We start from the raw sequence: 72,089 nt of genomic DNA on the forward strand, positions 1-72,089 counted from the left end.
AATATTAGAAATATTTTTCCAAGAAATCATATTGGAAAATTCAGAGATGTTAATAAATTTTAGAAATATTTTCCGAAGAAATTATATAAGATTATTTAGAGATGCTTTTTTTAATCAATTTAGGTGGTTTATTATTGAGGTTGAATATTAGAAATATTTTTCCAAAAAATCATATTGGAAAATTTAGAGATGTTTTTAAAATTAAGATGATGGTTTTTATTAAAAAGCAAAATTTATTATAATTTAATTATAATAATTTAATTTTCATATTGATGACAACCATTTCAAACTGGAACCATAGAATAAAAGTTGGCTCGTTACTTTTATTTAAGCAAAACCTTATCAAATAAAATTAAAAAAAATATTTTGTAAAAATAAAAATTCCAGATACACACTTACTTAATTTTTTAAAGTAATTAAAATAAAATTTAAATACTTTTGATTTTGATTATGTTCTATCATGTTATCCAACCAAACTCGGAGGAATAAAAATTCAATTTGGATTTGAGATTCATAATTAAAAGAATCTTCAACCTTTCGTTTAGTAGTTGTAGAGCGCTTTAAGATCTTCAAATTCCGAGAGTATTAAATAAGTTCGTTTCAATAAATTTAGATATGAGAAGTATTAAATGAATTTCATTTATTTTAATGTTTTTATATTAATGGAAATCGCTATTGACTAGTGTTTTTACTAACATTAATTTTTTTTAACTATGTTTTTAAAAGTTGCAAAATTATATTTTTATATATTTATGTTAAATATTTTCGATTAAATTTATTTATGTAGAAAATTTTAATTATTAAAATTTAAATATAAATTTATTTATTTTCAATTTTATGGAATGTAATATATTAGTGTGAAGAAAAGGGGTTAATCATTATTTTTATATGTTTTTTAAAAGTACTTTTAATATATATGTAAAATATTCTAAAGTTTACTAGTAATAAAAATTCAGATATAAATTTATTCATTTTCAATTTCATGAAATGTAATATATTATTTCAAAACAAAAAGTAGTTAACCATTATTTTATTCATTTTCAATTTCATAGAATGCAATATATTACTCTTAAAAAAATAGTTAACCATTATTTTTTTATGTTTTCTTTAAAAGTATTTTCTATGTATATATATAAAACATTCTAAAGTTCAACAATAAAAAATTTCACATAAATTTATTCATTTTCAACTTCATGGAATGTAATATATTATTCAAAACAAAAAATATATTTATCCATTTAAAGGATGTATTTATTTTCTTTGCTAAAGATATATCTTTAAATTTTTTAAAGTAGAATAATTAGAATGATAAAAATTACTAAAAAAAATTAAGTTTTGATCAGAAATAGAAATACTTCAGAGATGAATCACAATTAATTCATTAAAAGCAACGCGATAATATTCCAAAAAGTCCCTATTATTATCTGATGTTATCATCCAAATACTAAGTTGCATTAGAATTCCACCTTTGGATAAACTAGTTCATTTTTCACCTATTTAGTGATAACTTGGGAATCACCAAACACTTGTAAATTGTTAATTCTTTTTTCATTTGCTAGCATCAATACTAGTTTTAGAGCCATCAATTTTGCATAATTATTTGAGCCTTCTCTCAATCCAGGCTTAAACTTAATGGAATGATTATTTGCAAAGAATAGGATCTCCCATCCTCCACATATAGAAAAACTTCCTTGTAACACTATAAAAAAAATCCTAAACCCATGCCTCTAAATTGCCTAAGGACAAATTTAAATCTCCTCCCAAAATATGAGCCAGATCTATTTGTACAAGGCCTGTAGATGTTTATGAATAGAATGTCTTTTCCAATATCCTAGGAAAAAAGTGTCACCTTTCTTCTTGACTCAATAGACCAACTACTAGCATGTTTCATAGTCCTACTATTCCACCTTGTCGCAAGACCCCTTGATCTCTCAATACATCTAAATATAGAAAATTCCAACCTTCCAACATATCTTCTAACAATCTATTTATAAACCCCCCTTCCTCTAATGTTTTATATAGAAACACCACATCTAGTTTATTCTTTAAGGTCAATTATTTATTGCAGTCAACCCACTCCACTTACAATTAAATGAAAGGTAGATCTTTTAGCCATCCCAAATGAGGTGTTCATCGCTTTAAGAACTCTATCAATTGTCATCTATTTCTAGTGGTAATATCTAAAGTAACTCTATCTTGTGATTTTTGAATAAAATATTTGTTTTCCATTCCTTTACCCCTAGGTCAATAGGTTACTCTCAAACCATATCCAACATAATACCTTTCAACATTCAAACCATGGACAATGTAACACCCCTACTTGACCTTTGGATTGTAAATGACACGTACATGTAAAACTTAGGTTGGTGAACTAGAACATATTAATGAGGCTAGTGAGATGATAATTACTTTTTAGTATTGGTGTGCCCATATACATTTGTGTGTATAGGATTTGAGGAAAGTGTGTCCGTGTGTATCTTTCTATATGTTTGAGGCTAGAAAGCCCGATGTTATAAATATGTTTTCTTTTGCATGATAATAAACACATTGCAATTGTACACCGAGTTGGATGAAAAGAGTATGGGGGCTAAGACTCCATGGGTATAAAAAGGGGCTCACATGACTTAATAATCATAAAAGTGCACATGCTTATTATAAAAGTCCATTAAGTGACTTTATGAAGTGCCAAGTGTAAAAATAAAATATAGGTACATAAAAGAAAAGAGTTGGTACTATGAGGCAATTAGTTAGTGTTGTATATCCAAGAACATAGGAAGAACTCTTGGATCCACAATGCTCTAGACATCCTTGTCAGGTCGAGTTATGTGCCTTGGAGGTAGTGGCATAGCCTGAGGGATTACAAGTGCATAAAAGGTGTGCACTACTTGGGTATGGATTTATGAGGGATGTGAGCTTAGAGGTTGGAGGTTATTAGGATTTGATGTGAGGGCTTGAAGGGTACTTGGAGACCCCATAGGTTAGTAAAAATTTTCAAAGCCATATGACTTAGATAACATCCCCATTTTGCTGAGTAAGACACCCTAGAGGTGGTGGCACAACTTGAGGGACTGAAGTGCAAAGAGGGGTGTGCAATACTTGAGTGCAGGTTGATGGGGGATATGAGCTTGTAGGTTGGAGGTTGTTGGGGTTTGGTACATTGGCTAGTTGATGGTACTGGACATGTACCTAGATTTGGGTGAGTTGTTTCCCCATGGAGTTGAAGCCTTAGCTCGAGGGTGGCTTGTTGGTGAGAGAAAATAAACATCATGGTTTATTGCTGGGAGGAATGTATGAGGCTTGAAGTCAGTTGGTCATATTACCAAATAATTTATAAGTTTAATTAATTATGTATTAGTTAATTATGTATCTTCACATGTTAGTATGTGAATTTATAGTTGCTATGTGTATGAAGAATAAATCAAGAAATTTAATGCCTGTACATTTATAATGCATATAGGCATGCATAACACACATACAACAAATAAAATGAAAATGATTTCTTGTACAAAAATAGGTTCTTAGGTGAATGGCACAAAGATAAGCGTCAGTTGAAGGATGGAGGCATTATTGGAATGAAAATAGTGGAAAATGGTCAAAATGTTTTAGGAAGTATCACTGAGCATGGGTATGCTTTCTTAGGTGGCTAGAAAATAACTCATTGGTGACTAACAAAGGTATGGGGACATTACGATTGGTATAATTACAATGCTTAGGCCATATAGGTTGAAAACCATTTCAGGCAACTATTTGACATAATTTGTAAGGATTAGAAATGGGTGAAACTATCAACTCAAGAGTAGATCCACCAGTAGGATAAATGAAAGCGGTAAATTTATGGTTTCTAGCTTGGAATTAGTGAAGCAAAGGGTGAAATTTATCATTGGAAATGATAAATCCCATAGAGGCAAAAATTATAGAAAGTAACCATTACTAACGAAAAAAGGAAAAATAAAATTTAAAATCTGGAAAGATTTATGATGATGTTAGTGATGAGGCAGCAGGGTCTAGTAGCAGATGAGGAGGCCATGTGGCATTTGAGTTAATAGATGAGGAGGTAGGTGGAAGACCATGGCATGACCGAAAACCATTTGGTGGATGTAGTGTGTTAAATCATTTTTCTTTTCAATGCATGATGCACACCACAACCATTGATCACAATAAATACAAGTTATTTGATCTGATGACGGTGCTCTTTGCCCCATTAACAAATCCACAAATTTTTACTCGATGTGAATTGTGGATTGTTGATGGATCGGGATCTCAATCTTTAGATTCAACAGAGGTGTAACTTTTCGTAAACCTCTACATATGTTGTAGCATGATATAGATCTTGGTTGTAAGACCATACATATCCCAACCATTAGATTCATCAACGATGTAAATTGTTGTAAACTTTCATGTATGTTTCAACATGATGCAGATCTAGGTCGTTGGATCAAGGAAATCTTAACCATTAAATTGATTAGGTATTCAACTCATCATAAATATATGCCAATGTTTTAGCCGAATGGGAATCTAGGTTGTTGATCTACCTCAAGATCAACCATCAGTTCTATGACATAGCAAGTCACTTGCTATGTGGAAAAATGGGGAATGTATCTTGCATGTAGATATATCAAATCAATCACTACCACATGGAAGGACTGAATTGGATGATGGGTTCGAAGTGGGGACCACGACCCAAATAGGGGAAGCTGCATGCATGCTAAGTGTTTGAGAGAAACCATGTAGGAAATTTTGTGTCCAATGGGAAATAAAAACCCAAATATGTACAAATAGTTACTTTCCAAAGAAACAAGGGTAAAAAAAGAAGGTTGATATGTATGAAGACAACTACAGGCGAATATCACTAGTCTAGGAAAGTAACAGAAGTGAAACTATGGAAACATTTAATGATTTTTTTTCTTATTTCTCAAGTCATCCACTTGTAGAGCATTTTTTAGGGCAAAACAATGTTTTTAAGTAGTGAAAAACCATGAAAATTACTTGTACCAGTGGTACAAATTAGTACAATCAATGTTTAAATCTAAAAAAAAAAGATTGATGTGAGCTTTCCAATGATATTTTACAATTGCAAAAATAAGGCAGTATGAGGAAATTATGATTAAAACCATATGAAGGAAAAATAGGGTATGTAGTTAGTCCAAAAGTGTGTAACTCAACAACCAAACTTTAGATTGGGGCACCAAAGTAGATAGTGAAAAGCTATGGGGCTGTAGAATCAAACCATGAAGTTGGATTTGAAAATTGTTGAAAATAATACTGAGAGGGGGGGTGAATCAGTATTATCTTCTTCTTTTAATAAATCTTCCTTACTTGTTCTTTGAATTATTTTTGCATGTCAGTACGATAAAATAATGAGCATGAACAAAGAAAACAGATAGTCACACCAAAGAACACAAGATGTAAGGTGGAAACCCAATGTGGGTGAAAACCACCATCTGCAATATGTCTATATCTTCTTTCAAATTAGAAACTTCTTTTACAATGGTTTTGTACTAGTGCAGTCCTTTACCAGTATGCAGGCTGCAACCTGCAGAGAGCTACAACTCTCTCTCTCTCGTTTTCCAGTCTCTCCTGGAAGGGAGCTACAACCCCCTACTTCTTTTCATAAAGCATCAAATGATCATCAAGTATAAAAGTTACAGTCCACTACAATTATCAGATCAGTAATAACAGAACTAACCCAGAACACCTTATCAACAGAAAAATTCAATCAACAGAACATTTTAAGACAGAGACGCAATTTTCCCTTCTGTGGCCTGGGTCGCTACGCAGTTCACCTTCTGCTTTCCTGCGTATACCCGCAGAGATCCTTCTGCCATACTGTGTGCCCACGCACTATTCCTTGAACCGCGATGCGTACTATTACTGCAGGTACGCACCCAAAAATACTATCGCGCCGCGTACTTTTACTATGCGTACGCACCTGAACCTTAGTTGCTCTACGTACCCACGCAGCTCTCCTTCTTCTGCTCTGCGTACCCATGCAGGTCTCCTGTTTCTGCTCTGCGTACCCACGCAGATCTCCTGTTTCTGCACTGCGTACCCACGCAGCTCTCATGTTTCTGCACTGCGTACCCACGCAGCTCTTCTGTTAAACACCTGCGGCCTTCTGATTAGGGCCGAATAGGCTGTCCACCAGAGTGGCACAGTTGCTCAGATCTGATCATGCGCTCGAGAGATCACCCTTCACAGATTCGCCTTCAACTTCCCTTTCATATAGATCAAGCTTCTAAGACCATAACCCAATATTTCAGATCTAAAGATATTCAATTGCAAAAGATGCTTAGCCAAGTGATCTCCTTTGCTTTATATAGGCAAGCTCCTCCTAAAATCATGGAACAATACCACGAGCCAAAACCGTAATAACACAAATACCGTCGGCTAAATACCAAGAGAAAAACATAAGAAACCCCACGTGTGCTTTTCTCTGCCTTGAAATGTGTGCACTGGGGGTACGCACCTCCTGAACTGCTGGCCTGCGTATCTGGACGCGGTCCCTGCATGGTGTACCTGCAGGTACGCACCTTCTGAACTGATTTCCTGCGTACTTCTTAATTTTCAACATATTGAGAGCCTTGCCACGGGAGTTGCCATCAAGTACAACATCTGTAACATATAGCCATACCAGAAACATAATGCCAACAATCTCCCCCTTTGGACTTGATGGCAACCTCACAATCTTCAGCTTCATTCTCCCCCTTTGACATCAAGGGCAAAGGGGTATGCTCCCCCTGAATATGAACGAGATCTGTAACAAAGAACCATAATCCACCATGAAAGAGATAGAGACATATTGCAGCTATTTCCAAGATCTCCTTCTGACCATCCTCCAGAATGCCAACAATGCATTATATGCTCCCCCTGAACCTGTACCATCAATCAGAAAAGGTTCAACAATAAGATGATGCATCAACAACCCCCAACTTTTGCCTGAGGTATTCAAAAGTGTCCCTGGGCAATGGTTTGGTGAGAATATCAGCAACTTGTTCCTTAGAAGGAACATACTCCAACTTGACCTTCTGTTCAAGTACTTGTTCCCGGAGAAAATGGTACTTGATTGGTATGTGCTTGGTTTATGAATGCATAACGGGATTCTTTGAGATGCTGATTGCACTTGTGTTATCACATAAGATGGGGATTGGTGGTGTACAAGTGATTTGAAAATCCTGCAAAGTCTGCATCATCCAAAGGAGTTGGGTGCAACAAGATGCAGCAGCAACATATTCCGCTTCAGCTGTAGACAAGGCAATTGAACTCTGTTTCTTGCTGAACCAAGATACCAGTCTGGAACCCATAAAGAATGCACCACCACTTGTGCTTTTCCTGTCATCCATGCTTCCGGCCCAATCTGCATCTGTATAAGCATGAAGTGTAAGATCTGTATCTCTAGGATACCATAAGCCATAATTTTGAGTCCCTTGAAGATATTTGAAAATTCTCTTCACTGCCTGAAGATGAGTCTCCTTCGGATTTGCCTGAAATCTTCCAACTATTCCAACTGCATGCATGATGTCCGGTCGGGTACCTGTCAAATAAAGTAAACTTCCAATCATAGATCTGTAGGTTGGTTGATGTACTGCTGCAGATTCATCATTTGCACTGAGGCTACATCCTGTGACCATGGGTGTACATACTGGTTTTGCATCTTCCATACCATATTTCTTCAAAATCTGTTTGAGATACTTGGTTTGAGATAAAAAGATTCCTCCTTCTTTTTGTTGGATTTGCAAACCAAGGAAATATGTCAGTTCTCCTAGCAAGGACATTTCAAATTCTTTCTGCATGACCAAGGCAAAGCTTTGACTCATAGCTTCTTCATTGCTCCCAAAAATAATGTCATCTACATACACAACAAGTATTAGCAATTTGTCATTTTCAACTTTTACATGAAGATTGATATCTGCTGATCCTTTTGAAAAACCTTGTTGATGAAGATATTTGTCCAAACGGTAGTACCAAGCCCTTGGAGCTTGTTTGAGACCATAGAGAGCCTTTTTCAATCTTCATACAAGATTTGGATCATTTCCAAGAATGAACCCATCTGGCTGTTCAATGTATACTTCTTCTTCCAAGTCTCCATTTAGAAAAGCTGATTTCACGTCCATTTGAAATACTTTGAAGTTTTGAAAACTTGAGAGAGCAAGGAACATTTGGATGGCCTCAAGTCTTGCAACAGGAGCAAAGGTTTCTTCAAAGTCTATTCCTTCTTGCTGCGCATACCCTTTACAAACAAGTCTGGCCTTGTTTCTAATTACTTCTCCATTTTCATTCAATTTGTTTTTGAAGACCCATTTTGTTCCGATAACATTCTTATCCTTTGGTCTAGGAACCAGCTCCCAAGTGTTGTTCTTTTCGATTTGCTCAAGTTCTTCATCCATTGCTTTCACCCAACATTCATCTTTGCATGCCTCTTTCACATTTTGTGGTTCAGTGGAGGAGAGTAATGCCAAATAGCTTGAGGCTTCTGCAACTGTTCTTCTTGTTTGTACACCTGCTTCTTTCTGCCCCACAATCTGAGATTCTGGATGATTCTTCTGAACATATCTGGATGGGGTTTTCTCTTCTATTCTTGTCTGCTCCTCTGGTTCTTCTTGAGGTTCTTCTTTTTCATCATTCTGTCTTTGAGGGTAGCCTTCATCTTCTCCGATGTCTTCATGATGAACTTGCCTAGGAATGTATCCCTTCTCATCAACCACTACATCAATGCTGTCAACAATTCTGCCAAGTCTTTTATTGTAGCATTTGTATGCTTTGCTATGTGGAGAGTAACCAAGAAGAATGCCTTCATCTGCTCTAGGTTCAAGTTTGCCAAGCTGCTCATCAGTATTCTTGATATAGAATTTGCTCCCAAAGATTTTGAAGTGCTTTACCGAAGGAGTCTTACCACTCCAGAGCTCATGAGGAGTTTGAGTGTTGTTCACCCTGACATTTGTTTTGTTGAGAATAACAACTACAACATGTGCAGCTTCACCCCAGAAAGTTGCAGGAGTTCCTGATTCATCAAGCATAGCACGAGCCATTTGTTGGACTGTTCTGTTCATTCTTTCCACAACTCCATTTTGCTGAGGAGTTCTAGCTGTAGAGAATTCTCTTCTTATCCCATGTTCTTCACAGAAATCGAAAAATTCATTTGAGGTAAACTCCCCACCTCTGTCGGATCTGAGGCACTTAATTTTGTGACCTGATTCATTTTCAACCAAAGCTTTGAAGGATTTGAATTTTTCGAATGCTTCATCTTTGTGCTTCATAAGTCCTAGCCACGCAAACCTGGAGAAATCGTCAATGAATAATATCAAGTATTCTTCTCCTCTAAGTGTTCTTTTCCTGAATGGACCGCATGTATCTGTATGTACTAGCTCAAGAGGCATGCTAGCTGATCCTTCCTTCTCTGGAAAGTTAGTTCTGGTTTGTTTTCCAAACTGACATGATTTGAATATGGTGTTGTCAGGAATTTTGATATCTGGAAGATCGCGAACTGCCTGATATTTGCATGCTTTCCTTATTTGTGAAAAGCTTAGATGCCCCAACCTCCGATGCCATAGCCAGTGCTCATCATCCTTGCTCAGATAGCATTGTTGTTGTCCTTCTTCAAATATGTACAGATTATTTGGAGTTCTTTTGCCTTTGATCACTGTTTTACCTGTATCAAGATCACGAACAAGACATCCATTTGATCTAAATATAACCTCGGTTCTTTGATCACACATCTGGCTGACGCTTAGAAGATTATGCTTCAATCCATCAACATACAAAACATTTCCAGCCTTGACCTTTTCTTTTAACTGAGCAATGCCCTTTCCTTTTATAGTTGCAGGAGTATCATTTCCAAAAGAGACTTTCTTTCCCTTTTCTAGAACAGAATAAGACTCAAGTTTTTCTTTATCACCTGTCATATGCTTCGAACATCCACTGTCAATGTACCATAGATTTTCCTGTCCTTCTGCATAAAATGCTATCCCACATCTTTTTGTTTGAGGTTCCTTTATTCTCCATGTTTTGGTGCTTGAGGCTTGTTCCTTTTTCTGCTGAAACCTGCTCCTGCATTCAGAGTCTTCATGACCAAAGTTATTGCAAATAGAACATTCAGCTTCATTTTCAAGGACCGAAAAGTTGTTATAGGTCCTTTTTGTAATCCCTGTCATACTTCTTTGTTTTTGAGCTTCCCTATTCATGATCATTTTATATGCAACACATTGAGCTGCTTTGTGACCAAAGTTATGGCAAGAAAAGCATTGTCCATTGAAGAAACTTCTACTGTTATCGAATCTACCAGCCAACTGATTGTAATTTATATTTTCATCTATTCTTGAACCAAATTGAGAAGATTTTACCTGTGGTTGGTTGTAGCTTCTTTTCACCCTTAAGATGGATTGCCCCTGATAGTTTCTGTTTGTAATTCGTCCCTGCTTTACCTGATGATCTTCATTGTTCTTTTGCTCATTTCTTCTTGCTGCATCAAGATAAATTTTTGAGGTGGATGCTTGAGAAGTTTCTCCATTATAGCCCAGACCTGTCTTGTTTAGTGGAGACCGCTGCACATTGATAATCTCATCCAAAGTTTCAGATCCTTTGACAAACTTGAGATTAATAGTTTTTGTTTTCTCAATTTCTTTTCTAAGACCAACAATTTCACCTTCTAATTTTTCAAGATGTTTTTCCTTTTCATCAATTTGAAATTGTAGAGTATCAATGATCATGTTCTTTTCTTCTATACATCTCTTGAGTCTAGTAATTTCATCATAAAATTTATCCACATCTATAGCATCCATATAATCATCATCTTCAAATGCCATTAACAACTTATATTCATTACCTTGTTCATCTTCATCACTGTTTGATAGACCATCACTATCTTCATGAGTGTAGTAGCTTTTCTTATTTGCGTTCTGTTTCTTGTTCCATCTAGCAGGTTCCTTTCCTTTATCCTTATAAGGACATTTTGCAGCATAATGACCCACTCTTCCACAAGCAAAGCATTTAAAAGGCAACTTACCTCTAAACCTTCCAGAACCCCTTTGAAGATTTCTGACAAAATTTGATTCTTCTTCCTCTTCTTCCGGGACGTGGCTTGCTTTATAATAATCTCCTTTGCCTGATGCTTTGAAAGCAGCTTCTCTTCTGTCTGATGGACCTCCCTTTCTCATTTCATAAGCAGTTAGAATTCCATGTAGCTGAGACATAGTAAGAATTCGAAGATTTTCCTTTTCTTCTATTGCAGATACTTTAGATTCAAACTTGGGGGACAATGATCTTAGGACCTTTTCAACCACAATAGCCTCTTTTATTTCTTCACCCAAATTCTTCATACAATTAACAACCTCATCTACCCGAAGAAAATAGTTAGCCACACTTTCATCATTATACATTTTGAGAGTCTCATACTGAATTCTGAGAGTTTGAAGTTTAGCACGTTTTACCTGTTCGTCTCCTTCATAGCTCGTGACAATTTTGTCCCATATCTCTTTTGCGGATTTATAGTGCATTACCTTCATGAATTCTGATTGAGATATACATCCTAATAGAGTACTGACTGTTTTCGCATTTGTTTCATACTTCTTTTTCTCGGCTGCATCTGTAGGAGTAGCTGAAGGAAAATCATAGCCTGTCTCTACGATGTCCCAAACTTCTGTACAAAGAGATTGAAGATAGGCAGTAACTCTTACCTTCCAATAATTGAAGTTTGTCCCATCAAAAACCGGTGGCCTGATTGATGCTTCTCTCTCGTAGTTGCTCATGATGAACGATCTACCTTCAAGCGATCAAGCTTCTCTGAAGGACCTGCTCTGATTCCAATTGTTGAAAATAATACTGAGAGGGGGGGTGAATCAGTATTATCTTCTTCTTTTAATAAATCTTCCTTACTTGTTTTTTGAATTATTTTTGCATGTCAGTACCATAAAATAATGAGCATGAACAAAGAAAACAGATAGTCACACCAAAGAACACAAGATGTAAGGTGGAAACCCAATGTGGGTGAAAACCACCTGCTGCAATATGTCTCTATCTTCTTTCAAATTAGAAACTTCTTTTACAATGGTTTTGTACTGGTGCAGTCCTTTACCAGTACGCAGGCTGCAACCTGCAGAGAGCTACAACTCTCTCTCTCTCTTTTTCCAGTCTCTCCTGGAAGGGAGCTACAACCCCCTACTTCTTTTCATAAAGCATCAAATGATCATCAAGTATAAAAGTTACAGTCCACTACAGTTATCAGATCAGCAATAACAGAACTAACCCAGAACACCTTATCAACAGAAAAATTCAATCAACAGAACATTTTAAGACAGAGACGAGTTTTCCCTTCTGTGGCCTGCGTCGCTACGCAGTTCACCTTCTGCTTTCCTGCGTATACCCGCAGAGATCCTTCTGCCGTATTGCGTGCCCACGCACTGTTCCTTGAACCGCGCTGCGTACTATTACTGCAGGTACGCACCCAAAAATACTATCGCGCCGCGTACTTTTACTATGCGTACGCACCTGAACCTTAGTTGCTCTGCGTACCCACGCAGCTCTCCTTCTTCTGCTCTGCGTACCCACGCAGGTCTCCTATTTCTGCTCTGCGTACCCACGCAGATCTCCTGTTTCTGCACTGCGTACCCACGCAGCTTTCCTGTTTCTGCACTGTGTACCCACGCAGCCCTTCTGTTAAACACCTACGGCTTCTGATTAGGGCTGAATAGGCAGTCCACCAGAGTGGCACAGTTGCTCAGATCTGATCATGCGCTCGAGAGATCACCCTTCACGGATTCGCCTTCAACTTCCCTTTCATATAGATCAAGATTTTAAGACCATAACCCAATATTTCAGATCTAAAGATATTCAATTGCAAAAGATGCTTAGCCAAGTGATCTCCTTTGCTTTATATAGGCAAGCTCCTCCTAAAATCATGGAACAATACCACGAGCCAAAACCGTAATAACACAAATATCGTCGGCTAAATACCAAGAGAAAAACATAAGAAACCCCACGTGTGCTTTTCTCTGCCTTGAAATGTGTGCACTAGGGATACGCACCTCCTGAACGGCTGGCCTGCGTATCTGGACGCGGTCCCTGCATGGTGTACCTGCGGGTACGCACCTTCTGAACTGATTTCCTGCGTACTTCTTAATTTTCAACATATTGAGAGCCTTGCCACGGGAGTTGCCATCAAGTACAACATCTGTAACATATAGCCATACCAGAAACATAATGCCAACAAAAATTTGATTACATTAATGTTGAGAAAATTGGAAATAGTGTGTTGTGATAGAACATGGAAAATTGAGTCGAATGGGCCAAAACTTTCAAAGACCAAAAATATCAGTTTGAGACTTGGATTTAGAGAGGTAGATAGCATTGGAAAATACTGAGAGGGGGGATGAATCAATATTCCTTAGAAATTAGCATTTTAAAATATTTTCAAAGCATTAGTTGATCCTCAATATTATTAATCTTTATGCAGTAATAACAGTAAATAAAAGAACATAGGAGGCACAAAAAATTTAGGTGGAAAACCCCCTCTGGGTCAAAAACCACTGAACGCTTTTCTAATAAATTCTTTAATCTTCATCCCCAACTGAAATGAAAGTAACAACTTCCTAGAATTCTAAAAAATAATTATTCTCTAGCTCCCACTAGAAGGACGCCCCAATGCCTTGGTTTTTTCAGTAATCAACTGAATGGATGCCCCAACACCCTAGACTAACCTACCACCTTGAAGTGTTGATAGGGTCCAACCTGTAGGTAATTTCATGCACCTGCCTACCACCTCCCTACCGCCCTATAATGATTGAAATGAGACAAGAGTGTGTATTCCTGTACCAGGGACAATGATCCATGACACAATATGATTTACAATGATTTTTACCGAACACCCAATCACACTATGACCTACAACCCAACCATGAAATCATCCCAATAGAGACTCCTATACCTCCCAACAATGCCTTTTCAATTCTAGGTAGATTGGTTGTTTTACAATAATGACTCTTCCAATGATGACACTTTTACGAATGACTCTTTTACAACTTTACAATGATGACCCTTGGTGTTGACACTTCTTTGCAATATGTAGATGGTTGTCATGTCTTCAAAGGATGTCTGGTTGACTCTTGGCCTTGATACTTCTTCACAATATGCAGATGGTTGTCATGTCTTCAAAGGATGTCTCACTGCAATGCCTCCTTTGATTTGATACTTCATCTCTTGAATTCTTACTTTAATTTTTACTTGAATCTTCTTCTACCTGCATGCAAAATTTTCCCAGTGAAACCAATCCCAAAAAAAATAAAAATACCCTTCAACTTATCTCTACCTACAAAACACATGTAAGTGCATAATAATGAATAAATACAAATTAAAATTACAATGCGTACCTGAAGTGTGCTTGTCACTTTTGTTGTTGACTTGTTGCAATAGTAGAAAAAGACTCCCACTCTTGATATAGGCCTGGAATCTATGCAAGAATGTATCCAAAACTGGCCTAAAGATATATACAATAAAAACTGATGACAAACCATAGACTTGTGATGGACCAAGTTCTAAGTACAACAACATAGACCATTCCATCAACTATGACAAGACAAGTAACATGAACTTACAAAATCATATAGATTTACAAAACTTGGTGTAGCATCAAGAATATGTAGCATAAAATGTGTACTATCAAGAATAGGACATCCGAAAAACTAATTGTGACATATAGAGACATAGAGATATAATTGAGACACTGTATATACTTATGTTGCCTTGCAAAAACATATGTTAGAGATGATACTCAAAATTCAAATGTAAACACTAATCATACATACATTGATGTAGGAGACTTACCCTTGATTGTTGATGTGTGGTCCTTACTTTAGTGATCCTTGAATGAATTTATTTTCTTATCTTCTAGTTGCTCGATATTGAATCTGTTGTATCTATGTAATTTTGGCTTTCCAGGGTCTGAAATTTCATATTGTGGTAGCCCTATAAGTCCTCTTTCCAACCCCACATGTTTGATCAAGATTGGATTCTTCAAGAAATATTTATGTCTAATCTCCCATGATGACCTGATTATGGACTGGTTCAGTAGAGCGAACTTGTACGAAGTGCCACGAGTCACTGTTGCGACCTTAGGTCCTGAAAATACTACTAAAAAAACTATAGTGCATCATATTTCTATTAATATTTACTACATTTGAATCCAATTCTCAGAGAGAAAGTTATGATGATTCTCCCAATGTCACCTGTTTGACATGGAATTCAGGAGCCTGCAAAATCGAAACCTCCTCAGATCATATCTCTGAAAATATATCGAACCATGATCAGAAATTCGGTCACACAGTTGATCAAGATTTTAGCTCAATTGGGTTTTAATTTTAGCTTTTGAAGCTTCTCAACAAACAAGTTATAGCGAAAATTCCATGATGACCTATTTTAAGCCACAAAATCCTTACAAGAGGAGGATATGAGCATCATTATTTATATGAATGTCTTGAATTGAGAGGGTCCTCAAAAATGAATGTTGGAGGGATTTTAGGAGCAAATTTTATTATTATTAATTATTGACTATTCAATGACCACAACCAATTATGAGTGCCCACTAACTGGGGTTACTAACTTCAAACACAAATAAATCTCAAACCGTGAAGAACTGGGAGGCATACCATATATTAACGGAAACATATCAATGAGTAGAATCCATCGAGAAGATATTTGACGCAAAATGATATGAATTGTCAAGTCAAAATTACCTTGAAATACGGAGGTAGCCCTTGGTGCTGCTTGGGTTGACATCAATGACAACCATTGATCAACAGATAGTCAATAAAAATCTATTGGAAAAGAGAACATGTTTATCAACCTAGAATTTTGATTTGAGATAGGAAAAATTCCAAAACTTTTAAAACAATGCTACAAGTGGCATATAAGGTAGGACCATCATGAGGACTAGGAGTATGGGGAATGCTTAGGGGTCTTGCAACGATGTAAAATATGTCAAATTCATGAAAATTAGCATGGTTGATGTTAGTATAGAGTCGAATAAGAATGTAAGGGATAAGCTCAAGGATCGATACTTGGAGGAAACCATGGGAGCCTCAAAATGGAAGTTCTCAACTACAAAGTGGATAATGAGGGGTTGATAAGGGAACAACGAAAAATTAATACTCAAATTTTATAGAGCCTAAATAAATTATAGATGAATATGGACTAGAGATATGATTCTAGGGAGGAAGAGGAACATGAATCATGAGTTAGAGGAAAGGATGTTAGAGATTCAAGGCACTCTAAGAGTGCTATTGGGAAGCATCATCATGCTTAAGGAAGTTAACCAACAGAGATTATCTTTCTTTAGAATTAGAAAGTAGTTTGAACATATTAGTTTGACTTGAATAGTTTGCAAGGAGAAATTAGGAAAATTAACCTCCCACATTTAATGGTGAGCACAATAAGGGAGAGGAGGCTAAAGAGTGGTTATTAGAAATGAAAAGGTACCTTAAGCTACAAGATTACTCATCCAAATTAGAGGCACAATTTTTCATCTAGAACTTGAAGGGGAGAGAAAATTTATGGTGGAAGCAACTCAAAGAAGTAAATCATTTGGATGAAAACAAGATCTCGGGGAGGAAATTTAAAATGTGCTTCCAAAGGAAATACCTATCTGAGTAATATCATGAGAGGAAAATTTATGAGTTTTTCGAACTCAAGTTGGGGAACATGGCAATGGAAGAATACTGCTAGAAATTCATTGAATTGTTGAGGTATGTAGATTTTATTAGGGATGAAAAGTTAAATATATATAGATATGTGAGTGGATTACCACTATTATATTTGTGAAAATATTAAATTTGATGAATTAAGGACTTTGGGTGAAGCTATGAGGAAGGTAGAGTACCTATATAAGTAGAGAAAAAATAAAGAAACTTTCCAAAGGACTTGGGATGACAAGAAAAGAAGCGAGATTGAGAAAAGGAAGAAGGGGCTAAAAACTCATTTTTGATGAACAATTGCTAGGAAAATCAACAAACTCATTGAATCTATAGTGAAACATAAGGGGATGATTACTTTTGTAAGAGGCCAAGGTTTCATCCCATTAGATGTTGGGGCTATGGAGGAGAGCACTTGTATAAGGGTCTCCTTAACAAACAAGGAAGAATGGGGAATATAAATCACATCCAGGGAATTGATATAACGGAAGGCATGGGTAGAAGCATGCCCAAAATATATGCAACATTGGAAAATTGGTAGGTCAAGCATCATACACACATGATAAAAGTGGGAGGTAAGTTAAATAATTAGCTCATTTCCATTATGTTGTCGCTGCCTCAACACCCTCCAAAAGTTTGACATATGCTCAATTTTAAAGCCTTCCTTGGTATTTTATATTATCATCGCAAACATTGAAACTCATTCCATGCATTTTCTTGAGGTGTTTTGGTCCCTTTTGCAAGATAGGAGAGAAAATGTCTTTTCACATGTTAGATATCACACAATGTGTATAAGAATATTATGGTGGTTTCATGAGGTCATATTTGTGTAAATGAGTTGTTCTAACCATGCAAACATCGATCACACTCATTTCCGAAGTTTGAAGCACTGCCACACAAGTGTCATCACGGTCATGGCAAAGTGTATCTTTAGTGTTTCACTCATCGCAATTTGTCGTAAAGTTTTCACATTGAGGGAAATGCATTGTTCATGTGTTCTGGTTTATCTATGTTGTTGTGTCATCAAATTTTCTAAATGCTTGATCACAATCAAAGTCTTATCACTATTCACATTAGTCTCACTGATCCCACACTTAGCCATTTTCTAAAAAGATTCCCAACCAAGAAACCTAGATTCACTCGATCTCCCTAAACTACACATTGTGCAGTATTAGTCCTCTAGATGTGACCTTGCCTCTTGACACTACGAATGTGCATTTACTGCCTTGCAGGACTACTGCACTGTGCAATTCCAGTGCTCAAGCCCCAACCTTGGCTCCTAGAATTGTGCAATCCATATTCCTAGCTTGGCCTCAATTGTGCATTTCAAAATATATAGCCTCAAGTTCATCCCTTGAGACCCTAGGCTATGAAATTTCATAATGCCCCAAAATCCTCTATTTCCCGGAACTACGCAATGTCTTGATCTAGTGCCCATCCTCACATTGACCTCTAGAATTATGTAATTTTCTTCCTCAACCCAACCTGGGTTGTGCATTGTGCAGTCTCAAGGCTTAAGGTTCACCCCTGACTACTTCAACTGCGCAGTCACTGAGCCACTCTCCTAGCTTATTACTAGGTTTTAGCTTAGTTAATGGATCAATATGCACTATCTTAGACTAGGGGTTTTTCAGACTAATGTCGTCTCATCATGAGTGAATTGTAGATGGAAGTACCTTATCACGACATGGTGAGATGATGAAGAAGGTGATGAGAAAGGTAAACAAGCTGAAAGAAATCTTTGTAGCTGAGTACAGAATCTGATCAACCAAGAGAAAGAAAAGGGACACTAGTTTGTGATCACAACTCAAGACTTGATATCGTTGAATATTCCTTATAGCAAGCCATGCAGAGGTGGAAGGAAAATCATTCTAAAGAGGACACTAATGAAACGCAAGTGAAACTACAGAAAAATTTAATTATTTTTTTCTTATTTCTCAAGTCATCCACTTGTAGAGAATTTTTTAGGGAAAAATGATGTTTTTAAGTAGTGAATAACCATGATAATTACTTGTACCAGTGATGCAAATTTGTACAAGAAATGTTTAAATATCAAATAAAAAAATATTGATGTGAGATTTCCAATGATATTTTACAATTCCAAAATGGAGGCAGTATGAGGAATTTATGATTAAAACCCTATGAAAGAAAAATAGGGTATGTAATTAGTCCAAAAGGGTGTAACTCAACAACCAAACTTTATATTGGGGCACCAAAGTAGCTAGTGAAAATCTATGGGATTGTAGAATCAAGCCATGAAGTTAGATTTGAAAATTTGAATACATTATTGTTGAGAAAATTGGAAATAGTATGTTGTGATAGAACATGGAAAATTGAGTTGAATGGGCCAAAAATTTCAAAGACCATAAATTTCAGTTTGAGACTTGAATTTGGAAAAGTAGATAGTCAATAAAAATCTACTGGAAAAGAGAATATGTTTATCAACCTAGAATTTTGATTTGAGATAGGAAAATTTCCAAAACTTTTAAAACAAGGCTACAAGTGGCCTATAAGGTAGGAAAAACATGAGGACTAGGAGTATCGGGAATTCTTAGGGATCCTACAACCATGCAAAATATGTCAAAGTCATGAATATTAGCATGGTTGATGCTAGTATAGAGTTGAATAAGAATGTAAGGGATAAGCTAAAGCATTGAGACATGGAGGAAACCATGGGGGCCTAAAAATGAAAGTGATCAATTACAAAGCTGATAATCAGGGGTTGATAAGGGAACAATGGAAAATTAATACTCAAATTTTATAGAACCTAAATAAATTATAGATGAATATGGATGAGAGATATGATTCTAGGTAGGAAGAGGAACATGACTCATGAGTTAGCGGAAATGATGTTGGAGATTCAAGGCACTCTATGAGTGCTATTGGGAAGCATCATCATGCATAAAGGAATTCAACTAAGAGAGATTATGTTTCTTTAGAATTAGAAAGTAGTTTGACCATATTAGTTTGACTTGAATAGTTTGCAAGGAGAGCTTAGGAAAATTAACCTCCCACATTTAGTCGTGAGCATAACAGGGGAGCAGAGGCTAAAGAGTGGTTATTAGAAATTAAAAATTACTTTAAGCTACATGATTAGTCATCCAAATTAGAGGCACAAATTTTCATCTAGCACTTGAAGGGGAAAGAAAATTTATGGTGGAAACAACTCAAAGAAGTAAATCATTTGGATGAAAACAAGATCCTGGGGAGGAAATTTAAAAAGTGCTTCCAAAGTAAATACGTATATGAGAAATATTATAAGAGGAAAATTTATGAGTTTTTTGAAATCAAGTTGGGGAACATGGAAATGGAATAATATGGCCAGAAATTCATTGAATCGTTGAGGTATATAATTTTATCAGGGATGAAAAGCTAAAGATATAGATATATGTGAGTGGGTTACCACCATTATATTTGTGACAATATTAAATTTGATGAATTAAGGACTTTGGGTGAAGCTATGAGGAAGGTAGAGTATCTATATAAGTAGAGAAAAAATAAAGAAACTTTCCAAACGACTTGGGATGACAAGAAAAGAAGCAAGATGGAGAAAAGGAAGAAGGGGTTAAAAACTCTCATTTTTTATGAACAATTGCTAGGAAAATCAACAAACTCAGTGAACCTATAGTGAAACAAAGGGGGTTGATTCCTTTTGTAAGAGGCAAAGGTTTCATCCCATTAGGTGTTGGGGCTATGGAGGAAAGAACTTGTATAAGGGTTTCCTTAACAAACAAGGAAGAATGGGGACTATACATCACATCCAGGGAACTGATATAATAGAGAGCATGGGTAGAATCATGCCCAAAATATTTGCAACATTGGAAAATGGGTAGGTTGAAAATCATACACACATGATAAAAGTGGGGGGTAAGTTAAATAATTAGCCCATTTCCATTATGTTGTCGCTACTACAACACCCTCAAAAATTTTGGCCTACGCTCAATTTCGGAGCCTTCCTTGGTATTTTATATTGTCATTGCAAAAATTGAAACTCACTCCATGCATTTTCTTGAGGTGGTTTGGTCCCCTTTGCAGGATTGAAAAAAAGTTATCTTTTTGCATGTTAGCTATTGCACAATGTGTGTAAGCCTATTATGGTGGTTTGATGGGGTAATATTTGTGTAAATTAGTTGTTATAACCATGCAAACATTGGTCACACTCATTTCTGAAGTTTGAAGCACTGTCGCACAAGTGCCATCACGGTCGTCACAAAGTGTATCTTTAGTGTCGTACTTGTCGTAAGTTGTCGTAAAGTTTTCACACTAAGGGAAATGAATTGTTCATGTGTTCTGGATTATCTATGTACTTCTTTCATCAATTTTTCTTAGTGTGTCATCACAATTGAAGTCTTATCACTATTCACATCAGCCTCACCGATCCCGTACTTAGCCAATTTCTGAAAAGCTTCCCGAGCAAGCAACCTAGCTTCACCCGACCTCCCTAAACAACACATTGCACAATATTAGTCCTCTAGGTGTGACCTTACCTCTAGACACCTTGCAATGTGCATTTCATGCCTTCTAGGATCGATGCACTGTGTAGTTCCAGTGCTCAAGCCTTAACCTTAGCTCCTAGAATTGTGTTATCCATCTTCCTAGCCTAGATTCAACTGCGCATTGCATAATATATAGCCTCAAGCTCATACCTTGAGGCCCTAAGCTATGAAATTGTACAATGGACCAACATCCTCTATTTCCTAGAATTGCACAATGTCATGATCCAGTGCCCGTCCCCTCAACTTGCCACATTGACCTCTAGAATTGTATAGTTTTCTTCCTTAGCCCAATCTGGACTGTATATTGCACAGTATCAAGGCTTAAGGTTCACCCTTGACAAATTGAAATGCACAATTATGCAGTCATTGAGCTTCTCTCTCAGCTTATTACCTAATTTCGGCTTAGTATAATTATGCACTATCTTATACTAGGGGTTTTTCAGATTGATGTCGTCTTGTCATGAGCCAATTCCAGATGTAGGTACCTTATCACGGCATGGCGAGATGATGAAGAAGGAGATGAGAAGAGGAAACGAGCTGAAAGACATCTTTGTAGTTGAGTATGCAAGCTGATCAACTGAGGGAAAGAAAAGGGACACTAGTTTGTGATCACAACTCAAGACTTGATATCATTGAATATTCCTTATCACCAAGCCATGCAGAGGTGGAAAGAAAATAATTCTCAAGTAGAAACTCAACCATAGCAGAAGTAGCAGCATGACATTGCCACATCATCAAGTTGTCCATGTAAGTAGTGTCATGTCATGATTTGTCACAAGCCACACTATTATGGTGGATTATGTAATTCATGTTTCGAAAATTCATTGTAAAGTGAAATTCCAAAGGACATGTATTGAATATGAAGAGTCATGTAAAATTGAAAAGTCATACGAAGTCAAACAGTCATGAGGGTAGATGAAGAGTCACAAGGAAGGTGAAGCATCACCTCCTCATTGTTATATATGCACCCTCATTATAAGAGAAAATGACTTTTCACCTTGGATCCGCTCGCATAGCATTAGAGAGACAAAGCAGTTCTTTTGAGGAGCAAGGAGTGGCTCCAATGCTCCATTATTGGAGCTAGTGGTGTTCATTGTATACATGTGTCCCGGAAATTTTACTTAATATCAGAAGCCCTATGGATAAGACATTCTTCAAGCATGGATTATGGATATTTGTAAGACTATTATGTGAATGTTTCTAATTTGCTTTTGCTTTTAACTATGATAAAGTAGTTGAACTATTTCGGTTATTTTGGTACTTATCACATTGAGAATGCGTTGTAATTGTTATCACTGCTATCACATCCTCATGGAATATTCTGCTGGATATCAGAAAATTTGATCCAAGTGGATTTTGGTGGCCACTCGCCTATTCAACTTAGATCCCCACCACTGTCTCTTTTAGTTTTTCAATTTCCTTAATTGTAGCACAATTTACTATTTTTGGCCGTTTTTCAGGTCTTGAACTTCCAGAGTCATTTTGAGGCCCTAAATGACATTTTTTTTGGGAAAATAGGGACCAACATAGGTTTCTGATCATTCCTAATCACTCGAAAGTTGTAGTCTTCAGATAGATCTTTATAATGAGATATTGTGTGCGTCAAACAAAGATCATGTGCCAAATTTATGACCATGGGAAGTTGATCTACCAATTTACTCAAACGAGGTCCATAGTTTTGGCGCTTCATCTCCTAGGGTTAGGTTTTTGGATTTTTATGGTTTTCCATTGTTTCTTAACAATAAATAGACCTTAGAGCCTCAGTGTAACATAATTTAGAGGCATGTAGCCGCCACATCTCTTCTCAGATATTTCCATTTTGTTTGTGAGCATATTTCAATATTTGATATTAATGAAATGAAGTGTTATTTCTACTGAATCTTTGTATTTATGGTTATATTTGTAATTTGTTGCATTCCTATTTAAGTTCGAATCAGTGATATCAAAGTGATCTGCCCTTTCTCTGTTTTTATTTGCGTGTCACCAACAATGTCGGGATATAAGGAGTTAGGGTACGAACTGGTCGAACCTTTGCAAGACCAACCTTGCAAATCCGAACAGCCTCCCATAGAAGAAGAGAAGAAATATGAGAGGGCAAGAGATCCTTTCAAAATCTTTCTTGAAGAAACCCTCGAGTGACAGAGGAAAGCGATGATGGACAACTTTGCCCAGATCCTTTAACAACTACCCAAGGGTGACACATCTCCTTCCAGTAGCAACTCTGGAAGTCCCACACCCTTTAAGGTACAAGTTAACTTTTCCATCCTCATATTTGAGGGTCAGATAGATGTAGACTCCATAGATAAATGTTTAACTCTAATACAAGGATATTTTTCTATTCATGATTTTTCCATTTGGGAAAACATTACATTTTCACTTCTCAAAGCCCCCCCCCACATCTAGGGTTGGTGGGAAACCTATTGTGAGAAGAAGGATGAAAGTACACCCTTACTTTTTTCGAGCACACTAACTTGGAATTCGTTCCGGGATGTCATCAAGGAGTAGTACTACCCTATTGAGACCTATGAGGATAACTAGATAAAGTGGACCATGATGCGAGAGGGAAGGGACTAAGACATGCCCGAGTTTACAAATGTTTTGTCATACCCTTCAGACGAAGTTTGGTATTAATTATTTTAAGAAACATTTGGTACTCAAGTATCACAACTGCCTACACAGGTACATCCAGGATGAGATGGATTTCCAGGACATCTCCTCTCTCGGCACAACATACTGATACATTGTCAATATTGAGTAGAAGTTTAAACAAAAAAGTGATACTTTGGGTCTGCAAATTCGAAGCAAGGGAAAGGCACCCCCAAACCGTAGAGCAAAGGGAAAAGCCAAGGCGGGGCAACCCAAGATAACCTGCCAAAGCTGCAAAGAAAGAAAAACACCACAAAGACAAAGAAGGACATGGGAAAGTGGTGTGAGGTCCATAAGAGCTCCACTCACAACACAAGTGAGTGTCAGGCCAAACAGTCACTCGTGGTCGAGATGAAGGCTTTCGAGTCAGATGCATGTTCTGACTTTGAGTCAGAACTCGATAAGGGGAATGAAAAAGGGAAGCAGATCATTGACATGGAGTCCAGTGCCATTGTGGCCACCACCAAGACACACACAGTTGGAGCTCCTTCCTAGTCCAACTAGTGAAAATGACATATGTATAGTTAGTAGTAGTAGTAATAGTAGTACTAGTGTAGAACATAGTCCTTGTACATATGACTTTTGGACATCATATTTTGATGATTCCAAAACACAGGAGAGATCTAGAGCTAGCTTTGTTTTAGTAGACCCACGATATAGGAAACATATGATCCCCAGTGGCTTGGAATTCGAGTGCACGAACAATACCACGGAATATGAAGCGCTCATATTAGGTTTGCAAAGAGCCATCAACCTTAATGTTGTAGTTCTCAAAGCAGTTTGTGACTTAGAAATTGTCATACAATAGGTACACGATACCATACACTATGTGTCACCTCTTTTGAAAAGTTATCAACAAGAGGTATGGCGTTTGATTTCGCATTTCCAAGCTTTTAACAATATTTTTGTTCCTAAAATACAAAATGCAACTGCAGATGCATTGGAAAATGTTGTTGCTAGGTTATCACCGCTTAGGGATGGTATTTTGTAGAAATTATTTATAAACCACCCGTCCCTGAAATATGACTAATTTGCACATTTTCAATTATGACTAACAAATTCTGCATTTTATGGCGAACACTGATGTATTTAAGGATGCAACTATTGACTAAGACAAGCACAAGAAAGTGTTGTAGGATGTAGCTTGTACAAACAAAGATAACCCCATCATGAAAGACATGGTATCATTGTAAAAGTTGTACGACTTGCAAAATCGATTTCAAGGGCCAGTCAATGTGGAAACCCATAGCTCAACACTGTCGCATGAGAAAATAAATTTGGAAACATTAAAGGATCCAAATTTTTTCAATCTTGGTACTTGCTTCACACCACAAGAGTGGAAAACTTTAATCTGATTATTCAAGTAGTACCAAGATGTATTTGCATGGACATATGATGAGCTTAAAACTTATGACATGCGAATAATCCAACATGTGATTCCAATCAAAGAAGGGACCAAGCCTTTTCAACAAAAGCTATGGAAGGTATATTCGACGCTTGAACCTTTGATTCAAAAGGAGCTGAGGAAATCATTGGATGCTTGGATCATATATAAAGTGTGACATTCTACTTGGGTATCAAACTTGGTCTTCATTATAAATAAGTATGGGGAAATCCGCTTGTGTGTTGATTTCCGCAACTTGAATGATGCTTTGGAAAGACAATTACCCTGTGTCGTCTGTGGAACAGATACTATAAATAGTATTGGGGTCAGAGATATTTTCTTTGTTTGATGGCTATTCTAATTATAATCATGTTCTAGTCTCATAGGTTGATAGGTGAAAGGCAACATTCCACATGAAGTGGGGTACATTTTCATTTAAAAGAATGTCATTTGGGTTGATCAACATCGGTGCAACATTTCAACATGCCATGGACATTAAATTCCGTGGACCATAAGTTGAAGTGAAATTTGGCAAGTGAAATTTGCACCATGAAATTCACACCATTAGGCCATGGACTCTTGCCAAAATTTGAATTTACATAACTTTTGATTTGTAGAGAGTTTTTAAGACTTCCATGTACCATTGGAAAGGTCTTTCTAAGGCCTATCCATTTCAGTACTTTGTAGGATCACATGATTCAATTCATAACACTTAAAATTCCTTAAAGCAATAGGACTCCTTGTATGATTAGAATATTAATTGACATTACTGAGAACACATTACACAATTAGTATCACATTCAATTCCAACAATCTCCTTTGGCATGATCATCTCGTCCATGCAACATGATTGGCATCACTGCAATAAGGTTGGAATCAATGCCAACACAACAATTCCAACTTCCATCATAACAATATCAATAATATCTCCCTTTGGCATTGATGACAATCTCCCACAAGCACAAGTTTTGATTGACATCTCTCTCTTGTTTTGACATCAATGGTAGAGGGATACATCCATCTCTCCCTTGATGTTCATTTTCATTATAAACAACAAAATTTTGCTCACTCTCCCCCTTGCAAGCTTATCTCACTACTCAATGGTTTTTAGCCAACCACATATCTTTGGTGAGTTACTTGAATGCCATCATCCAATATTAGCTGCAACCACATTGATTTGCAATCATGGCCAAAGACACCTGTAAAACGAGTATTAGTAAACAAACCTCTTGATATTAGATTTTCCTTTTACTTCTCCAAGGAGGAAACTTCCCTCTTTGACATTAATGTCAAGGGATCATAATGCTTACAATAAATAACAAATGTCCTTGTGGCTTCTTCTAGCTATTTATATTCCCTAGAGTATTGGATATCTTTGATATGCTCTCCCTGAACATATACTATCTCTCTTAACTTTTCAACCAATTGTTGATCTACCTCAAGATCAACCATCAGTTCTATGACATAGCAAGTCACTTGCTATGTGGAAAAATGGGGAATGTATCTTGCATGTAGATATATCAAATCAATCACTACCACATGGAAGGACTGAATTGGATGATGGGTCCGAAGTGGGGACCACGACCCAAATAGGGGAAGCTGCATGCATGCTAAGTGTTTGAGAGAAACCATGTAGGAAATTTTGTGTCCAATGGGAAATAAAAACCCAAATATGTACAAATAGTTACTTTCCAAAGAAACAAGGGTAAAAAAAGAAGGTTGATATGTATGAAGACAACTACAGGTGAATATCACTAGTCTAGGAAAGTAACACAAGTGAAACTATGGAAACATTTAATGATTTTTTTTCTTATTTCTCAAGTCATCCACTTGTAGAGCATTTTTGAGGGCAAAACAATGTTTTTAAGTAGTGAAAAACCATGAAAATTACTTGTACCAGTGGTACAAATTAGTACAATCAATGTTTAAATCTAAAAAAAAAAGATTGATGTGAGCTTTCCAATGATATTTTACAATTGCAAAAATAAGGCAGTATGAGGAAATTATGATTAAAACCCTATGAAGGAAAAATAGGGTATGTAGTTAGTCCAAAAGTGTGTAACTCAACAACCAAACTTTAGATTGGGGCACCAAAGTAGATAGTGAAAAGCTATGGGGCTGTAGAATCAAACCATGAAGTTGGATTTGAAAATTGTTGAAAATAATACTGAGAGGGGGGGTGAATCAGTATTATCTTCTTCTTTTAATAAATCTTCCTTACTTGTTCTTTGAATTATTTTTGCATGTCAGTACCATAAAATAATGAGCATGAACAAAGAAAACAGATAGTCACACCAAAGAACACAAGATGTAAGGTGGAAACCCAATGTGGGTGAAAACCACCTGCTGCAATATGTCTCTATCTTCTTTCAAATTAGAAACTTCTTTTACAATGGTTTTGTACTAGTGCAGTCCTTTACCAGTATGTAGGCTGCAACCTGCAGAGAGCTACAACTCTCTCTCTCTCGTTTTCCAGTCTCTCCTGGAAGGGAGCTACAACCCCCTACTTCTTTTCATAAAGCATCAAATGATCATCAAGTATAAAAGTTACAGTCCACTACAGTTATCAGATCAGCAATAACAGAACTAACCCAGAACACCTTATCAACAGAAAAATTCAATCAACAGAACATTTTAAGACAGAGACGCAGTTTTCCCTTCTCTGGCCTGCGTCGCTACGCAGTTCACCTTCTGCTTTCCTGCGTATACCCGCAGAGATCCTTCTGCCGTACTGTGTGCCCACGCACTGTTCCTTGAACCGCGCTGCGTACTATTACTGTAGGTACGCACCCAAAAATACTATCGCGCCGCGTACTTTTACTATGCGTACGCACCTGAACCTTATTTGCTCTGCGTACCCACACAGCTCTCCTTCTTCTGCTCTGCGTACCCACGCAGGTCTCCTGTTTCTGCTCTGCGTACCCACGCAGATCTCCTGTTTCTGCACTGCGTACCCACGCAGCTCTCCTGTTTCTGCACTGCGTACCCACGCAGCTCTTCTGTTAAACACCTGCGGCCTTCTGATTAGGGCCGAATAAGCAGTCCACGAGAGTGGCACAGTTGCTCAGATCTGATCATGCGCTCGAGAGATCACCCTTCACAGATTCGCCTTCAACTTCCCTTTCATATAGATCAAGCTTTTAAGACCATAACCCAATATTTCAGATCTAAAGATATTCAATTGCAAAAGATGCTTAGCCAAGTGATCTCCTTTGCTTTATATAGGAAAGCTCCTCCTAAAATCATGGAACAATACCACGAGCCAAAACCGTAATAACACAAATACCGTCGGCTAAATACCAAGAGAAAAACATAAGAAACCCCACGTGTGCTTTTCTCTGCCTTGAAATGTGTGGACTGGGGGTACGCACCTCCTGAACGGCTGGCCTACGTATCTGGACGCGGTCCCTGCATGGTGTACCTGCGGGTACGCACCTTCTGAACTGATTTCCTGCGTACTTCTTAATTTTCAACATATTGAGAGCCTTGCCAAATAAAGTAAACTTCCAATCATAGATCTGTAGGTTGGTTGATGTACTGCTGCAGATTCATCATTTGCACTGAGGCTACATCCTGTGACCATGGGTGTACATACTGGTTTTGCATCTTCCATACCATATTTCTTCAAAATCTGTTTGAGATACTTGGTTTGAGATAAAAAGATTCCTCCTTCTTTTTGTTGGATTTGAAAACCAAGGAAATATGTCAGTTCTCCTAGCAAGGACATTTCAAATTCTTTCTGCATGACCAAGGCAAAGCTTTGACTCATAGCTTCTTCATTGCTCCCAAAAATAATGTCATCTACATACATAACAAGTATTAGCAATTTGTCATTTTCAACTTTTACATAAAGATTGCTATCTGCTGATCCTTTTGAAAAACCTTGTTGATGAAGATATTTGTCCAAACGGTAGTACCAAGCCCTTGGAGCTTGTTTGAGACTATAGAGAGCCTTTTTCAATCTGCATACAAGATTTGGATCATTTCCAAGAATGAACCCATCTGGCTGTTCAATGTATACTTCTTCTTCGAAGTCTCCATTTAGAAAAGCTGATTTCACGTCCATTTGAAATACTTTGAAGTTTTGAAAACTTGAGAGAGAAAGGAACATTCGGATGGCCTCAAGTCTTGCAACAGGAGAAAAGGTTTCTTCAAAGTCTATTCCTTCTTGCTGCGCATACCCTTTACAAACAAGTCTGGCCTTGTTTCTAATTACTTCTCCATTTTCATTCAATTTGTTTTTGAAGACCCATTTTGTTCCGATAACATTCTTATCCTTTGTTCTAGGAACCAGCTCCCAAGTGTTGTTCTTTTCGATTTGCTCAAGTTCTTCATCCATTGCTTTCACCCAACATTCATCTTTGCATGCCTCTTTCACATTTTGTGGTTCAGTGGAGGAGAGTAATGCCAAATAGCTTGAGGCTTCTGCAACTGTTCTTCTTGTTTGTACACCTGCTTCTTTCTGCCCCACAATCTGAGATTCTGGATGATTCTTCTGAACATATCTGGATGGGGTTTTCTCTTCTATTCTTGTCTCCTCCTCTGGTTCTTCTTGAGGTTCTTCTTGAGGTTCTTCTTTTTCATCATTCTGTCTTTGAGGGTAGCCTTCATCTTCTCCGATGTCTTCATGATGAACTTGCCTAGGAATGTATCCCTTCTCATCAACCACTACATCAATGCTGTCAACAATTCTGCCAAGTCTTTTATTGTAGCATTTGTATGCTTTTCTATGTGGAGAGTAACCAAGAAGAATGCCTTCATCTGCTCTAGGTTCAAGTTTGCCAAGCTGCTCATCAGTATTCTTGATATAGCATTTGCTCCCAAAGATTTTGAAGTGCTTTACCGAAGGAGTCTTACCACTCCAGAGCTCATGAGGAGTTTGAGTGTTGTTCACCCTGACATTTGTTTTGTTGAGAATAACAACCGCAGCATGTGCAGCTTCACCCCAGAAAGTTGCGGGAGTTCCTGATTCATCAAGCATAGCACGAGCCATTTGTTGGACTGTTCTGTTCATTCTTTCCACAACTCCATTTTGCTGAGGAGTTCTAGCTGTAGAGAATTCTCTTCTTATCCCATGCTCTTCACAGAAATCGAAATATTCATTTGAGGTAAACTCCCCACCTCTGTCGGATCTGAGGCACTCAATTTTGTGACCTGATTCATTTTCAACCAAGCTTTGAAGGATTTGAATTTTTCGAATGCTTCATCTTTGTGCTTCATAAGTCCTAGCCAGTCAAACCTGGAGAAATCGTCAATGAATAATATCAAGTATTCTTCTCCTCTAGGTGTTCTTTTCCTGAATGGACCGCATGTATCTGTATGTACTAGCTCAAGAGGCATGCTAGCTGATCCTTCCTTCTCTGGAAAGTTAGTTCTGGTTTGTTTTCCAAACTTACATGATTTGCATATGGTGTTGTCAGGAATTTTGATATCTGGAAGATCGCGAACTGCCTGATATTTGCATGCTTTCCTTATTTGTGAAAAGCTTAGATGCCCCAACCTCCGATGCCATAGCCAGTGCTCATCATCCTTGCTCAGATAGCATTGTTGTTGTCCTTCTTCAAATATGTACAGATTATTTGGAGTTCTTTTGCCTTTGATCACTGTTTTACCTGTATCAAGATCACGAACAAGACATCCATTTGATCTGAATATAACCTCGGTTCTTTGATCACACATCTGGCTGACACTTAGAAGATTATGCTTCAATCCATCAACATACAAAACATTTCTAGCCTTGACCTTTTCTTTTAACTGAGCAATGCCCTTTCCTTTTATAGTTGCAGGAGTATCATTTCCAAAAGAGACTTTCTTTCCCTTTTCTAGAGCAGAATAAGACTCAAGTTTTTCTTTATCACCTGTCATATGCTTCAAACATCCACTGTCAATGTACCATAGATTTTCCTGTCCTTCTGCATAAAATGCTATCCCACATCTTTCTGTTTGAGGTTCCTTTATTCTCCATGTTTTGGTGCTTGAGGCTTGTTCCTTTTTCTGCTGAAACCTGCTCCTGCATTCAGAGTCTTCATGACCAAAGTTATTGCAAATAGAACATTCAGCTTCATTTTCAAGGATCGAAAAGTTGTTATAGGTCCTTTTTGTAATCCCTGTCATACTTCTTTGTTTTTGAGCTTCCCTAGTCATGATCGTTTTATATGCAACACATTGAGCTGCTTTGTGACCAAAGTTATGGCAAGAAAAGCATTGTCCATTGAAGAAACTTCTGCGGTTATCGAATCTACCAGCCAACTGATTGTAATTTCTATTTTCATCTATTCTTGAACCAAATTGAGAAGATTTTACCTGTGGTTGGTTGTAGCTTCTTTTCACCCTTAAGATGGATTGCCCCTGATAGTTTCTGTTTGTAATTCGTCCCTGCTTTACCTGATGATCTTCATTGTTCTTTTGCTCATTTCTTCTTGCTGCATCAAGATATCTTTTTGAGGTGGATGCTTGAGAAGTTTCTCCATTATAGCCCAGACCTGTCTTGTTTAGTGGAGACCACTGCGAATTGATAATCTCATCCAAAGTTTCAGATCCTTTGACAAACTTGAGATTAATAGTTTTTGTTTTCTCAATTTCTTTTCTAAGACCAACAATTTCACCTTCTAATTTTTCAAGATGTTTTTCCTTTTCATCAATTTGAAATTGTAGAGTATCAATGTTCATGTTCTTTTCTTCTATATATCTCTTGAGTCTAGTAATTTCATCATAAAATTTATCCACATCTATAGCATCCATATAATCATCATCTTCAAATGCCATTAACAACTTATATTCATTACCTTGTTCATCTTCATCACTGTTTGATAGACCATCACTATCTTCATGAGTGTAGTAGCTTTTCTTATTTGCGTTCTGTTTCTTGTTCCATCTAGCAGGTTCCTTTCCTTTATCCTTATAAGGACATTTTGCAGCATAATGACCCACTCTTCCATAAGCAAAGCATTTAAAAGGCAACTTACCTCTAAACCTTCCAGAACCCCTTTGAAGATTTCTGACAAAATTTGATTCTTCTTCCTCTTCTTCCGGGACGTGGCTTGCTTTATAATAATCTCCTTTGCCTGATGCTTTGAAAGCAGCTTCTATTCTGTCTGATGGACCTCCCTTTCTCATTTCATAAGCAGTTAGAATTCCATGTAGCTGAGACATAGTAAGAATTCGAAGATTTTCCTTTTCTTCTATTGCAGATACATTAGATTCAAACTTTGGGGACAATGATCTTAGGACCTTTTCAACCACAATAGCCTCTTTTATTTCTTCACCCAAATTATTCATACAATTAACAACCTCATCTACCCGAAGAAAATAGTTAGCCACACTTTCATCATTATACATTTTGAGAGTCTCATACTGAATTCTGAGAGTTTGAAGTTTAGCACGTTTTACCTGTTCGTCTCCTTCATAGCTCGTGACAATTTTGTCCCATATCTCTTTTGCGGATTTATAGTGCATTACCTTCATGAATTCTGATTGAGATATACATCCTAATAGAGTACTGACTGCTTTCGCATTTGTTTCATACTTCTTTTTCTCGGCTGCATCTGTAGGAGTAGCTGAAGGAAAAGCATAGCCTGTCTCTACGATGTCCCAAACTTCTGTACCAAGAGATTGAAGATAGGCAGTAACTCTTACCTTCCAATAATTGAAGTTTGTCCCATCAAAAACCGGTGGCCTGATTGATGCTTCTCTCTCGTAGTTGCTCATGATGAACGATCTACCTTCAAGCGATCAAGCTTCTCTGAAGGACCTGCTCTGATTCCAATTGTTGAAAATAATACTGAGAGGGGGGGTGAATCAGTATTATCTTGTTCTTTTAATAAATCTTCCTTACTTGTTCTTTGAATTATTTTTGCATGTCAGTACCATAAAATAATGAGCATGAACAAAGAAAACAGATAGTCACACCAAAGAACACAAGATGTAAGGTGGAAACCCAATGTGGGTGTAAACCACCTGCTGCAATATGTCTCTATATTCTTTCAAATTAGAAACTTCTTTTACAATGGTTTTGTACTGGTGCAGTCCTTTACCAGTACGCAGGCTGCAACCTGCAGAGAGCTACAACTCTCTCTCTCTCTCGTTTTCCAGTCTCTCCTGGAAGGGAGCTACAACCCCCTACTTCTTTTCATAAAGCATCAAATGATCATCAAGTATAAAAGTTACAGTCCACTACAGTTATCAGATCAGCAATAACAGAACTAACCCAGAACACCTTATCAACAGAAAAATTCAATCAACAGAACATTTTAAGACAGAGACGCAGTTTTCCCTTCTGTGGCCTGCGTCGCTACGCAGTTCACCTTCTGCTTTCCTGCGTATACCCGCAGAGATCCTTCTGCCGTACTGCGTGCCCACGCACTGTTCCTTGAACTGCGCTGCGTACTATTACTGCAGGTACGCACCCAAAAATACTATCGCGCCGCGTACTTTTACTATGCGTACGCACCTGAACCTTAGTTGCTCTGCGTACCCACGCAGCTCTCCTTCTTCTGCTCTGCGTACCCACGCAGGTCTCCTGTTTCTGCTCTGCGTACCCACGCAGATCTCCTGTTTCTGCACTGCGTACCCATGCAGCTCTCCTGTTTCTGCACTGCGTACCCACGCAGCTCTTCTGTTAAACACCTACGGCTTCTGATTAGGGCCGAATAGGCAGTCCACCAGAGTGGCACAGTTGCTCAGATCTGATCATGCGCTCGAGAGATCACCCTTCACGGATTCGCCTTCAACTTCCCTTTCATATAGATCAAGCTTTTAAGACCATAACCCAATATTTCAGATCTAAAGATATTAAATTGCAAAAGATGCTTAGCCAAGTGATCTCCTTTGCTTTATATAGGCAAGCTCCTCCTAAAATCATGGAACAATACCACGAGCCAAAACCGTAATAACACAAATACCGTCGGCTAAATACCAAGAGAAAAACATAAGAAACCCCACGTGTGCTTTTCTCTGCCTTGAAATGTGTGCACTGGGGGTACGCACCTCCTGAACGGTTGGCCTGCGTATCTGGACGCGGTCCCTACATGGTGTACCTGCGGGTACGCACCTTCTGAACTGATTTCCTGCGTACTTCTTAATTTTCAACATATTGAGAGCCTTGCCACGGGAGTTGCCATCAAGTACAACATCTGTAACATATAGCCATACCAGAAACATAATGCCAACAAAAAATTGATTACATTAATGTTGAGAAAATTGGAAATAGTGTGTTGTGATAGAACATGGAAAATTGAGTTGAATGGGCCAAAACTTTCAAAGACCAAAAATATCAGTTTGAGACTTGGATTTAGAGAGGTAGATAGCATTGGAAAATACTGAGAGGGGGGATGAATCAATATTCCTTAGAAATTAGCATTTTAAAATATTTTCAAAGCATTAGTTGATCCTCAATTATTATTAATCTTTATGCAGTAATAACAGTAAATAAAAGAACATAGGAGGCACAAAAATTTTAGGTGGAAAACCCCCTCTGGGTCAAAAACCACTGAACTCTTTTCTAATAAATTCTTTAATCTTCATCCCCAACTGAAATGAAAGTAACAACTTCCTAGAATTCTAAAAAATAATTATTCTCTAGCTCCCACTAGAAGGACACCCCAATGCCTTGGTTTCTTCAGTAATCAACTGAACGGATGCCCCAACACCCTAGACTAACCTACCACCCTGAAGTGTTCATAGGGTCCAACCTGTAGGTAATTTCATGCACTTGCCTAGCACCTCCCTACCGCCCTATAATGATTGAAATGAGACAAGAGTGTGTATTCCTGTACCAGGGACAATGATCCATGACACAATATGATTTACAATGATTTTTACCGAACACCCAATCACACTATGACCTACAACCCAACCATGAAATCATCCCAATAGAGACTCCTATACCTCCCAACAATGCCTTTTCAATTCTAGGTAGATTGGTTGTTTTACAATAATGACTCTTCCAATGATGACACTTTTACGAATGACTCTTTTACAACTTTACAATGATGACCCTTGGTGTTGACACTTCTTCGCAATATGTAGATGGTTGTCATGTCTTCAAAGGATGTCTGGTTGACTCTTGGCCTTGATACTTCTTCACAATATGCAGATGGTTGTCATGTCTTCAAAGGATGTCTCACTGCAATGCCTCCTTTGATTTGATACTTCATCTCTTGAATTCTTACTTTAATTTTTACTTGAATCTTCTTCTACCTGCATGCAAAATTTTCCCAGTGAAACCAATCCCAAAAAAAAGAAAAATACCCTTCAACTTATCTCTACCTACAAAACACATGTAAGTGCATAATAATGAATAAATACAAATTAAAATTACAATGCGTACCTGAAGTGTGCTTGTCACTTTTGTTGTTGACTTGTTGCAATAGTAGAAAAAGACTCCCACTCTTGATATAGGCCTGGAATCTATGCAAGAATGTATCCAAAACTGGCCTAAAGATATATACAATAAAAACTGATGACAAACCATAGACTTGTGATGGACCAAGTTCTAAGTACAACAACATAGACCATTCCATCAACTATGACAAGACAAGTAACATGAACTTACAAAATCATATAGATTTACAAAACTTGGTGTAGCATTAAGAATATGTAGCATAAAATGTGTACTATCAAGAATATGACATCCGAAAAACTAATTGTGACATATAGAGACATAGAGATATAATTGAGACACTGTATATACTTATGTTGCCTTGCAAAAACATATGTTAGAGATGATACTCAAAATTCAAATGTAAACACTAATCATACATACATTGATGTAGGATACTTACCCTTGATTGTTGATGTGTGGTCCTTACTTTAGTGATCCTTGAATGCATTTATTTTCTTATCTTCTAGTTGCTCGATATTGAATCTGTTGTATCTATGTAATTTTGGCTTTCCAGGGTCTAAAATTTCATATTGTGGTAGCCCTATAAGTCCTCTTTCCAACCCCACATGTTTGATCAAGATTGGATTCTTCGAGAAATATTTATGTCTAATCTCCCATGATGACCTGATTATGGACTAGTTCAGTAGAGCGAACTTGTACGAAGTGCCACGAGTCACTGTTGCGACCTTAGGTCCTGAAAATACTACTAAACAAACTATAGTGCATCATATTTCTATTAATATTTACTACATTTGAATCCAATTCTCAGAGAGAAAGTTATGACGATTCTCCCAATGTCACCTGTTTGACATGGAATTCAGGAGCCTGCAAAATCGAAACCTCCTCAGATCATATCTCTGAAAATATATCGAACCATGATCGGAAATTCGGTCACACAGTTCATCAAGATTTTAGCTCAATTGGGTTTTAATTTTAGCTTTTGAAGCTTCTCAACAAACAAGTTATAGCGAAAATTCCATGATGACCTATTTTAAGCCACAAAATCCTTACAAGAGGAGGATATGAGCATCATTATTTATATGAATGTCTTGAATTGAGAGGGTCCTCAAAAGTGAATGTTGGAGGGATTTTAGGAGAAAATTTTATTATTATTAATTATTGACTATTCAATGACCACAACCAATTATGAGTGCCATGCCACAACCCCATAGGGTTTTAGCCCACTAACTGGGGTTACTAACTTCAAACACAAATAAATCTCAAACTGTGAAGAACTGGGAGGCATACCATATATTAACGGAAACATATCAATGAGTAGAATCCATCGAGAAGATATTTGACACAAAATGATATGAATTGTCAAGTCAAAATTACCTTGAAATACGGAGGTAGCCCTTGGTGCTGCTTGGGTTGACATCAATGACAACCATTGATCAACAGATAGTCAATAAAAATCTATTGGAAAAGAGAACATGTTTATCAACCTAGAATTTTGATTTGAGATAGGAAAAATTCCAAAACTTTTAAAACAATGCTACAAGTGGCATATAAGGTAGGACCATCATGAGGACTAGGAGTATGGGGAATGCTTAGGGGTCTTGCAGCGATGTAAAATATGTCAAATTCATGAAAATTAGCATGGTTGATGTTAGTATAGAGTCGAATAAGAATGTAAGGGATAAGCTCAAGGATCGATACTTGGAGGAAACCATGGGAGCCTCAAAATGGAAGTTCTCAACTACAAAGTGGATAATGAGGGGTTGATAAGGGAACAACGAAAAATTAATACTCAAATTTTATAGAGCCTAAATAAATTATAGATGAATATGGACTAGAGATATGATTCTAGGGAGGAAGAGGAACATGAATCATGAGTTAGAGGAAAGGATGTTAGAGATTCAAGGCACTCTAAGAGTGCTATTCGGAAGCATCATCATGCTTAAGGAAGTTAACCAACAGAGATTATCTTTCTTTAGAATTAGAAAGTAGTTTGAACATATTAGTTTGACTTGAATAGTTTGCAAGGAGAAATTAGGAAAATTAACCTCCCACATTTAATGGTGAGCACAATAAGGGAGAGGAGGCTAAAGAGTGGTTATTAGAAATGAAAAGGTACCTTAAGCTACAAGATTACTCATCCAAATTAGAGGCACAATTTTTCATCTAGAACTTGAAGGGGAGAGAAAAATTATGGTGGAAGCAACTCAAAGAAGTAAATCATTTGGATGAAAACAAGATCTCGGGGAGGAAATTTAAAATGTGCTTCCAAAGGAAATACCTATCTGAGTAATATCATGAGAGGAAAATTTATGAGTTTTTCGAGCTCAAGTTGGGGAACATGGCAATGGAAGAATACTGCTAGAAATTCATTGAATTGTTGAGGTATGTAGATTTTATTAGGGATGAAAAGTTAAATATATATAGATATGTGAGTGGATTACCACTATTATATTTGTGAAAATATTAAATTTGATGAATTAAGGACTTTGGGTGAAGCTATGAGGAAGGTAGAGTACCTATATAAGTAGAGAAAAAATAAAGAAACTTTCCAAAGGACTTGGGATGACAAGAAAAGAAGCGAGATTGAGAAAAGGAAGAAGGGGCTAAAAACTCATTTTTGATGAACAATTGCTAGGAAAATCAACAAACTCATTGAACCTATAGTGAAACATAAGGGGATGATTACTTTTGTAAGAGGCCAAGGTTTCATCCCATTAGATGTTGGGGATATGGAGGAGAGCACTTGTATAAGGGTCTCCTTAACAAACAAGGAAGAATGGGGAATATAAATCACATCCAGGGAATTGATATAACGGAAGGCATGGGTAGAAGCATGCCCAAAATATATGCAACATTGGAAAATTGGTAGGTCAAGCATCATACACACATGATAAAAGTGGGAGGTAAGTTAAATAATTAGCTCATTTCCATTATGTTGTCGCTGCCTCAACACCCTCTAAAAGTTTGACATATGCTCAATTTTAAAGCCTTCCTTGGTATTTTATATTATCATCGCAAACATTGAAACTCATTCCATGCATTTTCTTGAGGTGTTTTGGTCCCTTTTGCAAGATAGGAGAGAAAATGTCTTTTCACATGTTAGATATCACACAATGTGTATAAGCATATTATGGTGGTTTCATGAGGTCATATTTGTGTAAATGAGTTGTTCTAACCATGCAAACATCCATCACACTCATTTCTGAAGTTTGAAGCACTGCCACACAAGTGTCATCACGGTCATGGCAAAGTGTATCTTTAGTGTTTCACTCATCGCAATTTGTCGTAAAGTTTTCACATTGAGGGAAATGCATTGTTCATGTGTTCTGGTTTATCTATGTTGTTGTGTCATCAAGTTTTCTAAATGTTTGATCACAATCAAAGTCTTATCACTATTCACATTAGTCTCACTGATCCCACACTTAGCCATTTTCTAAAAAGATTCCCAACCAAGAAACCTAGATTCACTCGATCTCCCTAAACTACACATTGTGCAGTATTAGTCCTCTAGATGTGACCTTGCCTCTTGACACTACGAATGTGCATTTACTGCCTTACAGGACTACTGCACTGTGCAATTCCAGTGCTCAAGCCCCAACCTTGGCTCCTAGAATTGTGCAATCCATATTCCTATCTTGGCCTCAATTGCGCATTTCAAAATATATAGCCTCAAGTTCATCCCTTGAGACCCTAAGCTATGAAATTTCATAATGCCCCAAAATCCTCTATTTCCTGGAACTACGCAATGTCTTGATCTAGTGCCCATCCTCACATTGACCTCTAGAATTATGTAATTTTCTTCCTCAACCCAACCTGGGTTGTGCATTGTGCAGTCTCAAGGCTTAAGGTTCACCCCGACTACTTCAACTGCGCAGTCACTGAGCCACTCTCCTAGCTTATTACCAGGTTTTAGCTTAGTTAATGGATCAATATGCACTATCTTAGACTAGGGGTTTTTCAGACTAATGTCGTCTCATCATGAGTGAATTGTAGATGGAAGTACCTTGTCACGACATGGTGAGATGATGAAGAAGGTGATGAGAAAGGTAAACAAGCTGAAAGAAATCTTTGTAGTTGAGTACAGAATCTGATCAACCAGGAGAAAGAAAAGGGACACTAGTTTGTGATCACAACTCAAGACTTGATATCGTTGAATATTCCTTATAGCAAGCCATGCAGAGGTGGAAGGAAAATCATCCTAAAGAGGACACTAATGAAACGCAAGTGAAACTACAGAAAAATTTAATTATTTTTTTCTTATTTCTCAAGTCATCCACTTGTAGAGCATTTTTTAGGGCAAAACGATGTTTTTAAGTAGTGAATAACCATGATAATTACTTGTACCAGTGATGCAAATTTGTACAAGAAATGTTTAAATATCAAATAAAAAAATATTGATGTGAGATTTCCAATGATATTTTACAATTCCAAAATGGAGGCAGTATGAGGAATTTATGATTAAAACCCTATGAAAGAAAAATACGGTATGTAATTAGTCCAAAAGGGTGTAACTCAACAACCAAACTTTATATTGGGGCACCAAAGTAGCTAGTGAAAATCTATGGGATTGTAGAATCAAGCCATGAAGTTAGATTTGAAAATTTGAATACATTATTGTTGAGAAAATTGGAAATAGTATGTTGTGATAGAACATGGAAAATTGAGTTGAATGGGCCAAAAATTTCAAAGACAATAAATTTCAGTTTGAGACTTGAATTTGGAAAAGTAGATAGTCAATAAAAATCTACTGGAAAAGAGAATATGTTTATCAACCTAGAATTTTGATTTGAGATAGGAAAATTTCCAAAACTTTTAAAACAAGGCTACAAGTGGCCTATAAGGTAGGAAAAACATGAGGACTAGGAGTATCGGGAATTCTTAGGGATCCTACAACCATGTAAAATATGTCAAAGTCATGAAGATTAGCATGGTTGATGCTAGTATAGAGTTGAATAAGAATGTAAGGGATAAGCTAAAGCATTGAGACATGGAGGAAACCATGGGGGCCTAAAAATGAAAGTGATCAATTACAAAGCTGATAATTAGGGGTTGATAAGGGAACAATGGAAAATTAATACTCAAATTTTATAGAACCTAAATAAATTATAGATGAATATGGACGAGAGATATGATTCTAGGTAGGAAGAGGAACATGCTTCATGAGTTAGGGGAAATGATGTTGGAGATTCAAGGCACTCTATGAGTGCTATTGGGAAGCATCATCATGCATAAAGGAATTCAACTAAGAGAGATTATGTTTCTTTAGAATTAGAAAGTAGTTTGACCATATTAGTTTGACTTGAATAGTTTGCAAGGAGAGCTTAGGAAAATTAACCTCCCACACTTAGTCGTGAGCATAATAGGGGAGCAGAGGCTAAAGAGTGGTTATTAGAAATTAAAAATTACTTTAAGCTACATGATTAGTCATCCAAATTAGAGGCACAAATTTTCATCTAGCACTTGAATGGGAAAGAAAATTTATGGTGGAAACAACTCAAAGAAGTAAATCATTTGGATGAAAACAAGATCCTGGGGAGGAAATTTAAAAAGTGCTTCCAAAGTAAATACGTATATGAGAAATATTATAAGAGGAAAATTTATGAGTTCTTTGAAATCAAGTTGGGGAACATGGAAATGGAATAATATGGCCAGAAATTCATTGAATCGTTGAGGTATATAATTTTATCAGGGATGAAAAGCTAAAGATATAGATATATGTGAGTGGGTTACCACCATTATATTTGTGACAATATTAAATTTGATGAATTAAGGACTTTGGGTGAAGCTATGAGGAAGGTAGAGTATCTATATAAGTAGAGAAAAAATAAAGAAACTTTCCAAACGACTTGGGATGACAAGAAAAGAAGCAAGATGGAGAAAAGGAAGAAGGGGTTAAAAACTCTCATTTTTTATGAACAATTGCTAGGAAAATCAACAAACTCAGTGAACCTATAGTGAAACAAAGGGGGTTGATTCCTTTTGTAAGAGGCAAAGGTTTCATCCCATTAGGTGTTGGGGCTATGGAGGAAAGAACTTGTATAAGGGTTTCCTTAACAAACAAGGAAGAATGGGGACTATACATCACATCCAGGGAACTGATATAATAGAGAGCATGGGTAGAAGCATGCCCAAAATATTTGCAACATTGGAAAATGGGTAGGTTGAAAATCATACACACATGATAAAAGTGGGGGGTAAGTTAAATAATTAGCCCATTTCCATTATGTTGTCGCTACTACAACACCCTCAAAAATTTTGGCCTACGCTCAATTTCAGAGCCTTCCTTGGTATTTTATATTGTCATTGCAAAAATTGAAACTCACTCCATGCATTTTCTTGAGGTGGTTTGGTCCCTTTTGCAGGATTGAAAAAAAGTTATCTTTTTGCATGTTAGCTATTGCACAATCTGTGTAAGCCTATTATGGTGGTTTGATGGGGTAATATTTGTGTAAATTAGTTGTTATAACCATGAAAACATTGGTCACACTCATTTCTGAAGTTTGAAGCACTGTCGCACAAGTGCCATCACGGTCGTCACAAAGTGTATCTTTAGTGTCGTACTTGTCGTAAGTTGTCGTAAAGTTTTCACACTAAGGGAAATAAATTGTTCATGTGTTCTGGATTATCTATGTACTTCTTTCATCAATTTTTCTTAGTGTGTCATCACAATTGAAGTCTTATCACTATTCACATCAGCCTCACCGATCCCGTACTTAGCCAATTTCTGAAAAGCTTCTCGAGCAAGCAACCTAGCTTCACCCGACCTCCCTAAACTACACATTGCACAATATTAGTCCTCTAGGTGTGACCTTACCTCTTGACACCGTGCAATGTGCATTTCATGCCTTCTAGGATTGTTGCACTGTGTAGTTCCAGTGCTCAAGCCTTAGCCTTAGCTCCTAGAATTGTGTTATCCATCTTCCTAGCCTAGATTCAACTGCGCATTGCATAATATATAGCCTCAAGCTCATACCTTGAGGCCCTAAGCTATGAAATTGTACAATGGACCAACATCCTCTATTTCCTAGAATTGCACAATGTCATGATCCAGTGCCCATCCCCTCAACTTGCCACATTGACCTCTAGAATTGTATAGTTTTCTTCCTTAGCCCAACCTGGACTGTGTATTGCACAGTATCAAGGCTTAAGGTTCACCCTTGACAAATTGAAATGCACAATTATGCAGTCACTGAGCTTCTCTCTCAGCTTATTACCTAGTTTCGGCTCAGTATCATTATGCACTATCTTATACTAGGGGTTTTTCAGATTGATGTCGTCTTGTCATGAGCCAATTCCAGATGTAGGTACCTTATCACGGCATGGCGAGATGATGAAGAAGGAGATGAAAAGAGGAAACGAGCTGAAAGACATCTTTGTAGTTGAGTATGCAAGCTGATCAACTGAGGGAAAGAAAAGGGACACTAGTTTGTGATCACAACTCAAGACTTGATATCATTGAATATTCCTTATCACCAAGCCATGCAGAGGTGGAAATAAAATAATTCTCAAGTAGAGACTCAACCATAGCAGAAGTAGCAGCATGACATTGCCACATCATCAAGTTGTCCATGTAAGTAGTGTCATGTCATGATTTGTCACAAGCCACACTATTATGGTGGATTATGTAATTCATGTTTCGAAAATTCATTGTAAAGTGAAATTCCAAAGGACATGTATTGAATATGAAGAGTCATGTAAAATTGAAAAGTCATACGAAGTCAAACAGTCATGAGGGTAGATGAAGAGTCACAAGGAAGGTGAAGCATCACCTCCACATTGTTATATATGCACCCTCATTATAAGAGAAAATGACTTTTCACCTTGGATCCGCCCGCATAGCATTAGAGAGACAAAGCAGTTCTTTTGAGGAGCAAGGAGTGGCTCCAATGCTCCATTATTAGAGCTAGTGGTGTTCATTGTATACATGTGTCCTGGAAATTTTACTTAATATCAGAAGCCCTATGGATAAGACATTCTTCAAGCATGGATTATGGATATTTGTAAGACTATTATGTGAATGTTTCTAATTTGCTTTTGCTTTTAACTATGCTAAAGTAGTTGAACTATTTCGGTTATTTTGGTACTTATCACATTGAGAATGCGTTGTAATTGCTATCACTGCTATCACATCCTCATGGAATATTCTGCTGGATATCAGAAAATTTGATCCAGGTAGATTTTGGTGGCCACTTTCCTATTCAACTTAGATCCCCACCACTGTCTCTTTTAGTTTTTCAATTTCCTTAATTGTAGCACAATTTACTATTTTTGGCCGTTTTTCAGGTCTTGAACTTCCAGAGTCATTTTGAGGCCCTATATGACATTTTTTTTGGGAAAATAGGGACCAAAATTGGTTTCTGATCATTCCTAATCACTCAAAAGTTGTAGTCTTCAGATAGATCTTTATAATGAGATATTGTGTGCGTCAAACAGAGATCATGTGCCAAATTTATGACCATGGGAAGTTGATCTACCAATTTACTCAAACGAGGTCCATAGTTTTGGCGCTTCATCTCCTAGGGTTAGGTTTTTGGATTTTTATGGTTTTCCATTGTTTCTTAACAATAAATAGACCTTAGAGCCTCAGTGTAACATAATTTAGAGGCATGTAACCGCCACATCTCTTCTCAGATATTTCCATTTTGTTTGTGAGCATATTTCAATATTTGATATTAATGAAATGAAGTGTTATTTCTACTGAATCTTTGTATTTATGGTTATATTTGTAATTTGTTGCATTCCTATTTAAGTTCGAATCAGTGATATCAAAGTGATCTGCCCTTTCTCTGTTTTTATTTGCGTGTCACCAACAATGTCGGGATATAAGGAGTTAGGGTACGAACTGGTCGAACCTTTGCAAGACCAACCTTGCAAATCCGAACAACCTCCCATAGAAGAAGAGAAGAAATATGAGAGGGCAAGAGATCCTTTCAAAATCTTTCTTGAAGAAACCCTCGAGTGACAGAGGATAGCGATGATGGACAACTTTGCCCAGATCCTTTAACAACTACCCAAGGGTGACACATCTCCTTCCAGTAGCAACTCTGGAAGTCCCACACCCTTTAAGGTACAAGTTAACTTTTCCATCCTCATATTTGAGGGTCAGATAGATGTAGACCCAATAGATAAATGTTTAACTCTAATACAAGGATATTTTTCTATTCATGATTTTTCCATTTGGGAAAACATTACATTTTCACTTCTCAAAGCCCCCCCCACATCTAGGGTTGGTGGGAAACCTATTGTGAGAAGAAGGACGAAAGTACACCCTTACTTTTTTCGAGCACACTAACTTGGAATTCGTTCCGGGATGTCATCAAGGAGTAGTACTACCCTATTGAGACCTATGAGGATAACTAGATAAAGTGGACCATGATGCGAGAGGGAAGGGACTAAGACATGCTCGAGTTTACAAATGTTTTGTCATACCCTTCAGACGAAGTTTGGTATTAATTATTTTAAGAAACATTTGGTACTCAAGTATCACAACTGCCTACACAAGTACATCTAGGATGAGATGGATTTCCAGGACATCTCCTCTCTCGGCACAACATACTGATACATTGTCAATATTGAGTAGAAGTTTAAACAAAAAAGTGATACTTTGGGTCTGCAAATTCGAAGAAAGGGAAAGGCACCCCCAAACCGTAGAGCAAAGGGAAAAGCTAAGGCGGGGCGACCCAAGATAACCCATCAAAGCTGCAAATAAAGAAAAACACGACAAAGACAAGGAAGGACATGGGAAAGTGGTGTGAGGTCCATAAGAGCTCCACTCACAACACAAGTGAGTGTTAGGCCAAACAGTCGCTCGTGGTCGAGATGAAGGCTTTCGAGTCAGATGCATGTTCTGACTTTGAGTCAGAACTCGATAAGGGGAATGAAAAAGGGAAGCAGATCATTGACATGGAGTCCAGTGCCATTGTGGCCACCACCAAGACACACACAGTTGGAGCTCCTTCCTAGTCCAACTAGTGAAAATGACATATGTATAGTTAGTAGTAGTAGTAATAGTAGTACTAGTGTAGAACATAGTCCTTGTACATATGACTTTTGGACATCATATTTTGATGATTCCAAAACACAGGAGAGATCTAGAGCTAGCTTTGTTTTAGTAGACCCACGATATAGGAAACATATGATCCCCAGTGGCTTGGAATTCGAGTGAACGAACAATACCACGGAATATCAAGCGCTCATATTAGGTTTGCAAAGAGCCATCAACCTTAATGTTGTAGTTCTCAAAGCAGTTTGTGACTTAGAAATTATCATACAATAGGTACACGATACCATACACTATGTGTCACCTCTTTTGAAAAGTTATCAACAAGAGGTATGGCATTTGATTTCGCACTTCCAAGCTTTTAACAATATTTTTGTTCCTAAAATACAAAATGCAACTGCAGATGCATTGGAAAATGTTGTTGCTAGGTTATCACCGCTTAGGGATGGTATTTTGTAGAAATTATTTATAAACCACCCGTCCCTGAAATATGACTAATTTGCACATTTTCAATGATGACCAACAAATTCTGCATTTTATGGCGAACACTGATGTATTTAAGGATGCAACTATTGACTAAGACAAGCACAAGAAAGTGTTGTAGGATGTAGCTTGTACAAACAAAGATAACCCCATCATGAAAGACATGGTATCATTGTAAAAGTTGTACGACTTGCAAAATCGATTTCGAGGGCCAGTCAATGTGAAAACCCATAGCTCAACACTGTCGCATGAGAAAATAAATTTGGGAACATTAAAGGATCCAAATTTTTTCAATCTTGGTACTTGCTTCACACCACAAGAGTGGAAAACTTTAATCTGATTATTCAAGTAGTACCAAGATGTATTTGCGTGGACATATGATGAGCTTAAAACTTATGACATGTGAATAATCCAACATGTGATTCCAATCAAAGAAGGGACCAAGCCTTTTCAACAAAAGCTATGGAAGGTATATTCGACGCTTGAACCTTTGATTCAAAAGGAGCTGAGGAAATCATTGGATGCTTGGATCATATATAAAGTGTGACATTCTACTTGGGTATCAAACTTGGTCTTCATTATAAATAAGTATGGGGAAATCCGCTTGTGTGTTGATTTCCGCAACTTGAACGATGCTTTGGAAAGACAATTACCCTATGTCGTCTGTGGAACAGATACTATAAATAGTATTGGGGTCAGAGATATTTTATTTGTTTGATGGCTATTCTAATTATAATCATGTTCTAGTCTCATAGGTTGATAGGCGAAAGGCAACATTCCACATTAAGTGGGGTACATTTTCATTTAAAAGAATGTCATTTGGGTTGATCAACATCGGTGCAACATTTCAACATGCCATGGACATTAAATTCCGTGGACCATAAGTTGAAGTGAAATTTGGCAAGTGAAATTTGCACCATGAAATTCACACCATTAGGCCATGGACTCTTGCCAAAATTTGAATTTACATAACTTTTGATTTGTAGAGAGTTTTTAAGACTTCCATGTACCATTGGAAAGGTCTTTCTAAGGCCTATCCATTTCAGTACTTTGTAGGATCACATGATTCAATTCATAACACTTAAAATTCCTTAAAGCAATAGGACTCCTTGTATGATTAGAATATTAATTGACATTACTGAGAACACATTACACAATTAGTATCACATTCAATTCCAACAATCTCCTTTGGCATGATCATCTCGTCCATGCACCATGATTGACATCACTGCAATAAGGTTGGCATCAATGCCAACACAACAATTCCAACTTCCATCATAACAATATCAATAATATCTCCCTTTGGCATTGATGACAATCTCCCACAAGCACAAGTTGTGATTGATATCTCTCTCTTGTTTTGACATCAATGGTAAAGGGATACATCCATCTCTCCCCTGATGTTCATTTTCATTATAAACAACAAAATTTTGCTCACTCTCCCCCTTTGCAAGCTTATCTCTCTACTCAATGGTTTTTAGCCAACCACATCTCTTTGGTGAGTTACTTGAATGCCATCATCCAATATTAGCTGCAACCACATTGATTTGCAATCATGGCCAAAGACACCTGTAAAACAAGTATTAGTAAACAAACCTCTTGATATTAGATTTTCCTTCTACTTCTCCAAGGAGGAAAAACTTCCCTCTTTGACATTAATGTCAAGGGATCATAATGCCTACAATAAAGAACAAATGTCCTTGTGGCTTCTTCTAGCTATTGATATTCCCTAGAGTATTGGATATCTTTGATATGCTCTCCCTGAACATATACTATCTCTCTTAACTTTTCAACCAATTTTTGACACTCTATGGCTAACGAATTTTCTCATGAGGACCCAATGGAAAATCACTCCCACCTGCCAATACATTTGTATACCAATCATAACTGCAAATCCTACAAATGCTACTAATGGTATAAGCTTTTCCTCACCCTTCCACTCTCACTACTGCTTGAGTGATTGTGCTCACTCCTCTTGAGAATACTAACTATCATCTTTTCTCCCCTTGAGATCATGCCACTCCGAATAGGGACTGGTGCTAATAAAAAAATTACACCAAGTGTAACTATGATACCAGTTGTTTAATTCCTAGGAAAATTCCCATGATTTCTCCTCATAAAAGAGCTATCTATTATACAAAAGGTTGCTCCAACTAAACCAAAGAATATAAATGGACATAGCAATACCAATTGATAACTAAGGAACATGTAGAGAAAAGAAAAGTTGTTTACATGAACTCATGATTGTTAGGCATATTCAAATATACTACTTAAATGAGATTAGAGCATGTCATAAAATATTATCAAACCTTTCATTTACAGAGCATTCAACTCTTCCTGAGACAAATGGATGAGGCCTTCTACTACTAAAAGTGTAACTTCCCCTGATCCTATGCTCTTATTTTTTTGATCTCTTTACATCTTCCTTCTTTCTTTTGCTAGAGAACTAATATACTATACCTGATTTTCACTTTGGGCCCCTTATCACTGTACTCTTTTGTTGCAACTTATCTTCTTATAAGATCAAATGTTGATGTATCAACTTTTCCCCTCAGACCACATTGTATTTATTTTATCTTTCTCCTGCAATGCTTGTTATATAAATATAAATGAATTCAATTGTGTAACAAAAAATGGAACTAACATTACCTCAAATATTTAGATGCATCAATTTGTACATCTCTTATTGTTTCCTACATCTAATTTCTTTGGCTTCCCTTGAAGCCATTCTCTTCCTTTTAATGAAGAGAAATTGAGGACTTACTCCATCTGAGTATATTTTCTCATTTTTCCCTCCATACCTTTGTATTCCAAGCATTAATGGGAGAATCTCCTTCCAATTTCTTATTTAGCCTACTTATGAGCTCATCTTTGCTACACAGGGCTAAATTTCACTTCCCCTCAATTGTTTCTTCACCCAAATCTTCTTCTTTCCGTATAACTTGATTTGAAAAGAAGAATTATTTGGGTTGATGTTGCTTTTGCTTGCTTGATACCTATGCTTATTGTAGTTGATATTCTTATATGGTTCCACCATTGGAATAAGATGATCATTCCTCTTAATTCTATCATGATTTTTCTCGAGAAAATATTTAGCTCTCAACTTGTTCCTTTCACCTCTTTTAATGCTTCTTTGCCATTGAGCATTGAAATCAAACTCAAATTCCTTTTTCATTTTACATCTTATATTTAATGGTCAAGTTGCTTCCTTTTGCTACAAAATATGTGAGGGATGCCTCATCTTCCCATATTGGAAATCTACTACCTTCTGCCAAAAAATGCGATAGTTGTGACATTAAATATGATTTAATAGGAGGTTAAAGTAATTGTGCTTACTAATACCATTATCACCAAGTCCTCTCTTGAAGCTATCAATATACTCTTTCTTAGGCATCTTATACATTCTTGGGTTGTTGGTACCCAACACAACTTGATTTCTTGCATGCCATCGACACTATATGGATTTATGATCAAAATTGTTGCAAGAAAAAAAAGAATTGAACCAAATTTGATACCTAGGAGCATTTTTCCTTTTACGACCTTGTCTTTCAGGAAAAAAGGACATCTGTTGGTTCTTCACTCATTCATAGTGGTTGGTGGAATTGTTTCCTCTAACAACGCTTTGTTGCTACTCTTTTTTAAAGTTGTTATTAACTTGACTTTGCTATTGTTTATTATTGTGGTATTTTTTTTGTCTAACGCTACTTTTGGATTTATTTTTGGTTGCCTTCTTATTTTTTATTTTTGTAGCTTAGGAGGTACTCCAAGCCTTGGGGATCGAGGGTTTGGAGGTTGGAGCATCACAAAAGAACTTGTGGGCATGAAACCCAAGCCTATGGGTTTTTCACCCAAAATGGTGGGTGCAAATCCTTGATGAGTTTTGGACATGTGATGTTTTGAGGTGATAGAGGATCCCATCAAGAGCATCAAAAATCACTCAAATCTAAGGTATATAACTTGAGATATGAATTTTCTACTATAATTGTGGGTTAATGTGGCACCTAATGGAGGTCAACTTGATGAGTTAGAGTACCACAAGTTGTTTGTTGATGCCACATGAGTTTTGTATAAATAGAAGTGAGTGGAGAGGTCATTTTCACTCATCCATGTGTGCGTCTCTCATAGAAAATCATCCATGAGGCACCCACAACTCTAAGAAGGGAGGCCAAGGCTAGAAAGAGGATTGTTTTGGGTCTTTTAGGTGGCTGAAGTAGAGCAGAAAGGATCCTCCATAATTGGAGGTCATTCTAGGCAGATTGGTGGCATGTTTGTGGGTGTTTCTCCTAACCAAAGGCTGTCATAGTTTTTGTTGTGAAGTTAAAATAAGACGTACACCTAAACACTAGTGTGTAGGTGGTCCCTAAGGTTGGGACTATTTTCCCAGTTAGGCCCTAGAGGTATTCCCTTACATAGGTGTGGCAGGAGGCCTATTCGAGGGATGGTATAAGCCCATATCGACAACTAATAGGAGGAGGGGGTGTTAAGGGTGAAGCCACAACTAAGAACGAGGCCTGAACGTGAGGAAGGATTGTATTAGCAATGTAGTTGTAGCCCTAACCAATAGTGCAAACCTACAACCATATATAACATCCCACAATATGACAAGGTATGTGGTTTATTGATGGTTTCATGGTGAGCTGGTGCTAGTTGGATGTGTCCTAAATTAGGATAGTTGGTGGACATATTAAGGAGTAGATTACATCAACAGGTTATGTGTCATGTCAAGAGGAGAAAAAGAAGGATTCATATTAGGTATGGTTGTCCTCTTGAGTTGATGCAATTTGCAGGTGGGTGGGTTTCCTAGGAGAAGTCTGTTGGCATCCAAGAGGAGGAGTTTCCTAGATGATTGGATTCCCTAACTAGGAGAAGATGCTAAAATAAGTATTGGTCACTCGTGGACTGTTAGAGGGCAACGTGAGAGTTGACCAAGTGTGGAAATGGAATGGGAATTTATGATCTGTTGGAGGACAATGTGATAGTGTCTAAGGTTGGATCCCAGTGTGCACCATCTTCATGGACTTAGATTGTTTCTAGAGTGGAAGAAGTTGAGCTCAAGGTTTGATTAGCCAAAGTAGTAGTTGAGAAGCCCTAGACTTGTGTATGGAGAAGGGATTATACAACAGATGATGGGAAATCCTCTTCGCCTATGTTCATTGTGGGAGATGGATATCTTGTAGTGATAGGTTAAAACCCTTTGTGACCTATATTGGTCTTCATTACAACAGCACAGGAAGACTATATTGGGATGAAGTCCCTGAGTAGCTGAGGAGTAGCAATGGGAAATTGTGATTTGTTCATAAATGGATTTGTGAACAACTCAACAAGAGTCTTGATGTGTTGTGCCCTTGATGGACTAAGGCAGAAACAATGAGCAGATTGATAGTCGAGGTTTAGTGGCTAGATGGACTTGGAGCTTTGATAGAGGTAGGAGTTGCAGATCAGTAATCGAAGGACCAGGTAGGTATAGGGTATGTTCAAGGCAACTATGAGGAGCTCTACATCAACTCGACGATCATAGTATCTTGTTAAGGGCAGATTGGTTGTCGATGGATTGACGCCATGCCTTAGTTTTGTATCTTCTATCAGTGGATGTATGAGGGACATTATCCATGGTACAAGAGCCCTAGATTATTGTATTATAAGTTTATTAATATAAGGAAGTTGGATTGAAAATTGTAGAATGTTTTCCATATTTTATGCACTAGTATATTTATTGTTGTTTATATTCCGCTATGCAAAGTAGTATCATTGTGATTCTTGGTTTGGTAGTGTCAAAGATTCTAAGATTCTATCTTAGACCCAAGATCATGGAAAAAAATCACTTATTTCCTCTGAAAAGGAAATCTAGAGTCCTTACCTTCCACCTTCTTATAGTTGGATTCTTCTCCATATCCAAGCCTAGTCTTGATGAGAGGAGATCTCTGATTTTAAAGAGAGAGTCCATACAGGTTGGTAGAATTTATTTTGTTTGTGGAAAAAACTGTGAACAATTATTGAAACCAACGTTTCGGACTAGCTTACTGAGTCCATCATCCAGGCAATGTGATTTGTATTTTGAGAAGAGAGAGCGTGAAATTATGGAGCTATTAATAGTTAATTGAAAAATTATTCGATATTTTTCTTTTAATTGTCGGCTTACAATGACTAACTAATTAAAAATTATTTCTTTATTAATATATATATATATATATATATATATATATAGATATATATATAATTATTATTTTTAAATATTAGTTTTTATAATTAATGTGTTTGTCTTAAGAAAAATTAATAAATATTAATCTAGGAAATATCTAAAAGATTAGTGTTTAAGGAATTAATCTATTATTAGTAATAGATTATATAACTTAATGTATTAATATAAGTAAATAAATAATTTATTAATATTATCGATAATATTACTATGTTACTAATATAGCCCTATAATGTTAATATATTAATATCTATATAATGTAATATAATATATATTATATTAATGAAGTGTATTTAGTTAATTAATGGATTAATACCATAATATCAAAATAATAATCTATTAATTTATTATGGAAATGTATTAATAAATTATTGTGTTAACATTAATATGATATAGTAATGAAATAGTAAATTAATATTAATGAAATACCCTAACAATTTTATTTAATTATTTAATTATTTATTATCATTATTATTATTATTATTTATTTATTTTATTATTATTTTTTATTTTATTTTTATTTTTTTATTTTTTTTAGAATTCAATGTTATGAATTTAAGTTCTTTGTTATGTATTGAGTACTATACTAGTAATGTGCATAATCTTAAATTAATAGTTTGAAGGTTTATATATGTTTAAAAGAGAGTTAAATTTTAATTAATTATTTAATTAATTAATTTATTAAATGAATGTTTGTATATTTGTGTTTACTGTTTTTTAATTTTATTTAATAAGGTTTCCAGGTGTTACTTAATTAATTTTAGCCCGTTGTCTCTATTCATGTTGTTGGAAGATTTTTCGATTTCAATCACTTCTTTCACTCTTCTTTTTAAATAATGGTCTTCCTTGTGAATTAATTTAGCTTGTTCCATACAAATATAGTGTGAGGAAGAACATGCATGCTCTGCTAGACCTGATTTTTCCGACCTGTTTCTTGTAATATCATTAATGTGTTCTTTTAACCTTATCCTAAAGGATCTCCCTGTTTCACCTATATATACTTTTCCACATGAGCAGGGAACTGAGTATACTCCCTTGTGATTTTTTGGGTCTATTAAGTCCTTGGCCGAGTCAATCATGTTTTTGATGGTTGTTGTGGGGAAAAGTATCCGACTCGGATGACCCTATCCCTACTCTAAAGGTGACAGTCTTTAGCAACAACTGAAAGTAAAGCTTTAATGTTTTCCTTTATGAAAGTACAGAGAGAAGGAAGAAAAGATTAACCGACCTGGTGTCTTTCGCTTTGTCGATCCTTATCCTCTCTCTTTGTCTCTTGTTCCCAGCTCCTTGCTCTCTCTGCCGGTCCAGCTACACACAGATCCTGCACAAACAAGAGAGGAAACTACAAGATACAAGTACTCATAACTGATACATGGATTAGAGTGAATCAAATATACAAGTAAATACAATACATCAATGCAATACAAGTATATAGGAGAACATTCAAAGCTTTATTGATAAAAGTAACAGGGTTCTGAGAAGGTTACAACCATCAATGGCTCCAATCCAGCAGCACCTCCCCAGCAGCAAGAAGTCTCCTCTTCACCTCTAGTAAAACAATCACCCAATAGCTCTAACTGTAAACCAACAGCACCTCCTTGCTTTGCACAAAATTCCAGCCTCCTTAGACCTCATAGAAGAGCTCTATATATAGGAGAGAAGAAGAAAGGATGAGTCAGCTTGAGACTGACATAAAGCTGCCTTGTGTCCTCTCCCTCTTCAGTTAAACTTCAGTTCTTGAGTCCACTTGGAGATCCTTGCTTACACATGGAGATCAAGTACCTCTTACTCATCACAGGGCGAATCCCATGAACCAAGTGTCAGTTTGGAAGCTTCCTGGGCAATTGACACCTTGCAGAATGACTGTGCTACTTGGCCAATCTCGCCCAGCGCAGGTAGCCTTCATTAGATTTGACTTTCAGCGCAGGTACAAGGAGGAGCAGTTGCATTCCAGCGCAGATGCTCAGTGGAGCAGCTGACATGATCCAGAAATAGCCTGTTTTTGAGTGTTTTCAGGTGGAGAACTGATGGGAAGTGCTGTGGTTTGCTGACCTTGTCCTTCTAGGGGTAAGAACAACATGTTTAGGGACTGAGGATCCCTGTAATTATTGACATTTCATGCTCCATGCTGCGAGGCACAAAAATGTCTATAACAGTTGCCCCCTAAAGTATGAGGCCGTTTATCGGGTGAAATGCTTTATCTAGAGGGTCCGAAGTTCATTCCAGTGCTGAGGAGGCGCCCTGTAATACAATACAATACAATACATTATTTTTCATTTTGTTTTCATGATCTAGCTGAGGCGGGCATTCCCATGCTCAGCTTTATAAATACATTTTGGTACATAGAACAGACGATCGTCTGATGGTAGACTGATAATTTTCTGCTGAAATTATCATCCTTTGAGTAGGATGATCATCTGCTGCAATGATGTACATGACAAATGCTTTTATATTTCCTGAATATGTATCACAGCCCGGATGGATGAAACTAGATCCGGGGTCTTCAAACTCGTTCGATCTTCACTCTAAGTACAAGTCGATCCATGTGAGAATTTCGCTGAAGTCGAACATGGAAAGACATCGCTTGATTACCGGTCAATGATGAAAACCGTTAACAAGCGCGAGAGGAATCACCGATAATGATAATGACCCTCAAGGTACTGCAGTACAATTCACGTGGCGTGAATAAAGGACTTGGCGTCGAACGCCACACAAAATCTTCTGGTCGAAGGTCATTGATGTATACCTGTCGCCGGAAGTGAGAAACTTGCCATTGAGGCATGCAAGCTTCAAAGTACTGATGGGGTTGTTCCTAGATCAACTTCTTGGATAATGAGCTGAAGTCGACAAGAAGCGATCCGTCAAAGGAGGGCCTTAATGAATCCCACATCAATGACACGGAACGGAGCTAATGATTTTAGTGGAGGTGAAAACAAACTGTGATATATGATTCAGGGTGGCGATCATGAATGGATGAAGGATAATGTATGGCAGTGGATGGGACACGGTTGACACTTTCAGAATGACCCCTCTTGAACATATAACGACACTGATGCGATGGATCGGTAGCATTACCCCAAATGTGGATGGTTTGGCGAAGACCATGGTGATGAGACCGGTGAATGAAACAACCCAACCCGATGTGGAACGGAGGAAAAGTGTCATGTTCAAGAGTGACTTGCTACCATTAAGCTTTGATGTTCTCCCAATTTTTCCCCAGTCATTTCTGACCAGTACCTCTTTATTTTTGTCAAGCTTGAGGAGGATAACATATGCTTGTTCTATAACCTGCCCTTCGGGCAAGCCCATCGCTATGATTTAACGAGCTTAGCGATAGGGAAACTCGTTCTCGTCTAAAGACAAGTTTGTCGCTATTTAATCATTTTAACGAGTCTAACGACAAAGAAAACTCGGTCCTTTTCATTTTTAGAGAGTCTGAAAAGGTACAGAAAGTTAACTCCATAATTCCTTTTTCGTCATCTAATCCCTTAAGTCCGAAAAAGTATAAAACAATACAAAAGGGATGGGTTTTCGATTGCTTTAACGAGCCGAACAAAACAAGCGCTCGATCTTTTTGTGCAATAATCCCTCAGGTCCAAAAAAGATTAAAATCTAGAGGAGGGATAGCGTTCCGGTCGTTTAACGAGCTGGAAGGCCAAAACTCGGCAAACTTTTCATATTTTACGAGTCAGTGAAAAGAGCTCAAAGAAGACTCGTCTTTTGAGGAACGAGTGATAAACAGGGATAGCAGCAGATTCCAGGTACAGGTTGGAATTTTCCAATCACGGCAGTGTCACAAGGATGGCTAGGTGAAATCACTCTTCGCAGCTGTTTCTCAAAAGAGGTAAACACACAAATGGAGGTGAATGATCGGCCAAATGAACAGTGGAGGTGACGGTGCACAAACACGACCAAGGCTTTTATGGCTGATGAATTTACGATCTCAAAAGGTTATTTACCGGTTCATTTTTTCTGAATGAGCTTGAACTCTGAAGGAAAGCCTGCTCATAAACTTATGTTTATTTTTTAACGAGCATGAACTATGCGCTAAAACTGCTCGGGTCTTGCGTTTATTTTTTAACGAGCATGAACTATGTGCTAAAACTGCTCGATATACCAGTCATAATAAGAACGCCTCCTGTGAGATAGCTATTTTTTAAGGAGCTTTATCTCACGAAGCTATGCTCCAATTTTGGCAAGTTTTTACCTTTGCCCCACAGGCTTTCTTCATGTAAGGTCGGAAACGGCTAATCCTATGAGTTTAAAGGGTTAGACCTACAGGTTTAAAGGGAGGACCTAAAAATTTAAAAAATAAATAGTCGTCCCTTGCTTACATTCCAAAAGTTTGCATGCCCCCAGGTATAGGATAGAATTTCGAGGCTGCCCCTCCTCTCCCCTACCTCTGCTTTTCTTTGGGTGTTCACAGTTATTTGTCATCTTGCCAATCTAATGTTAACGATACTTGTCTTCTCGTTATTTTAAGGGGTCTTACGCAGTACTCAGGCTTCCCGTCGGCCCACTTTTAACAAACAGCTATTTGTGACAATGGAAGAACACTACTCAAAGACAAAACATTGGTACTATTGAGGGAGGCTTGCCTCTTTCTTATTATCCGAAGAGGGTTCTATTCGCTGCCGCAAATCAATCCCTTTCTTCGGCGGTGTCTATTATCGGGTTACCAAAGATGGCGACCACCTGTTGCAGCAATAGAATCTCTTTCTTTGGAGGCTGCCCCTACTTATCCTTCAAAACATATGTTTTAATGGGTGAGGCTTGTCTTCAAAGATGGTTACTACTTGCTACCACAAATGGTCCCCTTCCTCGGTATCCTGATTATTTAGACAAGGGGAGCGAGAAGCTGATTATCTCACTCACATAACTTTGACAAAAGAATATTATTCTAGAACAACCCCTCTTCCACCGCCGGACGGGGTACGGACTAGTCTATTCTTCTGCGGAAATTCTTCCTTACACCCAGGGTTTCTTCTGCCCGAAGCAGACCAGGGTGCATGCCCCCTGGGTTCCAGTCTTTCTTTCCGAATCACTCGCACTCATCGGGAAGGAGGACTGGGGGTGGAGGCGAATCTTGAGTGAACAGACCATTTAGGAATGGTATTTGACTATTTGCGATGCGAGATCCCGGAAACGAAAGTTGGTCTACGAGCTTGACCACCCTTCCTTCGTGTGGAAAACACATTACTCTAAAGAGTGAGGAGACTATCGCTCCCATGCAATAAATATAGTCGCGTCCAAGGAGTAGGTTATAATCCAAGGGTCCTTGGACGACCATCACGTTCAAATTAACGGTCTTCCCTTTCAATGTAACAGGCACATTGGGGAGGATTCCTAACGGTCGACTGGTTCCTTTATCAAAACCTGAGAGATTTCTTAACTCAGGTAAAAGTGCCGGGGAACCCAGTGCTTTCCAAGCAACAGAGGAAAGGATACTCACAGACGCCCCTTCATCAATGATAGTACCAGCCATGATCATTCTATAGATCTGGACAATGATTCTGAATGGTACACTGGCTGGTAACCGGGGTCTGCCTAGTTGATTCCAATCAAAGGATACAACCAGGTTGCTTGGTGGTGGGACCGAATATACGGCCGTATATGACCCTGATGATGTTCCTTCCTGCGATAAAGGAATGGGCGCATTGCCCTGACGCTCATCAGAGTCGGTGCTGATGAAAAGAACCTGGATGGTGTCATCCTTATTCTCTTCAGTGAGGGTGTCGCATGAAGATGACTCTTCGGCGACGGTGTCATTCGAAGATGAAACTTCTGAAGGTAGAACCGGGTCAACTGCCGTATCGACCTTTGGACTTTCGTCCGGTCTGGATTCAGTAGGTTCATTTTCAGTGACTGACGCTTCAGCTGACCACTTGAGCGGGCCAACTGGATTTTCAACTATCGAGGGATTAGGCACGAGTTTTTGGTATCCAGGAGGAAGTCGTAACGGTGATACCGGACGATCTTCCAAAACTCTCTTCGCCTCATCTAAGAATGGACATCGGTGAATGGCGTGATCGTCTTCACACAACATACAGGGTGATCTTGGTCTCCCTTTTCGTCCTTCACTCTCGCTGGTTGATGGACTGCAATCAACATGACTACCAGAGGTTGATGCTACCGGATTGTGCAACCTGGGGGACCAGTCCCTTAGTATCCGGGGAATACAAGGACAATCACGATGGAAGTGGGTCCCTTTGCAAATGACACATGGCGATTTAGGCCCGGTCGGTGCAGTGTGTGGGTTTTTGTCAGCTGCCTTTTGTTTGCCCCCAGTCGCCTTCGCCATAGGCCCCTTCTGCTTCTTTTCTCTCTTCTTCTTTTCCTTCTTCCCCTTGGGAGGCTGACTTTTGCCAGCTCCACCTTGCGAAGAGGAAGGATCAGAGGAAGTATTGTAAGAAGTGGAAGGCTGGTGGGTAGTTCTAGACTGCTCTGACTGTTGATTCGACTGCTCAGGATTAGTGGCGATCTGGACTACATTAGTCGAAAAGAGCCATACAGGTAGGCCAATTGTCAATCCTGGAAGTGACAATGTTGCCATATGAGGCGCACCAACATCTCCCCAAGAGGAGAAGGGATTTGGACTTCCGCCAAGGTTGCTTCCTTGGTTGGTGGGCTCCATACTTTTCAACTGAAAGATCAACGTGGGAATAACAGGTGATTATGTTCCGCTTAAAATAAATTTTATTAACGACGCTTTTAGACACAAACTTGCTTTTTCATGTTTTAAGAGTCGAGAAAAAGCTAAAGATGACTCTAGTCGCCTTCGATGTTTTAATGAGCCCGAAGTGACAAATGCTCGGTTGGACTTTTTCAGTTATAGAGTTTGAAAAAGGCCAAAAGAAACTGCTCTGGAGATCTAGGCAGAGGGTGTGCCAAACCTTTCGCGAAACCACAGAATACGTTTTATGGTATGGGTGGTCGATCTTCGTGAATGCTGTGTTCACTGCATCGCGATCAGTAGGGCGGCCGACACGGCTTCCTAAGGATAAAGGATAAATGCCTATAGGGGTCTCCCAATATACGCGACGGTACGCGGGAGCACAAGTCCGTATTAGTGCCACCGACTCTCAGGAGGAATCACCCACCTTCGTAGAGATCGACAGTCACTATGTTTAACGACGCCGGAACACGTCTCTACCTAGACCTCTAGATGTTTGCGTTATGTTACAAAGCGTTGTTATGTAAATTGAGTTTATTTTAATGTTGATCTTGCTTAACAGTTTGCCTTTCAGGGTCGCCACGAGATGTATATATACAACTTCCTATATGCAATCTAAGATGAGAAGCAAATCTTTTCAATCTTTCAACTTTGAAAACCTTAATCTACTGAGGGAAAAGAAAGACACAACTTTTTCCACAGATCATAGAACACACACTAAAATGCAAATTTTCCTAAATCGTCAAGCACACAGTCAAATGCAAAATGCACAATGCAGATATTTCTTTTCTTTTTCCTTAATGTTGATGTAAGACAGAAAGGAAACTGTTGTATAATTTCGAATCTAATTTCAAGCGAAAATAAACAAGCTTGTCCAAAATCAAAAGACACCTTAAGATCGACTTGTTTAGACACTGGAAATGTATAGATTCAAACCATAAAATGAAAAACAAACAAACTCAAACAGCCATGAACAGTAATAAAACTAGCTCTTAAGATCACAAAGACACTTTTACAGTTCAGGATCTAAGAGGCCACAGCTATACTGGTTTGATTTTCACAATGGGAGACTGTAACTGAAACAAGAAATACTGAAAGAACAATCACAGTTTCATCACACAACTGAGGCGGAATAATGTCAAGGAAAGTTGGTTTACAGCAAGTACAATGACCAGCAATCAGCAGCAAAAAATCAGTGAAAACAGGGCTAAGACACAGTGGAAAACCTCTGGAAGACACTGGCTAACAGGTCCAGCGCAGGCTCTGGTCTGTCAAATTGACTTCCAGCGCAGTTCCCGAAGGGAGTACCTGCGCTGTAATGCAGACTGCCTGTGGACAGCCTGCTCTGGGACACGAGAGTTGCGTTTACAAGGATTTCCGGGTCATAAAAAGCTCAAAAATGCACTGTTTTTGCTGAAATAAAAAGCTATAGGTCAAGTACAGGCTAAGGGATGATCAAGAGGATGAAAAGCTATCACAAAGAGTACAAGAGTCTTTTGTAGATCAGCTCTTCAAATCATGAATCTGCTCAAAAATGAGCAAGAGTAGCAGCCCCTCTACTTCGCTTTTGATATAGTCAAAAGCTTTTCGATTTGGTACTCTTTGGTTCAGGAAATGAATAGCAAAGATACTACAAACACCAACAAGATACTAGGCTCCCCAGTGGAGTCGCCAGTTTGTTGTGGGGAAAAGTATCCGACTCGGATGACCCTATCCCTACTCTAAAGGTGACAGTCTTTAGCAACAACTGAAAGTAAAGCTTTAATGTTTTCCTTTATGAAAGTACAGAGAGAAGGAAGAAAATATTAACCGACCTGGTGTCTTTCGCTTTGTCGATCCTTATCCTCTCTCTTTGTCTCTTGTTCCCAGCTCCTTGCTCTCTCTGCCGGTCCAGCTACACACAGATCCTGCACAAACAAGAGAGGAAACTACAAGATACAAGTACTCATAACTGATACATGGATTAGAGTGAATCAAATATACAAGTAAATACAATACATCAATGCAATACAAGGATATAGGAGAACATTCAAAGCTTTATTGATAAATGTAACAGGGTTCTGAGAAGGTTACAACCATCAATGGCTCCAATCCAGCAGCACCTCCCCAGCAGCAAGAAGTCTCCTCTTCACCTCTAGTAAAACAATCACCCAATAGCTCTAACTGTAAACCAACAGCACCTCCTTGCTTTGCACAAAATTCCAGCCTCCTTAGACCTCATAGAAGAGCTCTATATATAGGAGAGAAGAAGAAAGGATGAGTCAGCTTGAGACTGACATAAAGCTGCCTTGTGTCCTCTCCCTCTTCAGTTAAACTTCAGTTCTTGAGTCCACTTGGAGATCCTTGCTTACACATGGAGATCAAGTACCTCTTACTCATCACAGGGCGAATCCCATGAACCAAGTGTTAGTTTGGAAGCTTCCTGGGCAATTGACACCTTGCAGAATGACTGTGCCACTTGGCCAATCTCGCCCAGCGCAGGTAGCCTTCATTAGATTTGACTTTCAGCGCAGGTACAAGGAGGAGCAGTTGCATTCCAGCGCAGATGCTCAGTGGAGCAGCTGACATGATCCAGAAATAGCCTGTTTTTGAGTGTTTTCAGGTGGAGAACTGATGGGAAGTGCCGTGGTTTGCTGACCTTGTCCTTCTAGGGGTAAGAACAACATGTTTAGGGACTGAGGATCCCTGTAATTATTGACATTTCATGCTCCATGCTGCGAGGCACAAAAATGTCTATAACAATGGTGTTAGGGGGCGTAAAGGCAACCATGATGTTATGCTTAGAGAGAATTCTGGCAATTTTGTTTGTGGTTCCTTTTATATAGGGTAAGGAGATTCTAGGGTTTTCAAGAGTTTTTCTTTTTCTTTTTTGGTTATTGGTTGTGGAATCTTTAATTATTTTTTGGATAATATTTTTCTGATAGCCATTGTTTATAAAGACCTTGTAGAGGTGGTTGAGTTCTTCTAAATGTTCTGGGTCAGAGATTCTAGAAGCTCTGGTAGCTAGGGTTTTGATGACACCGACGTTTTGCTTAGGATGGTGGTGGGAGTTTGAATGAAGATATTTGTCAGTGTGAGTTTGTTTCCTAAAGACCTGGTGGCTTAGCTTGCCATTTTTCTTGGTAAGTAGGACATCTAGGAAGGGGAGGTGGTTGTCTTTTTCAATTTCAATAGAGAATTTTATGTGTTCAGAGAGGCTGTTTAAGTGTGATAAAAATTCATTAAGCTTATCTAATCCATGGCTCCATTTAGCGAAAATGTCATCTACATATCTTTTCCATTCATTAGGGGTAAAGGGAAAAGATTTAAGGGCCATTTGTTCAAAATGTTCCATATATAGGTTGGCAATTAATGGTGATAAAGGAGATCCCATGGCAAATCCATGAGTTTTCTCATAGATTTTCCCTTTGAAACTGAAGTATGAAGATTTAAGGCAAATGCCTACTAGCTCCAGAGTTTCCTGGTCTGTGATTTTCTTCAATACCTCTATGGCTTCATCTATTGGAATAAGAAGCGGAGTCTTTGATGTAAGAGGGAGTGTTTCCGGATAAAGGTCTAAGTTTGTTAATAAGGTACTTTGCTAACCAGTAAGTAGGTGAACCTATAGTGTTCACAATGGGTCTCAATGGAACTCTAGATTTGTGGATTTTAGGCACACCATATATTCTAGGGATGATGGTGTTATTGGGTATTAACTTGTTCTTAATAGTGGAATCAAGAGAGGAGTTTTTGATTTTGTTACTAACTTGGCGAAAGATTTTGTTGCTGGGGTCCTTGTTAAGAATTCCATAGCAGCCACTCTTGTTAAGGTGTTCTTCCATTTTATTATCATAATTTGTCCTATCCATAATAACAAAGGCATTTCCTTTGTCTGCTTTTAAAATTATGATGTCTTTGTTTTTCTTGATGTTTTTTAAGGCTTTGGATTCTTCTTTGGAGATGTTTCTAGGAGGTCTGGCATTTCTGAGAATTCTGGCAACGTCCTGTCTTATTTCTTCAACAACTTTTTGATCTGTGTTTTTGATGATGACTTCAATGTTTCTTATGATGTCATTTATAGGAATTTTTTCCGGAGATAAAGCGAAATTTAGGTCTTTTTCTAGCAGCAATTTCAGGTTGTCATCTAATATTAGCTTTGAGAGATTGATTACAGTTGAGTGTCTACTTGCGTTTCCCGTTTTGTTTACTGAAATTGTCGAGTTTGTGGCAGTAGCGTAGGGCGCTTTGTTAATTTTCTACGATGGGGGGTAATCGGTGTAGGTGGCAGCGAGGGTAGAGCTGTTGTTGCTGGATTTTTCTGCCAAAAAAGGTTGCCAGGGTCTGAATCACGATAATTACACTGTGTTGTTGGGATGTTGTCCGGCTACATGATGGTGGAACAATGTTGAGCAGGAGGGTTGTGCTTACGAGATTCAATCGCGTTGTCAGAGTGTTGTTTGGCTGCGTGATGGTGGCACAATGTTGAGCAGGAGGGCTGTAATCACTGCTTTTTTTCTGCGTGAGAGTCTGCGTGAAGGTTTGTTGAGCAGGAGGGTAATCATTGTCTATTTTCTGCATATATATAGCACTGTGGAACGGACTGTTGGACAAGAGGGCTGTAATGTAATAACTGTCTATTTTCTGCGTATGCATAGCCTGCCTGTGGGACGGACTATTGGAGAGGTTTCTTTCTGTCTGCGCATTTATAACTGGGCTGTTGGAGAGAGCACAACAAGCATTGGTGGATAGATGTGTTGTGGGGGGAGAATGATGTTGGGAGGGGCTAGGCGTGGCCAAGACTAACACCGAGCTGGAATAGTTGGGTTTTTGATGCACCTGAGAATCTCATCCAAGATATTTGAACTCTTTTTAAGATTATGATATTGATACGTTTCTTCGACAACTTTTTCTAAGTCAGGTATCAATAAAGAAAATATATTATTCTTTTTAAGATACCCCTTTATGAATATTTAGGCCAAGGGAAAGATATGTTGCTAAGGCTTTAATATGTTTGGCTTATTTTTTTATTTGTAATTTTTTTTTAAATACTAATAATGTAATTGTGCCAAGAGGTGCTCTACAACCCATTATGGGGGTATATCTCATGTAAAAACATAAACATAAATGTAAACACATCAACATTTAACATTTAACATGTAATGTTTAACATTTAACATTTTTAATCTAATGTTGGTCCTATTTAAAAATCAATCTAATTATTATTATGTATAAACACAATATAAATTTAAAATATGAATAAGTTTATGAACACTCAAAAAAGATGTATCATAAATAAATAAAAATATAAATAAACCATAGGTATGGTAAACAAATAAAGCCTCTTTTTATACTTACTCCATAAACCTCTTTATATTTACAAAAACTAAAAAAAAAAAAAAAATATTTAGGTGCCTATGGGCCAAATACCATGGGACAAATTATTATTAATACCGTGAGCCAAATACCATATTTATAAAAGAGGTATGGTAAATAAATAAATATAAAAGAGGTATAAAGAGTTATGGTAATTAAATAAAAATATATCAAATAGGATTATTAATCAACATCTAATTATATACCAAGCCTATGGGCCAAATACCATGGACCAAATTATTATTAATACCATGCGAAAAAATATTATTAATCCTAATATAAATATTACAAGATTAATATATTATAATATTAATATTATTAAATTTAATAACTTTGGATTAATACAATATTAAATTTGTTATATATATATATATATATATATATATATATATATATATATATATATATATATATCTAGGGAAAATTTAAGAACTCCCCCTAAATTTATAAATATAATAAATGGGCGAATCACCATGGTATATAGGAAAAATGCAAGGTGATTTTATCAATAATATAATATGTATATATAATTTTTTGGCAAATCTCTCACCAAGCATGGAAGCATGGCGAGTATTTTACTCAATTATAAAATCTTGTAATATCTTGGCGAGTCTTTCACTAAATAATAAAACTTTGTATGGATATAAAACGATAGAATTTCCCCTTTAAATAGACTATGCTCACATGAATACCATGGTATTACCGTGGGTCAATACCATGGGTTATCATAAACCTGGAGCTTAAAAATTACTATTAGTAACTTATAAAAATTAATAAAATTAATAGTTGATTTTTATTTTAACCAAGCTAAAACGTTTAACCTACATTAAATTACAACATCCATTTTTACTCTTGACCAAGCCCCAAGAGGATCAAATATTTTTTCACTCTATGCTAGTAAATTAATAAAATTAATAGTTGATTTTTATTTTAACCAAGCTAAAATGTTTAACCTACATTAAATTACAACATCCATTTTTACTCTTGACCAAGCCCCAAGAGGATCAAATATTTTTTCACTCTATGCTAGTTTGCATATCACGATATTTGATACCTCTCGGGGATTAGCAGATCCAGATTAAAGATGGATGTATGCTGGTTTAATTCCCCATTTAAATAGGCTACATTCCAGGTGAAAGCCATGGGTCAATACCATGTGCCATTTTGGTGAATACCATGGGTCAATACCATGTGCCATTTTTATTTTTATTAATTCTAATATTAGGGTTAATAATGGTTTTTTGCATGGTATTAATAACAATCTAGTCCATGGCATTTGTCCCATAGTATTTTGCCCATAGGTTTCACCTAAATATAACCCATTTTTTGAGTGTCCTTAAATATAAGGTGACTTATGGAGTAAATATAAAAAAATGTTTTATTTGTTTACCATACCTCTCGTTTATTTATATTTTTATTAATTTACCATACCTCTGTTACAAATATGGTATTTGGCCCATAGGATTCACTTAAATAAAACCTCTTTCTTGAACCTTCATAAATAGAACGTGGGTTATGGACTAAATATAAAAAGAGGTTTTATTTATTTACCATACGTCTACTTTATTTATATTTTTATTTATTTACCATACCTTTTGAGTAAGTATAAAAAGATGTTTTACTTATTTACCATACCTCCACTTTACTTATATTTTTATTTGTTTACACCAGGTGACTTATGGAGTAAATATAAAAAATGTTTTATTTATTTAGCATACCTTTCATTTATTTATATTTTTATTAATTTACCATACCTCTTTTATAAATATGGTATTTGGCCCATAGGATTCACTTAAATAAAACCTATTCTTGAAAATGGGCGAATGGATTCACTTAAGTAAAACCTATTCTTGAAAATGGGCGAATGGAAGGTTGTAACTCCTAATTTCAAGGGCTAAATTTACCTTTTTTACCCTCTCCCTTAAAATAAGGTGGGCTATTTGAGGTGATTTGTAAAAATGTACTATGATACAAAATATTCGCCCACTAAAAATTTAAAACCCCTTAATTTCACCAAAGGGCGAACATTCGCTCCTAAAATTATCCTTGTATATATATGTATATAAACTCTAGATATATATAAGAGGGGAGAACAAAGACATAGAGTGATAGAGGTGGAGAAATAGGGGGAGTGATAAGGGAGAGATGAAGATAAACTAATGGAAAGGGGAAAGGACGAATGAAGAGAGAGAGAGAGAGAGAAAGAGAGAGAGAGGACTTGAAAGAGAGGAGGAGAGATGGAGGGATATAAAGATGGAGTTGGAGGGGGAGATAGGGTGTCACACTCTCATGACAATATACATAAAAAAAAAATTAACTAAGTAAATATTCGAGACACACATGTGCATGGTAACTCTCAACCATATGGTCTCTTCCTATTGTAAGGCTGAATGTCAATTCACATTCCATGGTCTAAGTTTTTATCGCATAGAGATTATATATAACTTGCATTAATTATACCGCACAGACATTATACATATATCATGTATCAAATATATCGCATAGACTTTATATATATAATGCATCAACTATATGCACTGCTCAGTATTCGAGTTATGACGGTGGTAATGTATGGTTTAACGTTGCCTTGCCAACCCTCAGTACTTGTTCTATGTTAATGGGCGCGAAGTTCTTTGGTCCGGCAGCTGCCTTTGCCGGCGCCGAGTCATTGGAGGCTTTTATGGAAAGGGCTCATGCCTTGACAGGTGGCTTGAATTACCTGCGGGTCCATGTGACACCTCGGGATCTGTTTTCTCGTCCTCCCCGCTCCAATCTCCCGCGCAGCATCGACAACCGAGATCCATTGTTTAGATCAGAGGGCTGGGATGAGCCAAAGGGCTTTGGGTTAATACTTAAACCCCCAGCTGCACGCCGAGGCTCATTTGTTTCACCTGGCGCTCTCACTTCGTCTCCTCAGACCCTGGATCGAGTCTTATTGCTCTCTCGGATGCCATGGTAAACCCTTCGGAGTCTCTCGCAGGTATTGTTTACCTCAGTCTGCATGATTATTTACTACGGTTTCGATTTTATATTTGATTATCCGCACACAGGGGCTAAATTGGTCCGTTCGTTGATCTGTTGAAAGGCCCATACTAATTTCTCCCTGTTATGGTAGCGCATGCAGGTGGCTCTGTGCGAGTCTCTTAACTGGATGTCCGCAGCGCCTCGACTGCTTCGACATTTGCAGGTATGGTTGCTCTTTAATTTGGTGTTCTCATCTAGGGGAAGAGCTCTAAAGCTCCTTCAACCCTAATGTTTCCATTTGGTGCATGCTGCAGTCCAGACCCCTGTTGCGGGTTTCCTTTTATTTTCATGCTGAAGAGGGTTCTCCCCATGGATATGGTTTTTGGCGATCAGGCTTAAAGCCATGACGGTTCCAGCATATTATAATAGACATTGAATATTGCATGTTTCATTTTACTTAACAGTGACTTAGATTTGGGCTTTTCTACCCGATGCGGGGTCTAGGGCACCATTGTCTCTGTATATGTTTTATTTTCATATGTATTTGAGCTAGCTATGTGCCGAACTCATTGTTGGCAGAATCGGCCTGTACATTTTCATGTGTTCCAGTTATAAACACGAATGTTACGTTTATCAGGGTTTAATCTCTGAGTTTTCTATTTCCAAGAAAAATACATTCGAAGTTATTTGCTCAGTCTGAGTTCGTTTCTGGGTTATTTGCATTCTGAATGTTAATGATACGATTCCCGGTTTCATTGTTATGAGTGGTTCTTTGCCTCTGTCTATGACTCCGCTGCATTACTGCGATGACAGGAGTCCTCAGGCTTACCTACATTGTGTTATCTGTATTTGAGATAGACGAGATTATAATCCTCTGAATATTTTTGCATGATTCGATAATCGATGTTTTCGTTCGTTAATGTGACAGTGCGTGAATTGCTATTTGTTTCGCAGAGGTTAGATGTATTCCTGATAAGGGTTATGTGTAAACATGTACAGTTTTCCCTTTGTTTAATATAGCTTTACTCCGAAGATGGTTTCCTCACAGCCGGACTCGCGGCTGTGTTAACGCGTTCTCTGGGGTGCTAACACTACGACACTGCTTAATATCTTAATTTGCAAGCGGTTTACATGTATAGAATTTCTCTGTTGACTGTAACTCGGCTATCGTTTCCACGACTTGTTTGCTTATGGTTGCAGGGTTTGCTCCTTTCTTTTTCCGAAAGATATGTTGATTCCGATAGTCAACTGTTAAATGTATTCGAATAATTCTTCCCTTTCCATCGATGTTATGTTATGATAAAGATTTGTTGGTTGGCAATCCTTGCCTGGCTCATTGTTTTATGATGTTACTCACACTTACATGAATAACTGGATTATGTTTTGGCTGCTTGTTTTCGCCGTTCACTTTTGCTTTACCAGGGACTGTTCCTATATCTCTGATTGTTCTTTGATATAATTGTCGGTTAATGGTCTGTTATCTAAATTGAACTACCCTCTGTTCAACTATAAGATTCTTCTGGTATTTTGGTATTTAAGTTAAACTACCTCCCGTTTAACTGCAATATTTTCATGATGGTCTGGTTTTTAAGTTAACTACCACCTGTTAACTACATTTATCATCATAACAGTAATTAAAGAGATAGAACACACAGTCATCTTCCGACTACATGAGTCCTCTGTACATTCTATACATATTTTCATTCAGTTTCTCTGCAGTTTGAATTCGTACCTGGTTCGCCAGAGTCGTACAGGAATACTTTAGTGAATTCTTCTGCAAGCAAGTCTGCTCTACCACCCAACCATGAGATCCGTCTACATGACTGGATTCTCCCCCCGAGCCATCTTGCAGGCCTTCAGCCCTCAACAAGATTTGTGCACCACGTGCTTGGTTATCTGGTCCTCACCAGACTTAACCAATTTTTCTCTTTTTCCTCTTTTTTCCAAAGAGTTCCTTCTGTCTGTCCCAACAGCACCGAACCTCCTCCCTACCACCAGGACCTTTCCTGTTTGGGAGGGCAGTTTCAATCAATTATTACACCTGATCTCTTTCTTTGAAATCCACCTCCCAGAGGCTGCCAACATTTCAAGAAAAATATTTTAAATTACTCAATAAAGTAGTTTATCAAAGTTAACATCAAACAATAACTACCATACTGTTTTTTTACCATAGTAAAATTTCACATTTACATCTTCTGGGGTCATTACATCTCCCCCTCCTGTGATTGGACATCGTCCCGATGTCTATCTCCCTTAAACAAATTCGGGTAAGCTTCTTTAAGGAGTTCCTCATCCTCCCAAGTGGCCTCTTCAGGCCCATAGTGCTGCCACTACACTTTAGCTTGGAAAATAACCCGCTTCCACAGTCGCACCTCTCTCCGGTCGAGAACGTTCAGTGGTTCGACCAGAACCTCGCCTTCCGGCTCGACCTGCAAACAGTAACAGATCTAGTTATTTCCTTGTTTGAGGACAAAGCTTAACTAGAACGACCAGATTAATTCTTACCCGAACATCCTGCCATTAGATCACATGTTTAGGATCGTAGACGTATTTTTTTAGTACAGATACATGAAAAACATTGTGGATCTTAATATGACTTGGCAGGGCGAGTTGATAAGCTACTGGCCCCACTCTCGCTAGGATTTGGAAGGGTCCAAAATAGCGAGGGGCAAGTTTGGCACACCCAGTCCACTGCAAGGTACTCCTTCTGGTTTGTATTCTTACAAAAGCATGGTCTCCGACCTGGAATTCTTTGAACCTTATCTTCCGGTCTGCAAAACTTTTATGTCTGTCCTGGGCGGCCTTTCAGTTGATACGCACCTTTTTCACCATGTCTTCCATTTCCTTGAGCATTTCCGGGCCAAATCTTAACCTATCCTCAGGTCCACCCCAACTTGAAGGTGTGCGGCACTTTCGCCCATACAGGACCTCAAAGGGACTTAGCTGTGTTGACGAGTGATACGCATTATTATATGTGAATTCAACCAGGTGGAGGTACTCCTCCCATTGGGTTGGTTTCATCATAACACATGCTCTCAGCATGTCTTCCACTACCTGGTTTACCCGTTCCGTTTGACCATCGGTCTGGGGATGATAGGCTGTACTAAAGTTCAGCTGTGTTCCCAGTTCAGCAAACAATGTCCTCCAGAAAGTTGATGTGAACTTAACATCACGATCAGAAATTATTACCTTCGGAAGTCCATGCAATTTGAACACATTTTGCATGAAGATATGAGCAATTTGCACAGCCTTATACGTGGATTGTACAGGTATGAAGTGTGCTGCCTTACTTAACTTATCCACTACCACCATAATGGAATCATTATTTTTCTTCGTTCGAGGCAACCCGGTTATAAAGTCCATGGAAATAGTTTCCCATTTCCATTCTGGAATGGGTAAGGGTTGTAACAGCCCTGCTGGATGCAAATGCTCCGTCTTAATCTGCTGACATTCCAGGCATCGCGCCAGATATTCAGCTACATCCTTCTTCATTTTTGGCCAATAGTATTCCTTCCGAAGTGCGGTGACCATTTTTTGGTAACCTGGATGCCCAGTGTAGTGGCTGACGTGAAACTCGTCTAGAATCAGTTTTCTAAGACTATCTTCATCGGGTACGTACAACCTTTTATTAAAGTACAGCATTCCGGCATCATCTAACTCATATCCCTGTGGTGTTTCCCTATCAGGAAGTCGTTGTACCTGCTGTTTAATTTGCTGATAAACAGCATCCTGATTAGCTGCCAACTTAATCTTTTCGAGTAGGGTACTCTGCCATCTACTGACTGAAATTTTTCACAAGCACTGCACCTTCCGACTCAACACGTCAGCTACCTGGTTCTCGTTTCCTTTTAAATGTTTAATTTCAAAATAAAAGCCACTTAGGAAGTCTGCCCAACGATCTTGCCTCGTATTTAAGGTGGGTTGGCTGAAATAATTTGTTAGACTATGATGGTCTGTCAACAACATAAACTTTCTTCCCAAGAGGTAATGTCGCCACATCTTCAGTGCATGAATAACGGCTGCCAACTCCAAGTCGTAGGCAGAGTATTTCTGCTCATGCTCCTTTAGTTTCCTTGACTCGTATGCAATTACTCTTCCTTCCTGCATCAACACTCCTCCCACACCGTCTTTACTTGCGTCAGTACAGACCATGTAATCCTTGTTAGGATCAGCTATGCTAAAAATGGGTGCGGTGGTGAGTAAGTGTTTAAGCTTCTCAAAGCTCCGCTGGCACTCTGAGGTCCATTTGAATACCCTTCCCTTCTTTTGTAAGGAGGTGATAGGGTATGCTACCCTTGAAAAACCTTCCACGAACCTCCTATAATAGCCAGCTAGCCCCATAAAGGACCTAATATTTTCCACGTCCTTTGGTATGGGCCATTCCATTATAGTCCTTATTTTTTCAGGGTCCACTGCAATCCCCTCCTTGGTGATTATATGGCCTAAGTATTGTATCTCTTCCCGGAAGAAATCACACTTACTAAACTTAGCATATAATTGATGTTCTCGCAGCGTTTGTAACACTATTATAAGATGTTCCTCATGCTCCTCCCTTGATCGGGAGTAGATCAGAAAGTCATCGATAAATATCAACACAAACTTATCCAAGAACCTGTGAAACACACTGTTCATCAAACACATAAAGGTAGCAGGTGCATTGGTCAGGCCGAAAGGTAGCACCACAAACTCGTAATGTCCATACCTTGTTCTGAAAGCTGTCTTAGCGATATCCTCCTCTTTAATTCTAATCTGATGGTAACCAGACCACAAATTGATCTTAGAAAACACCGTTGCCCCCTTCACTTGATCGAACAGTTCATCAATCCGGGGCAAAGGGTATTTGTTCTTGATCGTGAGCTTATTCAGCTGACGATAATCAA

Source organism: Pinus tabuliformis, chromosome X, assembly GCF_031772625.1.
Source record: "Pinus tabuliformis cultivar Carrire ecotype Pingquan chromosome X, CPIR1, whole genome shotgun sequence".
Taxonomy (NCBI): domain Eukaryota; kingdom Viridiplantae; phylum Streptophyta; class Pinopsida; order Pinales; family Pinaceae; genus Pinus; species Pinus tabuliformis.